Source organism: Lagopus leucura, unplaced genomic scaffold (assembly GCF_019238085.1).
Source record: "Lagopus leucura isolate 7727_CA_CO unplaced genomic scaffold, USGS_WTPT01 Super-Scaffold_100028, whole genome shotgun sequence".
Taxonomy (NCBI): Eukaryota; Metazoa; Chordata; class Aves; order Galliformes; family Phasianidae; genus Lagopus; species Lagopus leucura.
This window is the reverse complement of record NW_024962279.1, coordinates 7,634,699-7,703,797: the sequence shown is the minus strand read 5'-3', so window position 1 is coordinate 7,703,797 and position 69,099 is coordinate 7,634,699. Positions and strand designations below refer to the sequence as shown.

Genomic DNA, 69,099 nt, shown 5'->3' with positions numbered 1-69,099 from the left:
GTGTGTGTGTGTGCAGTGGCTGCGGCCTCTGGTCTTTGTGTTAGGAGCAGAGGTACCTGGGCCCTGCTCCTGCTGCAGGCTGCCCATCCTTCTGGCTCTGCAGTGTTTGCCACCTGTCCGTGCAGGGGGGCCTCTTTCTTTCACTCTCCTGAATGTGTTTGCTGCTGACAGACATGGCCCTGCATGCGGCCTCTCCTATCAGTCCCGTGCTGAGGGTCCTTGCTTTCCCTTCTGCTGCTCTGCGTTTCACTTCACTGTCAGGCAGACTGGCCCTGCTCTGCCTGCAGGTGCTTGGTGGCGGTACCAGAAAGGAGACATGGAGGGTACTTCTTAGGAGGCAGCTTTCCTTATTTGCCTGCCTTAAATGTACAGACAGGAAAGGCTGCATTAAAAATAAATGCTAATAAAGGTATGAGTGCGTATTTACAGCTGCCACATTAAAGCTGCTTGCAGAATGCAGAATACGGTGGATCCTTAGATACAGCATTTCATACGTGCAGTTTTAGTTGGTCTGTCTGGCCAGAATGATAAACAAACATGTTTTCTTCCTCATTACTCTTGAATGCATGATTTGTTGCTTTAAATGCAGCAAAACGAACCAGTTTTAATAATGTAGACAGAACTGTCTATAGTACAGTGTAGTAAATCTTGCAGAAAATAGGGCGTGCTGATGATTGGCTATTAAATTTCATATTGCTTCCTGAAGCTTTTTTTAATCCCCGGAAAATTCAGGTCATTGTATGATCTGCGTGGTGATTGTTGGCAGGAAGGCTGCTGTGAGCCGATAGCATCTCGTTCTGTCAGATGCTGGCAGGTGAGCAGCATCCCTGGTGATCCTCAAGGCGATAGCCTTCAAACGGCACAGCTGGATGCGGAGTGTGCGGAGATGAGTTCTTACACATTAAGGACTCTTAGTTGCTGTGTGAGCTGGGAATAGAACAGGTTTTGATTGATTTAGCATACAGAAATATTAAGAAGGCTTACAGACCTGTGGCCAAAGAGAACCAAAGTGTTTTTCCCATTTTCACAGGAGAACCGCAGCTTAGGTTAATTTATAATTGCTTGTTAGCTTCACTGTATTTTTGCTATTGTGGCAGCTGCATCCTTTCATGTCTGTTCCCATTTTCCCACACAATGGTCTCTTTCCACTTTGCTTAGAAAATTTTGGGAAAACTTCCACCCTGGATTGTTCTGGGCTCGCTGCTCGCTCAAGTAGGAAGCTCAGTTACCACTGGGGAGGCATCCAGGCTTGGAACCCAGCAGCCCAGGTAATGCAGTGGTTCTATGCCAGAGGGCAAAGGGCCGCCCTTGGGCGGATTGCAGGTGGCTGCTGAGCATTCGTGGAGCTGTCTGCAGCAGGAGGTTTCTAATGAAACCGATCTTGTTTCTACTGTTAGACTTCAGAACCAGCACTCGCTTGCTCCTTGTTCGCCGACTCCCATACACGCTTGTCGTCTGTCTTTTCCCTCGCTGGGTCTGATGGCGTTGTCCTGGCAGGTGGGCTGTGTGTGGGGCTTCCCAGCCGTGGCAGAGCAGAGGAAAATGTGGGTGCAATTCATAATGGAGATGAACTGGAAGTCTCTAATGGAAACAGATTGGATCTACCGGATGTTTTCTGCTGTGCTTCAGGGTGCTTCAGCAGAGGCACGGCGTGGTTCTGTCTGGCAGCCAGGTGTGTGCATAGGGCAGAGGCTGGGCTCCTCCTCGTCGTGCTGTGCCCAGGGCAGCTGGAGCAGTGGGCAGCAGCGGGGCGGTGTGTCCTGCCCTGCTGTGGGGCAGGCATGGTGTGCAGCAGCAGGGCTGTGGGGCCTTGGGGTTCTTATGGAAGCTGCTCTGCGAAACAGAAACATGAGGCCTGGCCTGTGCCATCGGGCTGAGGGCCTCCTGGCCTGCACAGCTCGGGCAGCTCCTGCTCGTCTCCTTCCTTTTGGTGAAAGAAATCTCCTGTGTAGATATGGGTTCTCCTGTCCTTCGGGCCTTAGTGCAGGTGAGCAGATGTGGAGCTACCGGTGCTGCCAGCGGAACTCCTGAAGGTTGGTTTCATTTCAAACTTTGCCACTGTGACTTTCGTCCAATGCATTGAGAAATCAGTATTCAGCTGTGCTTGGCAGCAGAGACCTCCGTTGACCCTTGCTCTGCTTTGGAGGCCTGCTGCGTGTCCTGCAGCTCCTGCCTCCGGCCTGGGGCCTCGAGTGGAGCCAGGAGACAGCATGTGGACCTGTGGCGTGTCGGCCCTGAGCTGTGCATCCCTCCAGCTGGGCCCGGGGCCACCACAGCCCCCCGAGGGCCTGGAGCTGCTGCTCTGGCTGTATCTCTGAACCTGATGGTTTCCTTTTCACTAGCTGACAGATAGTTGGATGTGGTTGGGCTACTGATCAACCTGTCCTTCTCCCGATGATGGCGAGAACCTCCCGCAGCCCATACTTGTGGCCCCAGGTGAGGATTTTTAAGGGTTGTGGCAGTGCAGCAGCAGGCAGACCTCAGGTAGTTAATGGTGTTCGTACGCCTTCGCAAGGTGCAGCGTTCACAGTTCTGTGTGTGCCGTTTCAGCACCTGTCGGGAGCAGGATTTACTCTTCTGTTCTGCTGGCCCCTTTGGGTGGGGGAAAAAACGTCCCTTTGAGCTCTTAAATTTTTCGTTGCCTGGATTTGGGTTTGTTTCCATAGCTGTTTTTCAGTCTACCACCCACAGCAGTGACATCAATCACCTTCTGAAATGCATTTACTGCCTTCAGAGGCATCTGTAGTCCTGCCATGTGCGCAGTGGCTGCGCGGGTCAGGCGAGCACTGCGTGCCGGCTGCTGCGGGGCTGGGAGCAGAGCAGTGCTGTGGGCATTGCTGGCTGCTGCCACGCCATGGCACGAAGTGAGCGGCCCTTTCTGCAAGCTGGGTGGTGATTTGAGCCCGGGAGGCTTTTGCTGCGCGGCCAGCAAAACAGCCTGTTCAAAAAGGATGAATATTTCTTACTAATAGCTATTGTGCTGTGTTTGCCCCACCTCTGTATGTGTTATTGGTATGTATCATAGCAGCAAGGGAGGACACAGAAATGAGTAAACAGTGTTAGCCCACGCAGTGACGATGGTAATAATAGTTGATACCTATCATTGGTGACCTCCTTAGGGTTTCCAGTCTTCTCCAATGCTCCTGCTTTGTGCCTGCAGTTGTTGGATGCGCTTTAAGCTTTTGACACCTCCAAGAGCCTGATCTGTGAGCTGTACGCTGGAAAACGGGCCCAAGATGACTTATGCTGTGTCCCTTTTCTCACCTCTGGAAGGCAGCCGCAGTGTGTTGGGAGAGGCAGCTCCAGACAATGTATTGCAACATAAGGCATTAGGAGAGGAAGTAGTGTATCAACATGAAATTGCTGGGGGGGGTTCTTGGCTGTGATGTTATTTCCCAGGCTGGGGTTGGGTCAGCACAGTGGGACAGTGTGTGTTGGAGTGCCACAGCGCTGCGGGGTCGTTCTGGCGGAGGGCTGCCAGCAGCTTGCTCTTAGAGTGCCTGTGAAAAATGGCACCATCGGCAGCACGGCAGCCTCACGTGCCAGGCTGGGGAATATACGGCTGTATTATTTATCCCAGTGCTGTCATTACTCATCAGCGAGGAGGCAGCTGTTAGGTTCCTATCCGTGGCAGGGAGGGAAAAGTTCTAAATCACCCTCTTTGTTTTAAATCATACCCTTTGTGTTAAATCATCCTTTTTATTCTATATCTTACCCTTTGCTTTAAAAACAAGGATATGTAGAGATGTGTTCTTTGAGTTCCATGTGACAGCGGGTGCCTCTGTCCTCATACACTATTCAGAGGGAACCAGGAGCTGGAACTGGCAGAAGGGACTGGCTGGGAGGCTCTCTGACTCACACACGTTGTGCTATAGTGCTACTTTACAGTGTTCTGCCCCCCTACCTGATGGGTGCTAATGAGCAAACAGGTTGTTAACTTCTCCAGGGTCCTTTTCTGCCTGCTGAAGCCATGCTGACGCGCAGGGAGGTTCTCCATGAGGATGCCTGGTGCTGCAAGCTGTCGGTCTGGGTCTTGAAAGTTAAGGGAAAATTGCACTGCCTCTCTGCGTCTGGCAGCCTCAGAAAATAATTTGCATTAGCGTCCGTCACTCTCCTTTCCTCTGGAGTTAGAGAGCTGCTCTGAAGAGGGAGGGGTGGAAGAACATTTTACTTGTCTTTTTTGCCTAGACCTTTGGGAGGAACTGTCATGTACTTGGCAAGGGATTGCACTCGCTATCATGCATCTCACTGCTTAAAGCAGCTCTGTAAAGTATTGCTGTCTTGTCCAGAGAATTGAACTGCCTACATCCTAACAGAAAATTATTGAGCTTCCCTGCTGCACTTCCCATTGCTACACTTTCTTACTTGTGTCTGTGTTGGACGGCTGAGAGAAGAGAGGAGATTGCTCCTTAGGAGGATATCCTTGATTTTTAGGTCTGTCCCAGAGCCCCAGCCCCTATAGAACAAACAGCAGAGGGGGTGCAGCTCTCTGGGGCTGGGGTTTTGGCTGTGGGCTCTGGGCTTGGTCAGTGTGCAGGTAGTGAAGTTGCTGGGGAGATCGGGGGAGGCTCAGCACTGTTTTACTCTGTTGATTGCATGGTCAGGCTAAATGTTAAAAAGGAAAGCGGAATACAAAGCCATGTCAATACAATTGAGCCCCTTCTGCTTTTTTTCTTTCTGGGAAACCATTTGTATGTTGCTGCTCTGCGGGGTTAAACTGCCAGGTGTAGGCTGGGGTATTGCAATGCTGGTTTTGGTTTTGGTTTTGCAGCAGTGCCTCCAAGTGCTTCTGTCTGGAGGTGGGCATGTTTTCAGAAGGGCTGGGTACTTCTGCAGTCAATATTCTGCACAGTTGATCCTGCTGAAGTCAGCACAGTCAAGTGTTGCACTTCGGGGCTGAGTGCGATTGCTGGAGAGATCAGAAAACAGTTTCTGGAGCATTACACAATCGGCTGGATACGTTACAGCTTCACCCAAGCATCAGAGCTCTGCTCTGAGAGAGGCTGCAGGCAGGATGAGGTTGGCATGTCTGTGAGTAGCCGTGCAGCAGCACCACAGTGCTCGGTGCCATAGCGTGGAGCTGCAGGAGCAGCATCCTGCTTGGCCAGGTCTTCCTTTAGCTGCTATTTATCTCCCTTTCTGCCAAACACGGCCGGTGTCCTGTAGGGTATTTCGTATGGTCCGATTCTTTTTTTAGTACTAAAGTGAGCGGGACTTCTGCTGTTGTAATAAAGAAGCTCAGAATCAGGCTCTCCACTCAGTCTATGTTTGGGTAGTCAAGGAAAAACCTGAGGAGGCAAAAACAGAGTGAAAATAAAATAGCAGTGCTGAACCATTTGTAAGTGAAACGTATCAAATGAACTGGGAAAGTGCAGTCTCCCAGCAGGGTCTTACAAAGCGTTTGTCTCTCGTAACACTCATTGCATGATGTCGTTCTGAGAGATTTGTGTTCTAAAAGCATTTGTTTCCATGCAGCACTTCTCCGCTCTTGACCTACTCTTGCTAAAATCCCTGAGGATACAATAAGCAAACAGTGCGAGTGAAAATGTTGTGTTATAAACCCCTGAAAGTGGGACCATAACATCTTCTGTCATGATGGTGCCTGCGGGATGGCCTAGGAGATGCAGCACTGCGGAACAGTGACCTGTTCGATGCAGGAGGTCAGCTCAGAACCGGGGCTGAGCGAGGGGGGCCGAGCTCCCTGCAGTCCCGCGTGGTGCCGTTGGTGCTCCCTGCGGCGCCGCACAGAAGTGTCCTGCTGCTGCCCTGACACATGGGGAGGTGCCCCACTCCTCTGGGAGGTGGAGGGGCCGCAGCTGCCCCGCAGCACTGCTGGGCTTTCCAGGTCTCCAGGAGAGCGTTCTTGGGGCTGTGTCGTGAGGAAGCCGTCCCTGTTGGCAGCGGTTCTGCTCTCTGCTTTTGTCCTTCCTGCAAGTGCGCTCAGATTGCATGTTGTGGGAGCTCTGCGCTCTTTAATTGTTGTTTGTCATCGTGGGAATTGCTTGTTCTAAAACCAATTACAACCTGACAAATGGATCTGTCTTATTTACAAATACATCCATCTGGCTGTGGATGGCCTGCTGTCGCTGCCAGGATCATATCGGGCCTTCATTGCCATGCTGAGCTCTGAAGGGTTCCCATGTTGGCATCTCATTGCCCGTGGCCATGTGATGTTTGCTGTGTGTAAGCACACATGTCATTGGTGGTGTAGAGGGAAGTAATTTCTAAATTAATAATTTCCAAGTTGAATGAACAGAGAGAATCTGTCTGGGGTGCTTAGCATCCCCAGTGGTGCGGAGCTGTCAGCCCCTGTGGGGCTGTCCCTGGAGATCAGCTCTGGAAAGGCAGGAAAGCAGAGAGAAGTGGGTGACCGGCATCAGGGTGCTTGAACTGAAAACCCATCGCAGCGGGTAGCTCAGACTGTTTCAGACCGATTTAGTTTTTCCAGGAATGTTCAGTTACTGCTTCAAAAAGATGAGAGGCGTTGTGACTCAGCCCCGATGTCACCTGCGGGCAGCAGCTCACAGCTGAGTGGAGCAGAGCCTGGACCACTCAGCGGAGCATCCGTTCCTTCTCCTGGTGCCTCATCCACAGAGCGCAGAAAGCAGACGTGAGAAAGGGGGAAGAGGTGCCTCCTGCTTTAAGGCATTAAAGTTGGCATGATTGCTTCAAAATATAGCTGTAGGTGAGTTAGTCATTGTGAATAATGTACATATGACAAACTCAGGCCTGTTTTGGTTTGTGGTTTATCTGGGAAGTACTTTTACCTTTCATATTTATGGATTGGCTTTTGCTGGCCGGCTGAGTAGAAGTTCATAAGTCGGTGTGAATTGAAATAGAGGATACAGAAGTCTGCTTTCAAAAACCTGTGCTTATGTGGGCAGGGCTGCGCCTGGGTGGCTTTGCAGATGTCAGCCATAGCGCAGCTTCTGTTCCTCCCTGTTATGAGACCCACGCATGTGAGTGATGGGGAGCCCTTCCAGGTGGTGGTGAGTCCGCAGCTAACTGCGGTCCTGCGCGGCCGCACGTGGCAGCCTGGCACACGGCTGAGCTGTGACCCCGGCAGGCAGCCTAGCCCTGCGTGGTGTGGGGCAGGGTGCGGTGCACACACTGCATTGGGGATTAACTTTCGTTCCCGGTTTTAAATCTAAATATAAAACTGTTTTCTTAGGGTCTGGGCACAGGCTGCTGCTGGGCTGTCTGTACTTGGGCTGGCAGATACCCGGTGGTGGCTGCAGAGCACGTGGATGTTGTTGTTTCACGATGATGTCCGATGGGAACCTTCCACCTCGTAACTGGAGCAGCAGTACTTTTGTTCATGATTCACACTTAGAAGCATTTGGGTGGTACGAAGGTGCATTGGTCTGGTGATGGCTCTTCTGGAGGCAGGTAGGCTCCCAGCTGCATGGTGCCCGGTGCCCTGGTATCACCCGCTGCCATTGTCGCTCCTCCATGTCATTAATTAGTTCCCTAAAGGAACTAATCATGCGTTACTTTCTCCAAAAAGAGAATGAGCACAAGGCCGTCAAATAGATAAGGACCTCAAGACTGTTCTTGCAGTTGTTCCACATGAATGCAGGAATTAGCCTTGCTGGCCTGGGAGCCCTGCTGGCCTCTGTCCCCAGTGGCATGCAGCTCCCATCAATGCATGGTTGGCATCACGCTGCGCCGTGAGCTGCTGCCTTTGTATGGAGAACTGACTCCTTTCACAAGGAGGCTTTGTGGGCTGTGTGCTGGCCGTCCCCGTGTCCCTCAGTCTGTCCGTCCCCACCTGTGTGGTCCAGGAGGACTCCTGCCCTCAATGCTGGCCTTGGGGTCCTTCAGCAGCCCCTGCCCACCAGGGCACTGAGTGTGGCTCTTTGCATTTCCCTGTGGCTGTGGGATCTGCTGCCCAGTGCTGTCCCTGGGGGCAGCAGATCTCAGTGAGCACAGCTCGCTTCTGTGGTCAGGTGGAGCATGGGATGGAGCAGGCATCCCTCAGAGAAACTGAGGGGTTACATGGCTTAAGGTGTTGTTGCTCTGATTAGCAAAGAAGGGTGGTATAAATCTCTCTCTGCCTGTCACTCTTCTGTGACTGAGAGGGGGAAGTTGTATTGTTTTGCTGGACCTGGTGAGCAGGTTTGGGTGTGATTGATGGTGGGCTCTGCTTCCACAGCTCATCAGTCACCAAGGTGCACAAATGGAAAATGGGGAATGCCTCGGTTCATCTGCACACGCATTGTGTTTGAAGCAGCAGCACCAGCTGCATTGGCTGTTGTGCTCCGTGTGCTGTGGTGACTTGGTAATAAGTGAGATGTGGCCTAGCCTCGGTGGCTGGAAACTCCACGATAATGAAAAAGAGCAGCTGTCAGAGCAAGCCTGAACTGAAAGAAAAGGAGCAGCCCAGGGAAGCACTGAGCACAAGGAGAGAACTGCTTCAGAGAAACCGTGTAACTGCCTTTAGAGGCCTGCAATGTCCTAAGGGAAGCAACTGAGCGGTTGTGGTTGCCTGCCTGAAATACCTGATGGACAGCATGAAGTGTGCTGCTCAGATCCAGGCTGTAGTTCACACCTTTGCAACTCTGCAGGTGAGGATGAGTCTTCAGGAGCTGACTTTGAAATGGGAGGCTCACTGGTGAGTGGACATTCCAGGCAGCTTCCGAGACCTCGGGTGTAGCGAGGCGGGCAACGGGGGCACAGTGACAGCAGGGAGCCTCAGCGTGATTCAGCCTCTGGTGCTCAAAGTGTTGTCTGATGAGAATTCATGGACAGACTTGAGGCTTTTTCTGTCTTGCTTCTTGCAAAGTCAATTCACTGCACTGTATTTGTAATCCTCAGCAAGGAGATATGCAAGGGCAATGCAAATATGAAGGTTGTGTGGCTTTATTTTTCTTTGTTTTGTTTTTTTCTTCCAAAAGATGAGGGGAACAATCCTTACATATACTTCAGTATACCTTCAATATACTCTTATATGTCAAACTCCTTAACAAGCACACCAGTGAAATAATGATGGGCTGGATTCCAGCTGGATTTATGGTAGTTCATATAATTTGTGAATGTTTTTCCTATCACGATGCCAGAACACGTGTTGTAATTTTGAGGGGGTAGCAAGTGCAGTTTGGAGAAAGCTTGAAGCTGCTGTGTGTTTTAAGTGAGATCCCCAGACCTGTGGGCCTCGTGGGCCTGGGCTGCTTGCTGTGTTTGCTGTGAGAGTTGTTCATGTGTGCGGTGAGGGCACAGCTGTGCTCTGTGCTTCTTGCTCCGTGGTCAGTAGATGTTCTTTTAGCACAGAGGATGTCATGAACTGTTAGTGATAGTAAAACTTAGTGTTTTGTCCTATTTTGCATTTACTAGCATACGCTAATTATTCGTAGAGATAATTACCCTCTACCAGTTCACATTAATTTAGATTGCTTTTGAAAAGCGACCAGGAGGAGCAGGGAATGATTGTACATCAAAGTGACTAAGGATATGGCCCAGAAGATGTACGGTGCGCTTCTGCGCACGAGGCTTCAACTCACTGCTGGCCTTCTTCAGACTGCTTGTTTGGACTCAGTTTGATGGTTGGTGCTACAGGCCGCTGCTTAGATACATTGCCCGTCTCAAAAGTACCTTTATGCTCTTCATCTGTCTTGTGTATCTCTTCAGTGAGGAAAAATATTATCTTACGGCACATGAGAAAAGCCAAAAACCATCGTTCTACCATGTAAGTTGCTTGCCTGTCACCGAGGAAATAGGCTTAAATTCTCCATTGTTTTTGTTATCAAGGAGTGTCTGAAGCTTGGGGCTTCAACAAGTTCTTGCCTTCCTTGGGCCTCAGGGATGGTCCCTGAAGTCTCCTCTTTGTTGCCATGGTCAATGTGCGTTGTGTAAGGGCGCCAACAGCGTGAGGGGTTTGACGGAGCATGGAGGGCCTGGCACGTGACGCCCTGTCTCTGCTGTGCTGTTGAAGGGTGCCGTCTTTAGATCTCTTTTGGGCTTTCCTGGCTTTTTTGTAGAACATATTTAATTTAGGCCACATCTTTTTGCTCTGCTTTGAGTTACAGTGGACAGATGCAGTTCTGGCTAGTTCATCAGATCACATCTAGCTCCAAGGCAAAGAGTGCTTTGGAAGGACAAGAGCTGGAAGAGTAAATGCTAGAGAAGGGCAAGGAATGTCAGGGTTACACTAGGCCAGAGAGCAGGTGAGCGATGGATGCAGGCTGCCAGGTGAGCGCGTCCCAGCAGTGTGTTGGCTTCATCCTTGTGCTGCCAGGCTGAGAGTGGTGCCAGGGGTGCCAGGAATGGCCGTGTGCCGGGGTGTCACGGATGGTTCCAGCACAGCCTGCCATTGTGATCCTGCAATTACTGTGATTTGTGTTCAGTCTTCTGTTTGTTCCAAGCCCTGATGGTAGGATGTAATCAGAAGACTAGGGATTGGTGTGAGGAACACTTGGAGCATATTTTCATCTAGGTGCAACTTTTCACATCAAAAAACCCCAAAAATCTGCATAGAACATAGGTGAATGAGAAAAGTACAGTTTTCTAGCAGAAATCTGACAGGTTTAAATTTGATCTGTAAATGAATTGGCAAGCGTTTGTGTGCAGATGCAAAGAAACAAGCAGATTCTGAGCACCTCTCTTCAGCTTGGGGTCCAAGTCCGCATGTCCTTCCAGTGCCTTGGGTGGTTTGGAATAGAGGTTTTCTCACTGGTACCTGCTGTGCTCTCCCCTGAACACACACATGGCAGTGCCCAGTGCTGCACTGCTCCCCAGCGAGGCAGCTGTCCTGGGGACCAGGACCAGCCATAACAGATCACACATCGCCGTGTGGGCTCAGGGAATTGTGTTTAGAATGGCTGCGCTTCAGGCTGCTTGGAACAAAGCAAACTACCTGTCTTCAATTGTTGTCTTGCTAAGCATGACTTGCTGTAGTTACGGTCACTTTGCTGGGTATTCGGATAACCACTTGGGTAAGGTATTGTGTAACAGCTTTGCACTTCAATTTCTTTTTTAACTCGAAAATAAAAGCATTTTGCCAGATTGCCACCAACGGGGATCTCATCCATACAGCAACCGTGAACAGACTCTTTCCAAATTCGTTACACATCTCATTGCTCTGAGTCTGGACGATCTGGAGAAGCAGCAGCGTTTTCCTGTGTTGTGGGTCAGCTGGAGAAAGGATCATTTCCCTCCCAGCACTGGTCAGAGGAAGGCCTGCCGTCTGCGTGTGTTAGAAGGGCCTCCTTTCTATTTCCAGCACTGTGGAGGGAGAGTTCACAGTGGTAAATATATCCTCAGTTTAACTGAGCTTTAAATCAGACAGTCTTCACTAGCTGGCTGTGTGGGCTGTGTTTGGGACATGCAGGATGCAGTCAGCAGCTCGCAGGCTGAGCAGACGGCCGACAGCAAGGAGCAGGGTGGCAGGGATGCCGACAGGACTGTTTCCTTCTGCAAGTCTGATCTGAATAAATAAAATGGAATTTGGTGTCTTTTATTTCTGACAAATAGGTGAGGTAAGTGGGACAGATGTCAGAATCCTGCACTGAATTCCAGGGAATGTTGTATGCTCAGCATGACCCAAGTGCCAGGCCAGCAGGTGCTTGCAGCAGGAGAGCTGGGTGACAGGGAATCGGGGAGAGCTCTGGAGGGGAGCCAATGTGCCACAGGAGGGCTGCGGCCATCCGGCTGCTTGGCACACAGCAGGCAGGGCACAGGCGGCTCCGCTGCTGCTGGTCCCATGCTGCACTGCTCAGAGACCCTGGGACTGCCCTCCCTGATGAGACTGGGCCTCCTTGCTGCAGGGCTCCTGTGCAGCTGTGTCCCAGCGTGGCTGTGCTCCCCAGAACGCCGCCTGCAGGGTGCCGGGGCAGCAGGGACAGGAAGTGGATGTGTGGAAGGTGAGCAGAAGCCTTAGAAAATAGGGCAGAGGACTTGGGAGATCCTTGAAAGTGATCTTCTAAACAAAGCACAGGGCAAAATAAGGAAGGATTGTGAACATCAGATAAATGGAATATTTTGACTAATCCTCAAGGCTTGAAGTTTGTGTCCACACCAAGAGGAGCAGAGGAGAAGGAAGGAGAGCAGTCAGCAGGCACTCAGCACAATGCTGCTGTGCTGCATTCTGCAGCTGCTGGGCTTCAGGCTGTGCAGGGGCAGCTCAGGATTCCTGCTGCATGGGCTGGGAGGTGTCTGCACGCCAGCACTGTGCTTGGTTGGGAAAGCTTTGCCTGGTCCTAAAAAGAGTAATAGTGTGCAGGGTCCTAATGGCTTCAGACTTGTTTGTGCTTGCCAGAATTGCAGCAGTGGTGGTTTTAATGTTAATTGTTCTTTCTGGGAGAGCTGTGCTGGGGAGGGCACTGGTACAAGAGCCCATGTGTGCCAGACAGCACGCTTCTCCTGGTGTGATGGATCTTTGAGTCTCTAAGAACTTGTCTGGAGGAGACGCTTGCTTTTTGTTCCCATTGCTTCGTTGTAAGGCTTTTCTTTGTGGTGAAAGCATCTGCTTCCTTTTATGCTGTGCTTTCACTGTCCCACAGGGGAGCTGGAAGCAGCACTGTGGTGCTGGGAGGCACTGCCCTGCCCTGTGCCCGTGGTGGCTTTGGTGCGAGTGGGGCCGGCGCTGCTCACCCCACGGGATGGGTGCGTGTGTGCCCACGTGCACTCATGCCCTGTGTTTGCTGTGCAGGAAGGTGCTGAGCTGTGGCTGGCACAGTTAGTCGCTCGAGCTGAAGGTGTGTAGCTGTGACTGTGCGTGCTGTTTGTGTGGGGCAGATAACGTGAACATAAAGGGCTTGCAGGCTTCATGTGTGTTTCCTGACCTTGCTGTGGTAGCAGATCTCTGCTCCATAAGAGCGTCTCGGGGTTTAAGGAGTGAAGAACATTGTGGTTGTAATGCAGGAGGTAAATGGGGTCTGTATTCTTGTGTGTGAAAGCGGGGCTGTTGGGCAGGGCTCTGGGGGCGTCGTGCCTTGGTGCTCAGTGATGGATGTGCATTAGAGTTGTCCTGGTCCCAGCTGACAGTTCAGGAAGATGGAGGGAAAGCAGTGTTTTGATGTGCTTTTGTTATTGAAGACAATCTGGTGGTAATGCCCTAGGATGTGCTGTATGCAGTGTTTGCTTGTGGGTTTGTGCACACAATCACTGCTCTGCTCCTCGCCACGGACAGCTGCAGTGAGAGAATGAATGGCAGAGGCTGGAGGTTGCTGGGCGCTGTGCTGCACGCTGCAGGGCTGTGCCACCGTCCCACTTCCCCATGCTTTCCGCAGCCTGCTTCCAGCATGCAGTGACGTGGGTTCTGGCACATCCTCCCAGCCTTCATTTTCGGTGCTGCTTGCCCTAGATAAAGCCTGTGGCCTCGCAGAGCTGGTGTGTCGTGGGGGGCAGGCGCTGGTGGGCCAGGGGCCTCCCGCATGTGGCCAGAGCTCAGGCTCCAGGTGGGCAGTGGCTCATTAGTCCTTTGGGAGCAGCTATGCAGATTGCAGCCTGAGCTTATTTTAGAAGAGCAGAAATGAGGAGCAATTAGCAATCTGGTTCAGGAGGAATTTATAAAAAGCAGCCGCAGCGATGCCGCATGCAGGGGGCTGGGCTTCATGTGAGCTGCTGTCAGTGCGCGCCGTGCAGCCTATGGGTGTGAGCCAAGGGCAGCGCAGCATTTCTGTGCGTGCATTGTTGCCGGCCAGCAATAAATATATAATATTTATATAATATATATAGTATATAATAAATAAAGCTGGGGCAAATAACTAGTATGGGAGCTCCCAGACTTGTGGCGTAAGGAAATAATGTAGTACAGAAGAAACATTGTGATGATGAGAGGAGAATGTAATGTGCACCTGAACCACCTCACTGCTGGGACTGGAACAGCTGTGTGCCCAGCACAGCCCCGTGAGCTGGCGGGCTGAGCCCAGCGCCGGTGTTGGCACGTGGCAGGATGTGGCCAGCACCATCCTGCCCTGCTGCTCGTCTGTCCTCTGCTGGTCCCCCCTCCTCAGCGCCCGAGGGTCTGAGAGGAGGAAGAGCCCTTGTACTGCGACAGGATGTGTGTGTTTTCCTTTGTATTGTTTGTCTATCACCATCTGGTCCTGTGCCCACTAATACATAAAGCCTGGGGTGCTGGCGAAGAGTGTGAGGAGACAATATGCCTGGCTGATCTTCCTTGGAGGAGGAAGTACTGTGATCACTTCATAGCAGAGGCCGTGATGACTCATGCAAAAATGAAGCAGTGAGGGTGATTATCACCCTGCCTTGTGGGTGGCAGCTGCGCAATCCAATGATCCCAATAAGCTGCATATTATTAGCCTCCACTTGGGCTGTCTGCAGCCTGCAACCTGCTCAAGGTCTGTAGTTGGTGATGAATTCATCATGGAATTGTGAAGCGTTTGGTTGGGGCCCTGCCAGGGAGTCCTTCAGAGACCACTTCTCTGCACCTGCTGGCTTCTCCATTGTGTGCTTTGCCTTCCCGCACCCACACCGTCCTCCTGCAGCATAGCTATGCCCAATATCACAGGGCTTTTTTAACCTAAATCTGAGTTCAGTGAAAACTAGACCAACATATAGGATGGGCACCCAACTTGTGAGCAAAACTTCCTCCTAGTTCATTAAACTGCTACGGAGTGCAGTGCTGCTGTCTGTGTTGACCACTTGCTCCAAAAGGGGATCTTTTCCTTTATTCAAAAGTTCTGCTGGCTTGAATCAAGACTGATGGTTTTTCATTTTTAACTGCACCTGTAGTGGAGAAGCTAAGTCATGGTGTGGAACAGTGGTGGAGCACCTGGTGGAAGGCAGGGCCAGCCTAAGGAGCTCAGGTGCATGCACTGTACCGAGTGACTGGAGGGATGGAGCCAGGATCCACCCCTTCCCAGACCTCATTTAAGGGCTGGTGGCGGAGGCAAAGGTATTTTGCTGTATGCTTCCTTCCTGCAGTTTCCAAGCTGGCTGGGTATGAGGGCGATGTTCTTTTATTGGTTATAGTGTAGTTTTGTTTTACTATTCCCATGCTGTGTTTTTCCTGGAAAAGAGGAGTGAGGTGCCTGCCTCGGGCTGACACTGCTGACACTCGGCAGGAAGGGCTGCTGGCAGCAGAGGGCTGTGCTTGGCTGTGTGCTGTGGGAGGGCTGGGGGCAGCTGCTGAGCTGGGCAGCAGGCAGAGCATGCTGAGGTGGGCCTGGCTGCCGGGGTGGGGTGGGGATAACAAGGAGGGGTGGGAAAGAGGAGCGTTGCTAGGTGGTTAGGGCGTGCTTTGAGCATTGGCACGGGCTGCCCAGGGAGAGGTGGGTCACCATCCCTGGAGGTGTTCCGAGCTGCGGAGATGTGGCTCTGTGGGATGTGGCAGCGGGCATGGTGGGGTAGCTGGGGCTGGGCATGGGGATTCTGGAGGTCTTTTCCAACCTTAATGGTTCTGTGCTTCAAACGAAGCTCGGGCAGTGCTCGGGATGCTGTGGTTTGAGGGCATAGCTTCCCTCAAGAGGCCACCCTGTGCTGCCTCTGGCTTCTCTTCCGCATGTGTCTGTTCTCAGCAGTGACACTTCCAGGGGTTTGGTTTGGCCTTTTCCTGGGACACACGCCATGTCTTGAGTTTCAAAGCTGCTGAGCCAGCGTTTCAAGCCTGTTGAGTCAGCATTTCCCAGGGCTGTACCTGGAGCGTGGCCTTGTGCGGTGCAGGCGTGGTGCTTCGGTTGTACTGCTGTGCTCTGTAGGTTGCTGTGAGATGCTGGATGAGAATTTCCGAGGCATGATTGTACACTGTTCATGTATGAACAAAGAGGCTCAGTGGCCTTGAAGAAACCTATGCTGTGCCTGCAGGTGCCCAGCAGCTGCTGCTGACCTGAGCTGCTGGTGCTCTGCTCTCGTGGTTATCCTGTCCCAGCTGGGGGCTGCCAGGCTCTTCCCTGTGGAGTTTCCCTGTCTGGGTTAAGGAACGTGAGGTGCTGGAATGAACTGTTTAATGATCTGCTCCTTTATTCCATTTCAATGTCTTGGGGTGCGATTCGCGCTCTTGCACAGCTCCCTTTCTTTCTCAAAGTGTAAGTATCTTCTCTTTTGCATTTTAATAGCCCCAAGACACAGAGTTCTCAGTGACATCATCTGGGACATTCAGCATGTGCCGGGGCTCCATCTGATCCTGGCAGGGACTGTGCCCGGGACTGGCTGTGCTGTGCAGCCTGGCGGAAGCTGTGGCAGCGCCCAGTGCTGTGCAGCCCCATGGTGTGAGTGTGGGATGGGCACAGCGTCTGCTCGGTGAGCAGCGTTGGTCCTTGTCACATCCTGAGTAACCCAGCACCCGCTCTGCGTGGTTCTTTCTTCTTAATGCTTTAACCAGTTTCTGTGGATTTCTTACTTCTTCCTTGCACTGTTAACCAGAGCGCAGGCGGCATGAAGTGGAGCAGCTGGCAGCCTGCCTCCAGCCCTCCGCTCCTGCCTCTGCAGCCCTGGCCTTCTTCTGCCCAGCGAGCTGAGTGACTCCTGCCCTCAGGAAGCTGAAGTCTCTGATGGTTATCTTTTTTCCTCTTCACAGTGCATCAGACTGGCATAGGAGCTGTGGCTGGAAGCGTCTCTCCAGCACAGAGATTGGGGATGGTTCTTTCAGTGTGGCTCTCCATCTCTGCAGCCAGCCTGCTTCTCTGTCCATCTGCACTGCTGGTTCTGCTGAGGTGGTCAGGGAAATGTTTTCCTAAACCAGCTCTGTGTCTTCTTCTGGCTCTGCTTACTAAACGGTTGGCCTAACCTAGTCTGGAAAATATTTTCCTCATCTTCTTTTTTTGTGTTTATTTCATTTTGTTCATACAGATTTGTGTTCTGCATTGTGATATTGCTTTTGCTACATTGACACACTTAAAGACTTTGGAACTTTTTTTTTTCCTGGAAGGTTTGGCTGGAGCTAGAGTAAAACCTGCTTGGGAAGCAGGCAAGGCTGACTTGTTTGAATGGGATTTCTTGCTGTGCTGTGTTGGGTGTTGATGTAGGCAGGGACATACAGGCAGGGTATCCAGACGTGCCTGTAAGCGACTGCCTCCCCAGGGCTGGCATCATTGGCTGCTTGGGGTTTGTCTGCAAACAAACAGAAAAAGAAACTGTGCAATGGTAAGTGTTTCTTTGGTCTGCCTGTCTTCAGTCCTATAAAATGTAGCTCCCAGAATATTGTTGTAATCAGTGCAGGGCAGTGTAGCCTTGACAACAAAGCGTACCTGGGTGTAATTGAGATTTACATCCTCTGTGCTGCTGGAGGCCAGACAGAATGGTGCTGCCAGTCCAGACTGGGGGATTCACAGGCATTCAGGTGGTGCTTGGGCTGTCGGTGTGCAGATATGTGCTGTGCAGCTGCGGTTTGTTGTGCAGAGAATACTGGTTGTTAACACAGAACAATTCCTTTCCCTGTGTGTGTGCTGCTGTTTCCTAGGAAGGAGAAGGACTGAAGAAAGAATGGTGAAATTGAGTGGCTGTAGAGGTCACTTAAATAAAGAGAAGATGTATGAAATTCAAACAGGGATGTTGACTGGGTGCAATTGGAATATCTCACTGATGGCCTTGTCGTTGCCAGCAGTCAGGAGTTGCTTACTGCTCTGGAATGCTCAAGATGTGACGGTTTCTCATGGTGGGCCGTGTTCTGGAGTCAGTTGGACTGAATTTCTCCTGTCATGGTCACACATCACCTCGTGCCCTGCTGGGTCTGTGGGACTGCTCACATCGTGGCGGTGCTCTCAGACCATGTTCACAGCCCCCTCTCCTGCTTGCTGCACTGCAGTCTGGTTTGGAGATGGACTTTCTGTGCTAGAATTTTCTTGCAAAATCCCAAATCGTTTCTGGCCAATGTGGTAATTAATGCAAAGAAAGAAGGAAAGTTGTTCTCCGGGGCGAATTGCTGACCATACAAGGAGGAAGGTATCACACGGTTGGCTTTTCTGGACTGCCCACAGTTTTGGCCAAGGTGTGGTAGAGACCGAAATGGAGGACGGGGACTTTGTGGCAGAGGTGAGCTCACGTTGCTGTGCGGGCTGCAGTGCTGAGCAGTGTTCTGGGGAGCAGCTGCTCCTCACAGCCAGCCCTCCTGTCCATCCTCCCATTGATGGAAACGTCTCCAGTGATCTCAATGGAGCGAGGATACTTCTTCAGTTATTGGGAGAAGGGGTGGGTATGAAATGACTGAATTCTGCTTTTCCTTCTCTCTTCTCTAATAATGCTGAACTTCTTGCCAAGTCCTTTAGAAAACAGTGTGTGGAACTCATTGGGGGCTGCCACTCAAATCCACTTTAGGAGGGCTGCTGATGGAAAAATGTGCAGTCCATTCATTTGAGGACCAGTTCTGCTTTTGGGTTTGTCTGTTCCTTCCCCCTTGCTAATGCTTGAATTTGTTTTTCATACTTAGAGAAGTGCATTTTGACTCTGGAGTCCAGCTTTTAAAATTGTATTTGTTGAAATAACTTCCCTTTGCTGATTTTCAGTCAACATGCAGTGTGTGAAAAATGCTGGTTTTGGCTGTGATAGAAGCATAGTGAGCGTTCTTGGTATTGCAGAGCAGCCTGGAGTGCTTTGGGTGCTCTTGGTCTGGGCTGCTCCTCTGCAGCTTCTGCTTCCCATCTGGTTTGCTCAGGGTCTGAAATTCTGTTCTTAAATTCAATGTAATTGCAACACAGCATTACATTTATTGTCAGACAGTGTTTATCCATGGGAAGTTTTGGTTTTGAGGCTCGGCTGGAGTTGATAATAAGCCCTGTTTACCCCCAGTGCTGTGCAAGGAAAGCAAGCCCTCCCAGCAGGGCAGGGATAACTAGCCCTGCTCTCCTCTTCTCTGCACATGGTGCTGTGGTGTGGGTGGGTGCTCTCTTTTGAGCCAGCTTGCCATCTGATATTTGCAGTAAACTATTGAGGCTAATCACTGTTGTGAGGAAAACAATGGCTTTTCTTGCCAGGCTTGCTTTCCCACTCAGTTGCAGCTCAGTGGGGTGAAGCGTTTGCCCAGGAACCACTGCAGGGCTGCTCCTTCAGGGTCAGTGCAGCGTTGTTCTCCTGGGCAGGAAATGCAGCCTCTTCCCAAGTGCTGAGTTTGCTTCACCTTTGTTCACGTTCGTTACCCAGGGCAGTGAGTATTGCAGCTCTTGAAGAGCCTCGCCTTGCAGATACCTACAGTGCTGACCATTTTTAGGTATTTCTTGGCTTATTTGAGACGCTGGTTGTCTCCTGGTTGTGTAAGGCAATGGAGAAGATGTGGCAGAGCTGCAGAGCTTCCCGCTGCCTTGGAGCAGAGAGCTCTGCTGGCCACGTTGTTCCCTGTCCTGGACTCTGCAGCAGCAATATCCCTTGTTCTGCCCTTTGCCAGTGCTGCAGGCCTCGGATTGCTCTCTTCTGTCATGTTTCCTCACCTCCAAAAGGGACCGTAGCTCCTAGAGCAGCAGTGACCAGTGCTGTACTTCTTACAGGATCGTAGAGTCGTTTAGGTTGGAGAAGTCCTGTAAGGTCATCGGGGCCAACCAGCCCTGCTGTGCTGTGTGTCCTGCCAGGAGCCCAGCCTTTGTTGCTTTGAGGTAGGGGGCACTGGAGCCAGGGGTTACTGGGAGAGGGACAGGCCTGTGTAAGTGCCTCTGGAGAGCGCTGCCGTGTTGCTGTGCGCTGCTGAGGGATGGAGTTTGCTGTGCGGAGCTCAGTGGGAGCTTTGCCACTGTCTCAGCTGGGGCTGGGATTTCAATGTGACGTCTGTGAATGTCTGAAACTCGGAGTTTCTTGTGCCCAGGAGAATATTTCAACTACATAAGGACACAAACAATAAGGAGCTCATAAGAACAGATACCTCTGGTAAAGGCTGTGCTGTACTGGTGGCAATCATCTAAGGTTAGATTTTAGAGAGATGAAACCATATGGAAAATAAACCTCGGCGAAGTGTGGGTGGAGCTGGTTGAGCAGCAACACGTTAATGCTGAGCTGGAACCGAGCGTGCCGGGTTCATCCTGACCTCTCCACACAAGCATGTTGCTGGTGAAACGAGGGCTCAAATTGGCCACAGTTAGTCCCAAAGAGTTTTGTTCTTTGTGAAGTACTGCATCATCCGTGCAGTCAGAGGTTTGCTATTTGAAGGCATGTAGTCGTGCTCTGGCTGTGTGTCCTGCCAGTATTGTCCTCGCTGGGGAAGGGGTGAGACGAGCAATCCAAGATAGGAAAAAATGAGGTTCACCCTGATCTGCTGGCCAACGTGTCTGCATCAGCCACCACTGCTCTGGAGCCTGGAGAAAGGCAGAGGAGCGCCTTGCTGCACCCTTTGGTGGCACGCCGGTGGGTCTCTGCCTGCAGCCCCACTGTACGCAGGGCTGGCTGTGCTCTGGGATCTGGAGGCCCACAGCCAGCGCTCTGAGCACCACCTGTGCAGTGCCTGCTGCCCCGAGGGCAGGGGAGCGGTCCCCAAACCACTGGGTGCAGCTGCTCTGTGTCTCAGCAGGGTCCTGCCGTTCATCCCGTGTGCTGCTGCAGGGCCTTTGTTTGCCAAGGAATTTTGTTTTCTCCAATATCCCTGCTGCTGCATTTCAGCAGAGCCGAGGAAATAATTTTCTGCCTCTCATCCTGCATTGTAAATAGCAGGAGTGCTCCTACTGGAAACTACTTTCATATAAAAAGGACCAAACAAAACTGGAAAGAAAAGCAGCAAATGGCGAAAGCTGATTGCCCAGCAGAGTTTGAGGGAACTTGAGGAACTGTGTTGCGCACTGGTTGCAGAACAGCTCATCTGGGGGTTAATTGGCGCTGTGTTTTTGTGTATTTTGAGTCAGACCAGCTCGTGTGGAAATGGGACCAGCCGTACGAGTTTCTGGCATGCTTTGCTTTCTCCTGCATTAATTCCAGCCCAACCCTTAATTTTGTTTTTTGCTGTGAACCTTTCACATGTAGAATGCAGCAACACCCCTGCAGGCCGGTGTCCTGCTGGGCTCCGTGTGGTGGCTGCAGGTGGCTGCCCTGTGCCATGTGCTTGGCGGTGCTCCGTCAGTGCCTGTGCTGTGCTGGAGCTGTGGGCAGGTGTCGGTGTCAGGACTAACGGCGGAATGGGCCGCAGAGCTCAGACCGGGGGAAAAGTAGCAAGAGAGGGAATGGAAGAGATTGGAGAAGCTTTGTTGGTATTCTTCGTATCTCTGCGCGTTGCCATATCTGTTAAGAGCTGTTCAAGAAAGCACCTCAGGCTGTAATTCTCTATGAAGTGAGCTAGGGATCAGAATTGTGTTTAAAAAAAAAAGAAGAAAAACAACACAAAAACAAACCTCTACCAAATGGGCTCAGCAGAGCAGAGAGCTGCGAAGCAAGTCCCGCATTGGCAGCAGTGGGAGTGGGAGTGTGAAATCCATGCGGGATGTAATGGAACTTCCACTGACCTTGTGTGGGAACGAAGCTCTCATCAACACGGAGTGTGAAAGCTTTAACAGCGGTTTGTTAGGAACTGGTACTGCGTCCTGTGGGAACATACTGGGGGTTTTTAGGAGGCTTAATTCAAGGCAGCTGCTCCTTGCCCAGCAGTGCTGGTGGGTGGCAGCAGCAGCGCCTGGTGGATCCTGGAGCAGCGCTGCACACCAGCCGGCGTTGCCCCGTGTGCTGTCCTGCCCCACCTGCTGGCGCTGTGTGGCTGTCCCTGGGGTCCCCCAGCGCCAGCTCCTGAGGGAGCAGAGCTGCCCTGCCCACCTGCGTGGCCTCTGCAGAGCCTTGTCAGCACACTCGCTGTTTCCAAGGTGCTTCGTATTTTTAGGTGACCTTCGTGCAGCCTCTGGTCCTGTTAGTGCTGCTGTCCAGTTAAGCAGTGATGAGGTTGATGCAGGTGTCCTTGTTCACACCTCAAAGCTCACCTGGCAGGCTCTGACAGGCCCTGTGTTTCCTATCAGGAGGAGATGCTGATAAACAACAGTGCCTACAGTGGCAGCTGGAATCTCCTCTGTGTGGGATCCTTGCTCAGTGAAGGAGCTCAGAACTGTCTGTGACTCATCTCTGATTTCCGTTGGTGCCTTGTGTGGTTACTGATCAAGAAATTATCAGTTCAGTGTTCAGTGTGGAGTAAGGGTTGGGCAGGACGGCGCAGTGCCGTGGCCATGGGGCTCTGAGCCCTGCAGGCTGCTGCTGCACTGGGGCCACTCATGAGCAAAGTGTTCCACAGGCAGGCGTGGATAAAATGAGAGCATCACTGACCTTCAGAGCGGCAACCAGACAGCTCTGCAGGTCAGGTTCGGTGTGCTTACGTAGATGATTATTTTGACAAAAAAAGTTTTTGATGTGAGACTGGTGAATGCGATTTTCCGGTTCTTGTTCTGTTTGCTTTGTTGCACTTTGAATTGAGGGGGACTTGCTCCAGGCACTCGGATGGCCCTCTGCGTGTAGCTGTAACTTACCCTGTTTTTTCTCCCTTGTGCGTCCCCAGAGATCCGCACACAGCTGGTGGAGCAGTTCAAATGCCTGGAGCAGCAGTCGGAGTCGCGCCTGCAGCTGCTGCAGGACCTGCAGGAGTTCTTCCGCAGGAAGGCCGAGATCGAGCTGGAGTACTCCCGCAGCCTGGAGAAGCTGGCCGAGCGCTTCTCCTCCAAGATCCGCGGCTCCCGTGAGCACCAGTTCAAGTAAGTGGGCATCACAGGGTGGAGGGGAGCTGAGCACTGGGCTTGAGCGGGTTTCTGTAGTTGCAGAGTCCGAAAGTGCATTAAACTGAGTAGCGTTGGCCCTTGTCCGTGTCACCACGGTGTGGAGTTCACAAAGAGCCAGCAGCATCACACACCTTTCCTGCTGGGATGGGATTTGCTGCGCGCTGCTTTGAGCGGTAGAACAAAAGCTGAGGTCTGGCTGAGGAGCTGTGCAGCCCTGGCGTTGTTCTGTGGGAGGCCCAGGTCCATCTGTGGGTTTGGTGGTGCGCACAGCGCCGGCCCTTTTGGTCTGTCGGTGTCAGAATGCACCACGCTGTGATAGAGCTGCTTTCTGGCTTGGGAGCAGCTTGTGGAAATGTAATTTATTATGCTCCTTAAAAATGAAATATGTATGTTTTCTGTGTAAATATTTTAAAACAAAGTTTTGCAATAGGAAGTACAAACTGAATCTGGAATAGTGTGAAACTCAAACTCATGGTGAAAACTGAAGGATCCTTGAATGTGTGAATATGTGCAAGTTTCCAACAGCAGCCTCTCTTGAGAATAAGCATACTCTCAAATATGGATGGAACAAGATAAATTAAAAAACAAAACAAGCAAAAAAAGAACTTGAGGAGGGGACGTTCTGTGTGCCTACAGGGGATGGAGCTGGGGGTCCTGGGAGCAGTGCTGCTGTGCAGTGGCCCTGTGTGCTGGCACCACACAGCCATCCCTGCACCGAGCTGACGTTCCTCGCCTTGGTCTCCCAGAGCACTCATCTCTGATGGCTGTGTCCCTGAATTCAGTGGGGAGCTCGTGCCTTTTGCTGAAGATGAACCAGGTGTCATTCAATCCATAGGCCAGTGAACGTGGCCATTTTCCTAGGAAGTGGAGGTTTTGCCTGTTAGGTGCACTTAGCCTCACTAATCCCCGACTCTTCTCGCTCTATAACCTCCTGTGATTATTTTTTCCCGTTTCAACTGCAAGAACAGCAATTTCTGCTGTTACATTACTAAATCCTATTTATTCCATATTAGTAAATCCCATTTAATCTGTTTACTCGGTCTCTCTGGTGAGCAGGGGTTTGTAGTTGACTCGCACAGAACTCTGCTCACAGGGAGTTGCTGTTTTATGCTGCCTCTCAGCCGTGCGATGCGGGGTGGGCAGCTGGGCAGGGCCAGGATGGGAGGCAGCAGGCTGTGCAGGGTGCCTGTGCCTTGGTGCTGCCAAGGGTGCTGGGGCACGGCTCCGTTACGTGTAGGACAGGTGCTCGTGCTGTGAGGTGCCGGCAGGTGACAGTAGTTTCTGCTGCTTTGCAGTGCTCAGGCACTGGCAGGGTCAGCTCTGCAGTGTGTGCTGCTGTGCTGCTCTGCAGGAACGCTGTCACTGGGGAGGCAGTGCAGGCGGAGGGCTGGCACTGTTAGGGCTGGCTGTGTTAGCTCCTTGTCTGGAGGCTCTCCGTGCATCGCAGTTGGGCAGTGGAAATGCTCTGTTTCAGATGTGTCGTTTTGAAAACTTCACTTCACTTTATTTGCCATTTATACTAAGTATAATACATGGGAAAGGGAAAGGGAAGAGACAAGAAGACAAGCATGTCCCCACAGTCTGGGGACAAACAGTGGGTATTAATGAAAACTGGGAGACTGTTGTCACAGACCGCCTTGCCCTCCCAATACCATGAGTACTGAGCAGTGGGTGCAGGCGTGCAGAATGTCAGCACTGAAGGCTGTGCTCCGGACCATGCCAAATTCCAGCTGGTGTGTGCTGTGCAAGAAGGTGCTGTTAAAGGGCTGACAGCATTCACTGGAAAACTGCGTGCCTTCCTGACTTGTCCCATTCACCCTTCTGCTTTTTTTTTTTATTCCCCTAGGAAGGATCAGCACCTCCTCTCCCCAGTGAACTGCTGGTACCTGGTGCTGACGCAGACCCGTCGGGAGAGCAGGGATCACGCCACCCTGAACGACATCTTCACAAACAATGTCATCGTGCGGCTGTCGCAGATCAGCGAGGATGTCATCAGGCTCTTCAAGAAGGTAACGCTGCTGTGCGGGGAGCTCTGTGCTGTGGGGATCTGTCCTTAGGTTTTAATTTGGAAATATATGTATGCATTGTGGACTTCTACACAAACGGGAGGCTTTTTTGAGGATGGAGGATGAATCTACTTATTGGGCATTTGATTTTTTGAGACTGTGCTTAGCCATGTTTCTGGCTTAGCACTACAGAACCCCGTGTAAAGTCCTAGTGTAAAGGCAAGCTTGAGACCAGTTGGAGAACACCATGGGTTTGTCATCCTGGACCAGCACAGCAGCAGGCTTTAGCAGGCAGAGAAGCAAAGTTGCGCCCAGAGCTACAGCAGCAGTGTTGGTGTCCGGGTACAGGCTGTTATCTCTGCCCCGTGGTTCTTTGGGTAGGTGTAGGAAAGCACTGGTAAAAGCTAGAGGAAGCAGTGAGACTTTAAATATGTGTCTCAACTCAGTGAGAAAACCGGAGAGGAGCTGGAACTCTTGAACATCAAAATGTAACACCAGAGTAAGGCAGCCAAATAAAATTCTGAGGCAGTTTGCTAAAGACATAAAGCTATTAAAAACTTCTCTAAAATCAGAAGAAAGAAAAGGGACACAGGATGTGAAGGAGAATAGATGTTTGAAGTACAAAAAGAGCAGGAGGTAACAGCCAAAGGCTGCCTGGCTTCGTCTGGGTGCCTGGAATGGAAATGTGTGGAGATCTGCTTGGGGGCAGGGAAGCAGCACCAGCTGCAGGAACCTCTCCCAGCCGAACCTCCAGTGGATGTTTTAGAGCAAACCGACACAAGGGCCTGTTGCTTAGAATTCTTTCCAGATACTCTTTGTTCAAGAGTTTTAAAGAAATGAGATATAAAGCTCTGAAGTGACAAGCAGTGACGTGTGACCTAATGCTGAAACTGGCGTCAGTGCTGGAGAAACGAAGGGTGGAAAATGTGATGACTTCTTTTTTTGTTTAAAGACTCCTGGAGGGCTTCAGAGAGCAGAATAGCAATCTGACTTTAAAAACAGACTGGTTGGTTGAAACTTCAGTAAAGAGCAGGATTACAGATGTACAGCCAAGTACAACCAGGGGGAGCGAGTGTGGCTTTCTGAAGAGGAAAGTCATGCCTTGGAAGCCCGGTGGAAGTGTTTTTGGGAGCCAGTGATCACGAGAGCAGGTTGGCATGGTACCTTCAGTGTCTTACAGCCTTTAGAAAAGGCTCTTGCTGAAGTTCTTGAAGAAAAGTTGTTGAGGAATAAGGAAAGAGCGTTTGTGTTGTGCATGAGTGGCTGATTGAAGACAGAACCAGAGAAAGAGGAATGTTAGTGGAGTTTGTAATCATTTGGAAAAAGGACAAGCAGCAGGCTGACAAAGTCTGCTGAAAGGAGAAGGTGACAAGGAAAGACTTTTTATGTTGTTATTACTACGTGTATTTTATGACATTTGCGCTATTCTGGGTGATATTACTTTTGGAAGCTGTGTGGGTAACCTGAGCCCTCAGGCGGTCAGAAGGGCTTGTGAAGGAGTTGTCTCCATCACTGCTGCTGGCAGTGGGGCACGGCCTGGGCTCTGGGCTCGTGGCCTGCAGCTCCTGGGGCTCCCGCGCTGCCCGGCCCTGCGCTGGGCCGTCGCTCCGACACTCTTGATGCTGCAACTTGTTTTCAGTGGGTGGGTGGAGAATTGCAGCTCAAGGAGCAGGGCAGGGGCTGTGGGATGACTCCAACAGGAGCAGCATTCTGAAGTCTGGTTATCTTGGAATTTTAGCCCAGCTGGAGAGTAAATGAAACGCGATGCTTTTATGACTAGTTTCCTCCTCCTTATGGATCTGACCTAGGAATTAGGCCGCAAGGGCAGGTTTGGAGTCGTTCTGATGAGAGATGTCATCCCTTTTCCAGTCCTGGTTAATTCTAAGCTGTCACAACCTCCCTCCCATTTTCATGTTACCCTGAACTCGGTTTTGAGCCATGCGGAGTCTATCCGGCCTTCACTAGGCTGCGGTGGTGTGCATCACTGCAAACCACAGGACAAGTCCAGCCGCCACTCACGTGAGGGTACAGATGTTGGAAGCATTTTTCTTGTAGTAATTCAGTCTTCAGCCAGGTGAAGATGAAGTATTTCATCCTTTTGGTGGAATTATTTCTTAGTGTTTGTTTTTCCTCCATCTCCTTACACTGTATGGAAATTCTTGCTCCTTACTTTTTCCTCCCCCGTCTTTTGCTCAGAGAGGTGAAGTAGCAGCAGCTCTGTCTGCAGCCTGCCAAAGCCAGTGCCTGCTTTTAATCAGAGGGAAGCTTTGCAATTGAGTCCCGGGGATCTGTGATTTCACTTGCATTTGTCCCTGGAGGCTTAAATTGTAGCAGGACTCGCATGTCCTTGGGAGTAGTGATCAGCTCAATCACCAAAAGGGTGTTTGATGTCATCGTTTGTCCTTAATGGGGTTAGGGAGGTTGACTTTTTGGGGTATCATACAATGGCTTAGGTAGGAAAGGACCTTAAAGATCATCTCATTCCAACCCCCCTGCAAGGTTGCTTTCTTAACCTATTACATACTGTGCTCGAAGTGGAATATGGGGCTGCGCTCTGTAGCAGTGCTTGGTGGAGAAGCACGTCTGTGGGAGTAAGAGCATCCTGATAAAAGGCTTATTAGACATCAGGTCCAGCCTTGCAGCTGGTGCTAGATTGCTCAGAGTAGGTGTCCTTCAGTATTTCATCTGATCTGGTTTTGAATATGAGTAAAGATCATGGGACACTGCTGGTGACACTGCCATGTGGGTGCAGAACGAGCAAGCCAGCTCCAAAGGGTTAAAGGCAGCCACAGATGTGGTTCAGCTGCTTGGTTTTGCTGCAGATTGCTCTTTGATGGTAAATTAAGGTAACATTATTTTCCAGAGATGTCACTTTTAATTCCTCCCATCTAGAATTTATTAATGGATTGTGACATGCTGCGGTTACACGGAGGAACTGGAAGGTTTTGTTTTGTGCTTTCATTATGTAAATGTAAACAATTGCTGCGAAGCAGCAGCTACATAATATCTGGGGTATGAGGATGTGCATAATCGAGAAGCAATTGATCACTGCCATGCTAACTTGCCAATGGAGGTGCTGAGTGCTGAGCTGATCTGCCCAGACTGCTCTGTGCCTCGCTCAGCTCCACTCTCCCACGCTGTACCCCGGGTGCCCCGCAGCCCTTCCAGCAGCTGCCGGGGCTGCTGTGTCCCTTCCATGTTTTCCACAGCTGGATTGCTTCCTCTTGGCTTTGTAAGTGATGACTTCTTTACTTTGAAAGTAAGGAGGAAGCCTTGCAGGGAAAAATGCAACCCCTCCTCTCATTGTCCGCTGCTTTTTAATATCGCAGAGCGCTGTGAAGTAGGGGAAGAGCCTGCAGCCCTGGGGGAGCTGGAACTTGGTGAGGGCTGGCTTTCAGGACAATGCTGGTGGCATTCAGGGTTTTGATGAGGTTTGGTGGGATGGAACATGAGGCATGTTGTGCAGCTGGTTTTTGAAACTCCTCCTCCCGGAGAACCTTCGTAGAGCTGCAGCATGTATAAAGGCATTGCTGGAAACAGAGCAGAGAACATTGATGCAGGGACACAACGCTGAGGCAGCACTGCTGGTCTGAGCTGTGCTGCAGTGCTCCCAGGCTGCTGTTATGCACTGTGGCAGTGTGCTCGTGTCCCACAGGGTCCAGCTGGAGGTGTAATGAAGCGGTGTCTGTCTGGAAGGAAGCTCCGTTCTGTTTCTTGAAACAAGAGCTCTTTGTTGCTGGCATTGTGTTGCTTCTTCCTGCTACTTTGTCTTCAGCACAGGAACTTGGACAAACCTGCAGAGCCAAAGTTACTGCTGTTCCATTGAGAACTCCTTTGGTTGAAGTGAGTGGCATAAAGCAGCAGCTAAATTGGGGAATGGTGCCTGACAGTTCAGCCACTGCGTGGCATTTTGGCTTTGTTTGCAATACATAAACACCAGTTTTCTATTACAGAAAGGGCAGACAGCAGGACTGGGACAGGTGAGGTGAATCTGTCAGCTCTCACCTGCCCATGTCCAGGAGAGGCTCTGATGCTATTGAGCCAAGTGCTGCTCACCCTGGTCCCCATCAGTTGGCTGCAGGGCTCTTGGGTACTGTCTGCACAGAAGTAGGTCTGTAAACACAGTGCACACCTGTGGTCCCTCCACGGCAATGAGACTCATGTGAACAGGAACCGAGCCATTTCTTTGTGCTCTATTTAAATGTCTAAAATTAGCTTTGAAAATGATGGCTTTGTGGGCTCCCCCTGGGCTGCACAAGAAAGCAAGGACAGTGGCTACAGCTGGGCCATTGGTTGTGGGAAGAGCTCGCTTTGGGACCCGAGCTCTAGTTCCTGCAGAGGAGGGGCAGCTGGAAGTGCTGGGTGCCCCTGCCCTCATCTTCTGCACGCTTGGGACTTGGGGTCCAACAGGCCCCCGTGCAGATCCCTGCTGAAGCAGCTCACGTCCTGGATGCTCCCTGTGATGTGGTGGTGCCTGCTGCTGCTGGCTCTGGTGCTTGCTCCGAATGAGAGTCCCAAGACCAGGCAGTTGAAGGTGGGGGCAGAGGGGCTGGGGCTTCTCAGCAGCTGTCCAGGCACTCAGCACCTCCTGCTAACTGCCCTCTGCTTGGTGCTGCAGTTTGAGCAGGAGCTGCGTGTCAGAGCTGGCTGTGGAGGGCCTGAATTCCAGTACTGTGGTGCTGGTTCCCAGATAGCTGCAGTGAGCTGTGACACTGTGCGCCCTTATCCTGTACTTTTCTTGCTTCACTCTTTGCATTAAATTCTAATTATTGATAATCTGACGTTAAACTTGTGATATATATAGGTTTCCTAGTTGGCTTTCATGAGAATTCTGTGTCTTCACTCAGCCAGTAAGCCAATGGGACGGTTTTGCCTTATATGCAAGATGCATGGAATTATTTGAGGAATCTGAAATAAACTGGGTTTTTTTTCTTAACTTGCCATCTTTGTTTTGTGTTTTGAAGGGGAATCTGCGCTTAGTTTAAACATATCTTCAAGTTATAATTAATGTTTCCTAGCCAAGAAGATTCCACCAAGAGATTTGTGGTATAATTACAGGGGAGGCAGAGAGCAGCAGCCGTGCAGCTGCACAGCACCCACTGCTGGGTTTGGGTGCAGCCCCCCGGTGCTGCTCTGCTCTGTGCTGGGGGAGCACAGCACCGCAGGAGTAGATGGGCTCAGTGGAAGGGGGTGGAGAGAAAGAGGCCGTGGGCTTCAAAGCTCACAGTGCGCTTTATCCTGAGCTTGCTGAACTTTGACTGTTGTGGTTGTGAAATTGGAAACTTCATTATGTAACTGTGGTGCAGTCATTTCACAATGCTGTGGCCGGCTCAGGTCAGAGCAGTGACAGTGAGCGCTGAGGGCAGAGCAGGGATGGTGGCTTATGGCTGCTGTGACAGCAAAACGTGAAGTGTTTGGGCTGAGAGTCCTGATAATTCTTATTCTGAAGCGCAGAGTTGGCCATCTGGCAGCGGGTGTCTGTAATAAACCTGTCAAATCAAAACAGAGTGGCAGGTGATGCTGCAGCTGAGGAGTGCATACAGAGGCAGTTAGGGTACCCACAGGTGTTTGCTTTTGTTATACAGGGCAGTCAGTGTGGTGCTGACGTGGCTGTGGGAGGAGTGCAGCACTCAACCACATTCAGTTATGGGGTTTTGTCGAAAAGTAGGCAGTCGAGCTGTGATGCGCTGCTCTGGCTGTGAGGCAGCCCTGCTTCCCTGCTGGCTGCAGCCTGTGTGTGGAGCAGGGCACGTGGTGTTCCCAGTGGGCTGCTGGAATTCCAGCTCCATCCTGGGCTACTGCACGATGATAATGGAATGGTGTGTGCTGATCTGCATTATTGTCTTGGAAGCTGGGGTTGGGTGATGCATGCACCAGCACAGACCTCAAATAAAAGTGCAGCAGTTCCCAAACAGCATGAGGATTTGCTGTACTGTGTGTGTTCGTGTTTATACGTTCTGTTTTGTTAAGGATTTGTAGCAAATTAAAGCAGCATTTTGATTTCCCTTATTTCTAAATGTCGCTGTCATGGGCAGACTGGAAGAGGAGGCCATCTGTATTTTGGTTTTAATGTTTAGAGATGGAAAAAATGGAGCCCAGCTGTGGGCTGGCAGCCCCATTGATGCTGCCTTTGCAGCTTCTGGAGCAGGAAGGACATTAGACAGGGTTTGTGCAGTGTTGTAAATAAGGCCCCTGAGGCATTTCTCATGCTGTGAAGCCATTTCATTTTTAAAAATAATATCTGTACTTAAAATGTGCCGTTGTTTTTTAACTCTGCTGCAGAGCAAAGAGTGGAAAAGCCTTGTGACAGGCAGAGGAGTGGTGCGGGCAGATCTCTGGGGGCACAAGGCATGAAGAAAGGCATTTCCAAACCCAGCTGTGCTGCTAAGGTCCACCCACTGCACTGAGAAATGAAAGAAGGAAAGGAAAACCCTGCAGGCATGATAGCAATGTGAAAAATGCAGCTAGCTATCAGCGGCCTAAATACGTTGCTATGTTTTGTTCTCTGTGGAATGGGTGTGAACGCATTTCCAGGAGATGAGCAGGACTCTCTTGGACACGGGAGCTGGGAGGCCTGGGACAGATGCTTCGTGCCTCACTGCACTTGGGTTCGCCACGCAGTTTACAAAGGCAGAGGAAAACAATTCCTGCTTCCTGGCCAGCTTCCCTGTTTGTGGGCTGTGTACTTCTAGGCAGTGCTCCTCCATTGCTCCTTACTGCTTAAGTTTGCTACTATGAGGATGGTGAGGTGCTGGAACGGCTGCCCAGAGAGGCTGTGGATGCCCCGTCCATCCCTGGAGGTGTTCAAGCCAGACTGCATGGGGCCCTGGGCAGCCTGGGCCGGTGTTAAATGTGGAGGTTGGTGGCCCTGCATGCAGCAGGGGGTTGGAGATTCATGATCCTTGAGTTTCCTTCCAACCCAAGGCATTCTATGATTGCTTCAGGCCACTGTGTGCCTCGGCTTGATGAGTCGGGGAAGGCCGTCAGCTCAGCTCACCTCCCTGGGGCTGGGCACTCCTGTGGGCCCCGTTTTCTCACTCTGTCTCGTGACACCATTGGGTACCAAGGCCCCAGATCCCACCACGCACACACTGGTGGCTCGCTGCTGCCAGCCCTGCTGACTGCTGGCCCTGCAGGGCTCTGGTGCCGTGGTGGTGGGCCTGGGAAATGTGCTGGCAGGAGAGGATTGAAAGAGGTGTGTGTGGAATATTTGAAAGTCCTGTGATTTTACTCTCCCTCAAAAATGTATTTTGCTTTCAGAAATGCACATTGTGAGCATGACAGTGTCAATTCTTATTCTTTTTGTCTTCCAGAGTAAGGAAATTGGCTTACAGATGCATGAAGAACTCCTGAAAGTCACCAATGAGCTGTACACGGTAAGCGTGCACTCCTGGCTCTCACGCTGTGTGCAGTGCAGGAGCACAGCAGTGTGACTGTCAGAGCAAACTGTCTGTCAGGCTCTGCAGGCACCTCGGGGGGCTCTCGCCCTGTGCCTTGCTGCACTCCAGCCTTGTGTTCTGTTCATTAGGAATGTTTCACCCGTTGCTTCGATGAAGTGGAGGGGAATTTCCATTTGTCAGGTGGTGAAGAGCTTCTGTGTCTTCATCAGGCAGTGGATGGCGCCGTCCACATGTTTGTAGATGAGATGTTCTGGGTGTGTTGCAGTGTGGCTCTGGTGCCTGCGAGGCCCTTGCCTGCTGTGCCCTGTGCACAGTGCTGCCTCCGGACCTTTCTTGACATTCTGTGGGCTGGTGCTTTTGGCCAGACACTGATGGCTCCCAGGCTGCGCTCGGAGCTGGCAGAGCTGATCTGTGGCTGGAACTTGACCTGCTGATGTTGTGCTGGCTGGAGGGTTCTGGCTGAGCACACCTTCACAGGGCGCTGGTCTGGGTGTGCTCTGCTCCACCTCCCGGCTCAGAGGTGCACTTTGGTTCCACTGCCCTGGCTGAAGTCAGTGCTGTTATTCTGGGCAAGTGGGTTGCCATAGTAAAAGTCTTTGTGCTGCTTCTGGCTCTTGCCCCACAGACTTTTGTTCTAATTTTGCATTTTGGGATCAGTGATGAAGTGTAATGTTTTCTCCTGGAAGAAAGAGATGATGTATTTGCTTTCTTCCTGTCTGTATGCTTCTGTTACACAAATGACACAGCAGAAGGTTTATACCTAAACTACCATTTTATTCCACTTTTTTGAAAAATAGACCTAAGCTACAGAGTGTGAGTGATACCACTTGGAATTTCTGGCACAGAACTTCTCTTTGCAGGTTTGTTTCTGCATTGGTTGTTGAAGGACAGCTTTTGTGAGACCTGCAGCGTGGGTGGGCAGCCAGGTTGGATAAAAAGCCTGCAAGAGATCTGGGATTGCATTGTCGATTGTTGAATGTCACAAGCTGCATTAATGACAGTGACTAGTTAAGATTAATTACAGCGGCAGGAAGGCAGATGCATAGCAAGCAGAAAACTAAAAGGGCTGGATTGGCCTTGATGCCTGTGGAGCAGCGCACTCAGAGCACAGCCCTGGGACAGCAGCATCACCTGAGGGACACCACTGCGTCTGTGAGCATCGGAAGCATTCTGGGGGCTGAACTGCAGGGAAAGGAACTGCAAGGAAAACAGCGTAATTTTGGTCCTCTTGGAGTCTGTGGCAAAACTTGTTTCCACGAGAACAGAGAGAGCACTGTGTTTACTGCTTTGCTCCCACCTGCAGAGCAGAGGTGTCTGAATGGTCAGACAGACTGGAATGGCTGGAGGAGCTCTGCAGTTCCTTTGAGCTGACGTTGCTACTAAGATGGCAGACCAGTTACATCATCCTGCTGGGGGAGAGTGGGGAGAGGCATGCTTATCTCAGAAGTTACAGTGAAACATGAGTGAAAAGTTGGGCCTTATCAGACAAACAGGACTGCCTTAAGTCCCTCGGTACTGACCAGCTCACCTGCAGTCCCTAATCTCCTGTCCTTGCGGTTTCAGGTAGAAGAGGCCTGGTTGCATGCCTGGCTACAGGGTGATCCTGTGTGCTTGTGTTGTTGTGGGACATCTCAGGGCTGAGCTGTTGTGTTCATGGCAGCAGGCCGTGCGCCCAGGAGCTGCACCCTCGTAACCCTGGCTGCCGACAGAACCAGGTGCAGAACAAGGACCTCTGCCTCAATGGGCACAGCTTGTTCTTGTGAGATGTCATCCATGGGCAGGCAGCACAAGGAAAGCGTTTGTTCTACCTGTGGCCAAGCCTTGTATGTAGGACACGTGTGCTGGGTTGGGCTGCTTTGTAAGGCCTTGAGAGGGTAATTCTGGTCAGTGTGCAGAAACTGTGTAGTTTTTTTACAGGTTTCTGCAGTTTGCTGTCTCCAGCTTATGCCAAAGTGACTAAATACATTTCAGCCTAGTCTGTTCAGTGTGCATGCTATGGTGCTCACTGCAGAAACTGCAGTTTGGAATATGTGGCTCAAACATGCAGAATTTTGAAGCAGGCCATCTCAGAAAAGGGCAGGAGCCTTTGCTTGCTGTTCCTTGCAGCTGCCTAAAATAAATCCCAGGGATTCGTAAAGGCTTCCTTGCAGCAGCTGGAGGGCAATGGGCTCAGTGTTCATCTACCTGCTACCTGGAGCTGTGCTTAACCTCAGCCGTTTCAGGGGAATTCTGTTGCAGCTCTGCCTGGGCTGTCCTGTCCTGCGAGTGCCTGAGTGTTCTGCCAGAGCTCTGATCTTCAGTGAGAAGCCAGCCCTCTGCCTTGTCAGGGCAATGTGAACTGAGACATCCAGATCCCGAGGGGAAATGATAAAAGGGGACAGTGTGACTAAAGACATAAAGAGAGAAGAGCAGATGTGTTCCCCTTGCCAGTTCTATTAAAATGATCACGACTGTGCCCTTTGGGCTTCTGTATCCAAAACAAAATGCTGCAGTGGAGGCTGTGAGTTTTCCTGCAGCAGATCGGTGCTGTGTGTCCAGTCCCTGGTGGTGATGTTGGGTTTACAGTAAGAGATGTTGCTGTACTCTACCTGTCACTGACTGTGCTTATGGCAGCAGTGAGATGGGAATTCCGGGGTGATGGGAGAAAAACTCCATTTCTGCTTGAACTTGCAGCTCCTCCACCTTCAAGCTGAAATCTGTGGTTGGGATGGCAGAGCAGGGATGTGCACTGTCACACTGTTGGTTTAGCAAGTTCAGTTGCAGGAAGAGAGGGATTGGGTCCAAAGTGGTGTCAGGCTGATCATGTCCTCCTCGCAGTCTCTTGTTGTGGACGCCCCAATCCCATCTGCCAAGCACTGGAGGACATTTCTCATCTCCCTGTAGGAAGATGAGCCATTAATGCAGTATGTGCTGGAGGCATGGCCGTCTGCTCTTGCTGCAGTGGGGAAGCAGTGCATGGTGGTTGTAATGCCAGCACTGTGCTGTTTCAAAACAGGACTTGTTCTGGGGCTTTTTGCTCCCTTTTTGTTTCTTAATGCCATAGTAGCCTCAGACAGCCTTGGCACAGTGGGGACTGAGCTTCCCACTGCCACAGCTGTTGTTCTACCCTCGCATGTTGGTGCCTCCTGGCTGTGGAGCAGCTGTCTCACTCAGTCTTGTTCCCTCAGGTGATGAAGACCTACCACATGTATCATGCAGAAAGCATCAGTGCTGAGAGCAAGCTGAAGGAGGCAGAGAAGCAGGAGGAAAAGCAGTTCAACAAGTCAGGGGATGTCAGCGTGAACCTTCTGCGGCACGAGGAGAGGCCACAGCGGCGGAGCTCCGTCAAGAAGATTGAGAAGATGAAGGAGAAGGTGAGCGTGGGGTGAGGAGCCAGGCTGGAGCCCAGGGCTGTCTGGGGCTGCCTGTGCAGTGGGAGCTTAGCTCTGATCCATTTCACTTCTGTGCAGCTGCTCCTGTCTCCCTGGAGGACATTAGGAAGTGTAGCTGTACCTGCACTCGGGTGTTTTGCTGTTGACAGTGACCTATAGCTGTCTCAGGGTACCTTGAGACAGAATAAAAATGTCTTGGATATATAAGTGCTTTTCATGTATAGGCTGCCTGGGATTTAAGGTGCAGCCCTTGGATGGTTTGCTAGTCAAAATGTGTGACACCACTCTAGCTTCAGCTTCTCCCTGGGTGTTGGGATCTTTAAAACTGATTAATTCTTCTGTTAATTTCTGAGAATAGCAATAGCTTCTTAAGCGTGTGTGTCGGCCCAGCACTGGGGCGCTGTCATGCAGCAGACCTCTGGGAAGGGTTGATCTTCTGTGCTAAACCTTCAGGCTAGTGATCTTCCTGAGCAAATGCCCCAAATCCAAGCACATCTGCTATTGCAGTTTAGAATTCTGGGTACTGTTCTTAATTTTGGAGTTTGGGCCTCTGGGACAGATTCCACTTTGATACAGCTGCTTAAACCTGGAGTAAATCCAGATGCATGTCAGCATATCTGGGAGGAAAATTTGGCCCCCCAGTTGTGATTGTTGCCAAAGCTTCCATGAATGCACAGATAAAGGAAGAACAGCTGTGCTTGGGATGCTGTAGATACGTCTGAGCAGAATGCGCCTGTTGTGCATTGGTTGATTGTACCAGGGATGTCCAGATGTGATCCCTCCAGCCTGGCAAAGATGCCTGTTTTCATACCTGATACCAAACTTCATTAATTCATGTGTCACACCTTGGCTCTGGGGCGCTGTGGGGCCCTGCAGGCAAGAGGGACTGTGACAGGAACATCCTGTATAGGCTCTAATGCTCCGTTTTGCTTTTTCAGAGACAAGCCAAATACTCTGAAAACAAGCTGAAGTGTACTAAAGCCAGGAATGACTACCTGCTGAACCTGGCAGCCACCAACGCAGCTGTCAGTAAATACTATATCCACGATGTCTCTGACCTCATTGATGTAAGTGCTTCCTCTGCATGCATCCTGCCTGCTTGGCACTGATGAGCGCACAGCTCAATCTTAGACGTGGTTTGGTTCCTAAATGCACTTGTGACCACGTGACAGCAATGAAGGAGAATTTGTTTGGACTTTAAAATGTGCTCACTTAGGCCTGATAATGTGCTGTAAGCTTGGATTTTTCCCCATTTTTTTTTCCCCTTGCAGTTGCATGCATGCATGTGACTTCCTTCTCAGCTGAGGTAGGTGTGTATGAACAGCACTGGAGCTGTCACTGTATGGTACTCAGCCTGCTGAATTTTATGGTGGTTGCATGACCACACAACAAAGTAATCAATTTATATTTATGCTATATTGAAGCTTCTGTTATTGTTGTCTGGAAAAAAGAAACAGTTTTGGTTTTAACTGCATGGTATGAGCCAACATGCATAGCAGTGCTTTCAGGAGTGCACAGGCAGTGGAGCCCAGACTTGGAGCCAGCTCCGTGTATCTTCTGTGTGGCATCACAAGCAGGCTGTGGTCTGGGTGTCACTGTATGTTGGTTTTGGCTTAGGAATCGTGCAGAAATGGTGCTTCCTTCAATATTAAATGGCAGCCTCATTCTCTGTGGCTCTCGCACGTAGTGTTTCCTGCAGCTGGAGCTTTTTGAAGTCCAGAGCTCGTGCTCTGTAGAATTTGTAGAATTGAGTAGAATTTGCCTTGGGGCAAACCAGGTGGTCCTCAGGTTTCCTCCTGGCCCAGCCATTGGTCTGCATTTGAAATAGATAATCTCTCGTAAAAATTACATGCATCCTCGTTTTTGTTGTTGAAAACAGAAACCTGTTCTTTGTGCCATGTGCATCTGCAGATTCTATCAGTTTGGGTAGGTGCTGAGCACTCCTGAGCGCTGGTGGCAGTAAAGCAGATGGAAGTGCTTCCCTTTCTAGGAAAGGCTCCTGCTGAGTTATATCCAAAACATTCCTTGTAGAAAATTGCCTCAGGGCAGCAACTCCCAGGAGCAGCTTTTGTGGAACTGACAGGAATTGAAAACGTGTGTGTATCAGGGACTCCTATGAGCTGCTTTTAAATGATTCAGGAAGAGAGTTTTCCATCTCTTCCTTTAGTAGGAGTCCTCACAGTGGTACAGATTGCACTGCGCAGCTCCTTCCTGCTAAGGCAGCTCAGTGAGCAGATCACTGCCCCACCTGTGAGCACCAGGTTGGCCTTCTGGCCTGCTAATCACTGAATGCATAATTAAAAAATGTGTCGAAGAGTTTATCTCCTTCTAACCAACTGATGTGTATGTGTTCTTCCAAGCATTAATTAAAATAAGTCTGATGCAAAACCCACTGAGGATGTCAAGATTTTAAGGTATGGTGAAATATATTCTTAGTATGTCCTTATTCTCTTTATTACTGCAGATGAGTTTAGCCTGGTTAGAAAGAATACTCAGTAACTCAAACATGAAAACGGTCAAGCAATGAGGTGTGATAACTCCTTCATTTACCCAAGGCATTTTCTTCCTGTGGTCCATTCTCTCTCCTCACACACACGCTTCTCTCCCTCATTGTGTTTTTTTTGTTCTTTAAGAAAGAACACCTTATTTTTGTGGAGTTTCTGAGCCTTTGATTTCCTGGAGAGGCGATGAGTTCCAGTTCAGTTCTGGCTGCTTATATTGTTCCTTCCAACTTTATTTCCTTGTGCTGACCCTTCCACTACAGTCAGCAGATGGCTTTTCTTCCACACTCCAGGAAATCCCTTGAGGGGACTTCAACTAAAACATTTTTGACGCTGTGCAACTAAATTCCCCTAATGACACATCCTGGTCACCAATGGAAACAAAATATTGGATGCGTGTGCTGTACGTGGGTGCTAATTTTAAATCCCCAAAGGGAGAGCAGTTCATCTGAACAGACTTCTGTACAAATGTTTGCAAGAGCATGGCACAGAAGGTTTCAGAAAGTTCCAGAGGAAAGGGATCCCATGTAATGCTTTCCATTGGTGCCCCTGCAGGCAGCGACGTTGTGCTTTCTGTCCGTATGTAATCTCTGTGAAGGAAAATGAAGAAAACAAGTGTTTTAGCTGTGATTTTAAAGTTAGCATTTCAATCTTAATAACTTAATGAGATGGTGCAATAGTGCCTTTCACTCAAGTGCTCGTGCTGCTTGCAGACACCAGGTTGGTGCAGTCAGCTGCTGTCTGGTGCCGTCCTGGTCCTTCATGGGGTGCAGCAGAGGCTGTGAGCGGAGGACGTGAGTTTTGCCCTCATGCCCAGTGCAGCTGCTGTGCTGTGCAGGGCCGCGTGGTATGGAGCTCCTGCACAGCATTCACACTGAGCAGAGCTGCCGCATGCAGTTTCTATCTGTACGTAAATCTGAACAGTCAGAGCTCTGGAGCAGCTGATCCAGCGGCGTTTCCCCAAATCCCAGAGGGCTCTGTGCTATTAGGCACAGCCTTGATGTTTCTTATGCCCTCGGCGGCACTGCAAAATGAGGCTGCTAGAACAAAGCCTCTGCTGATCTCCCACTCCGGTGAGAGATGAGGCCCCAGCTGTTCTGTGAGGGCGAGCTGTGCTCCCAGGGCCCGGCTGTGATGGCAGATGAAACACTTGGAGGGGCTGAGCCCTGCTGTGTCCAATGGCCTCGTTGGTCCTTCTGTAGGAAGGAGAAAAATAGGGAGGCGTATCAGGTTAGATTTGGGCTTAAAGTGCATCATTTGCCTCTTCCCTCAAAAGAATTGTGTTGCTATTAAGGCACCTGTGTTCTTGTTTCTGTCGGTAAGTGTGTGACCAAATTAATCTCTGTGGCCTTGAATGTGGAATGGAGATAAAGCTGTTTCCACTGCATGGAGCTCTCTGTTCAGTAGCTGTGTGCTATTTGAAGGCTCACACAGAGGATGTCACCAGGTCAGGGTGCGGTGTGGCAGTCAGTCAGCTCCCCCACATCGCCCTGAACCGCCACTGTGTCTGCGTGCATGGAGCTTTTGCTGCATTGGGACAAACAAACAGGTAAAGGAAGGGAACTCGTAGGGATGTTAAATTACTGTCGAAAGGTTTGGTCACTAGAAAATGCTGATAACATTGTTATTTTTAATAAGGTCAAGTGATGCTCGGGAAGCAGTTTGGGAAAGCCACTGGTAGCTGTAGCAGCAGAGCCAGGCAGCCGCCCTGCTGTGGGACTGGAGGGAATAGAAATGTGCTTTAGGGACAGCTTTCACTGGGCAGAGAACTGAGGCCTGAGGAGGCACTGGTGCTGCTCAGCAGTGCTTTGCTGTGCCCCAGGCGGCTGCAGCTGCTGGTGGTGATGCAGTGAGGAGCAGGATGTGCTGGGGCCAGAGCTAAGAGCAGAATTCTGCTCTGCAGTGACCTGTGGGCAGCCTGTGTGGCACGGCAGGCTGGCCCTGTGGAGGTGGCAATGGCAGCAGATGAGAATCCGGACGGACCTGCTGTGTTCTGAGCCTCATGCAGAGTGAGGGAATGAATGGGAGAAAAAGAATTGGCTTTGTGTGATCTTTTTCAAAGCAGGGCTGATGTGGCTGTAGGGGAGGGGAGAGCTGCACTGGCTCCATTTTCTTGCAGGAGTTGGACACCTTTTGTTCTCACACCAGTGCCCTGCTTTAGTAAATTCACGTTCTGTTTCTATTTGCAGGTGGTTAATAAAAAAGCTGCCATACTCCCTGCTTGTCAGCACGCCTTAAATTGTGATAATCCAATAGTAGTGCTTTTTTCTAAGCTGTTCTTAGCGTGCTCTGTTAAACTACGGAACCCGGCCAGCACTCATCTCTTTAACTTTGCCTGTCTTGGCTATAATAATACAGCAAAACTATGTGTTTTTTTTCCCCAAAGTTTGCGCCTAGTGAACGATTCTTTCCTCATGCAGACACCACAGACACTGAAATTGTCTCGCTAGGTTAATGAAGCCCACTTGCAGATTGTTTTATGGCTTGGAGTATCGTGCAGTCTATAAATTCTGCTGCTTGAGGGCTGTGAGCAGCCTTTGTCTGATGAACCTTGTTAGTGTGGCACAAAAAGGCAACAGGATGTTCCCTGGGAGAGAAGAATTCCTTCTCGACACTTTCTGTGCTTTTCCCAGTAGCGTGAACGAATAGCCTCAAGGTCCCAATGTCCTTTAGGAGATTAATTTACCAATGAGTTCATCTTGGAAAAAACCCAAACCAACACACATGCACAAAGGGCCTAAGAAGGTGTACATGGGAGAGGAGTGCAATAGGGAGATTAAGGGCCAGAGTGAAATGTGGGTCAGAAATCCTTTGGAAAGAAACCCCTTCTGGGTCTGCAGAGGTAATTACCATAGCGGGGTTTGGAAGGGGCCGCGTGGAGCTGCGCTCTGCAGTGCTGCAAGAAGGAGCATTGCTTGGAGGTGATCCAGCCTCGTGCTTCAGAGTTGGTTATGGAAGTCAGAGGGCCCCGTTCTTCCCCTGCTCCATCCCTGTGCGCTCACAGCTCCGTGTTTGGCTGAGAATGAATTGGGTTTTGGGGGCTCTGCAGTGCTCCCTCAGGTACCGAACCCGATGGCCACAGCCCTGCTCCTTTGGGAGAGGTGGTGTTGGAGCTGCAGGGCCGTGTGGGCACAGGGGCACACAGCCTCGTCCTGCAGGGAGCACGGCCGTGGGTTGGCTGCAGGGGGCAGGTGTGCAGCTGGCTCTGCCCCCAGACCTGCTGTCCTCATGTTGTTATGGAGCGGCTGTGCAGGGGTCGGTGGCAGCTCTGGGCTGTGGCTGCAGCTGTGCCCCCACCCTCAGCAGCCCTGTGCTGCTGGCCTTGTGCAGGGGCTGCGGGGCTGCAGGCACAGCTTTGTGCTGTGCAGCCTCTGGTGTGTCCCAGTGCGCTGGGCCAGGCATTCCCGTACCTGTGCTGGGGTGCTGTTGTGGCCAGGCTTGTTTCCGTGCTGATGGCTCTGAGGGACGTGTGGTGGCTGTAGGGCTGCTGCTGTTCTGTTCTCCGTGGCCACGAACTGAGCACTGTGTTTTCTTGGACCACTTCTCTGAAGACCTGAAGGTAGGTCCAGGTGCGAGGTAGGTGCTGGCACCCAGCATTGGCATGGCCAAGCACAGTATTACCTTAGTAAAGCATTACTTCATGCTTTAAAATGAGTTAAATATCTTCTGTGTAAACAGTGAGATGAATCAGTGCTTCAGAAGGCACTTCATTTTCTGTGAGGTCTGGCACCGCTGTAGCCTTGCTGTTCGAGAACTTTGTGTTCCTGCAGAGCTGCCGTACCAGAGTTCTGGGGGGAGCAGGCAGGGAGGGACCCTCAACTCACCCCGAGCTGCTGCTCTGCACCCCCGGCCTGGCAGCTGTGCTGGGCGCAGGGCAGGATACGTGCGGCTGCCTCTGCGCTCTGAGCAGAGCTGTGTGACCTCCCGGGTCTCACTGTTTCTCTGGGTAGCACTGCAGTACTTCCAGCCCTTGTAGAGAATTAATGAATTAACGTATGAAGAGCTTTGAGCTCTTCAGATGAAAGGTGCTGCAGAAGTATTAAGGGTTGTTATTTGTGCTTCTAAATTATTTTCCATCGAAGGGGGATGAGAAGAGTAAGAAAATGCCATTTGTTCTGGAGCTGGGAGCTGAAATCCTTTTTCTTTTCTTTTTTTTCCCTTCATGCTTGGTGTGTTTCTCAGGGAGCAGTGTGACTGCTGATGCTCCTTTCCCTTCCAGGCAGCAGTGCATGCAGTGCTAGCGCAGTGCAGAGCCTCAGCACCAGGACACATAGCGAGGTGCTGCCTGGTTGTCAGTGTTGGACACTGCTGGCTACAGCACGAGCTCTGTTTGCAGGGAGGATCTCAGTAGCATTTCTTTCCACACGTGTCATGCATTACCTCCTCAGAGACTCACGGTGCTGTGTCCAGTTTGCACTCTACTTCCCCCACTTTGATTCCCCAGAGAACCATTTTTTGAGTGTTGTTTGCAGAAGGCAGAGCTGCACCAGTTCCTAACTGTCCCTATTTTAAACTAATAAATGTAGAAGATAAATAGCAGTAGGATAAATAATGGATTAAAACCACTTAATCAGTCCTACCCCTGCCGGGGGCAAGCAGAGCACACCGTAGATCTGCAAACAGGAGCAGTCCTGTAGTGCTGTCACTGCTCATTCCAGCACAGACCAGTGAGCACAGCTCTGTGTGACATGATGTGAGCTGAGGGTTGTCCTTTCACATGGCAGGAGGAGCGAGGTGACTTCTCTGGCTGGAGCAGCTCGTGGCACCAGCTGAGTCTTCACTTTTCACTTTGAGTTTGTCAGTGCTGATGTTCTGATGCAGAGGCACTTTCTGTGCCTTTGGTTAGAAGTGATTCCTTTGGGCACTGCAGAGTTGGAGGAATGGCATCTGCCCCGTGAAGATGGCTTTGTGCTGCCAGAAGCAGAGGGGAACCTGGTGGGTAAACTGGGATTCTGTGCGGTTTGGTTACAGCTCAGACAATGAGGACTTTCTACTCATTCTTTGTGTGACAACAGAGCTTCTTAATTGTAATGTATGTGGCTGGCAGGTGCCAGCTCAGTTCTGCTTGCTGCAGCAGCGCTCACAGTGCCCACCAGCACGTTCTCCCTCAGTGCCTCCACTGGACATTGCTCTGTGCTGCAGCCCTGCAGGGCGTTGCACTCATCTGCAGGTATGTGCCATCTTCAGACCGTGTGTGTGACTGCTGCTCACAGGCTGCGCTGGTGACAGCGTGTGTCACTGTGCCTCGGCTGTGCCAGGAGTCAGGGCGTCCAGGGGGCATGTTTTTATGGAACTCCTAACAGTGGGTGAAGCTGTGGTTATCTAGCTTTACATCCTCTGTCAGGAACTTCAGCCCTCTTATGTCTAGGAATAGATGTGCCTCAGTTTTGGGTTGCAGCCTCCTTGCAGCCCTGCTAGCATGGCTCAGTCTGATGTGCTGCTCTTCAGCTCCCAGCTGTGCCTCGCTGTGCCCCTCCTTTCCCTGCAGAGCCACTGCTCGTATCCCTGTGCTGGGTGCCTGCAGCAGGGCCGTGCCTGATGCCGTGCTGCTGTCCTTTTTAGTCTGGGAGGAGACCTGTTGGGATGGAGCTGCTGCTTGCTCAGCCGTGATTCGGTGTTCAGAGCAGCAAATCCCTGAGCTGTTGCTATACTTAATGTGCTAAATTCAATTGTATAAAAAAGAGAGTTTAAAAACAGGGTTTTGCTGCCCAAATACTGTGCACTAGGCAGTTAGCTCAGTTTTATCATGTTCTCCAAGATGAGGATGATCAGCTGTGCATGAGGAATGGCCTTGTGAGCTTCTTGGTGAGGGTGGAGGGGCCTTGCATGCACTGCAGAGTCCTTTGGTACCACTGTGCTCAAGCACCTGTCAGTATGGGGTTACTCAGGGAATGGTTTCTTTGTGCAGAAGGCACTGGCAGGATTGCTGGAACTGAAGAGAGTTCAGAGCTCCTGCAGGGCAGGAGTTCTGCCATCAGTGCAGCCCTGCCCTGGTGCTGAGCAGCCAGAGGAACCATGCCTTTGTGTGATTTTTAGCTCTCTGCTGTCTGAGAGCCAGTTGTGTCTTTTCCCAGCAAAGCTAGGGGCATTAAATTCTTGTGCTGTGCCCAGACACCAGTGCAGGGTAGTGCACGGCCCAGCTGTTGGTGCACCCTGAAATGCGGTGTTGCTGTGCACTGATGGCACAGTGATGGTAGTGCTGGTGGTACCTGTTCCTAACTCAGCCCTGCCTTGCTGTGCCACAGTGCTGTGACCTGGGGTTCCATGCCAGCCTTGCACGGACCTTCCGGACGTACCTGTCTGCTGAATACAACCTGGAGACCTCCCGCCACGAGGGCCTGGACATCATTGAGAATGCAGTGGACAACCTGGATGCGCGGAGCGACAAGCACACCATCATGGACATGTGCAATCAGGTCTTCTGCCCTCCACTGAAGTTCGAGTTCCAGCCCCACATGGGGGATGAGGTACGGCGCTCGGTGCTGGGGAGCTGCCTCGCAGCCTGGTCTAGGCCTGGTACCTCTTAGCCATCAGCCTTACGTCGTTTCTTCCCCTTTGCTCTGTCTTCACCTGCTGCTGTTCGTGTTTCCTTTTTCAGTCAGGCACTTAGCTCATTAGCAGCACTTCTCCTTTCAATCTGCTCTTTGTCCTCTCCCAATTACAAATCCTGTGTTCTCATCCTCAGCTAAACTGTCCAAGAGATTTGATGCTGGGACTTTGATTTACCTGCTGCAATCCGGAGTCTTTGGAGTGCAGCTTTAAAAAGCTGAGTGGAAATGCTCTGTGCTAGGTCCACAGCACTGCTGCTCAGAAACCGGACCACACTGCCTGAGAGGGCTGCAAGGAACTTGTGGGTGCTGAGAAAATCTTTCTGGTGTTAAAGCGTGTATCTGGTCTGTGTGCAACTCACTGAACCCCTCTCCTGCCTCTGCCTTGCTCCTACCCAGGTGTGCCAAGTCAGTGCCCAGCAGCCTGTGCAGACTGAGCTGCTGATGCGGTACCACCAGCTGCAGTCCCGCCTGGCCACTCTTAAGATAGAGAATGAAGAGGTAAGAGCTCATCCTCCACCCCCCTTCTTGTGCTCGGGTGTGGGAGTGTGCAGTGCTGAGATCTCCCTTTGCAGCTGATGCTGGGGCAAGCCCAGTACTTATGAGCTGCTTGTGGGCCTGTTGTTTTGGCTCCAGATGTCATTTTTTCCCTGTTTGCTTCAAAAACGTGCTGTCTTTTATGCCTGATAGGTACGAAAAACTCTGGATGCCACAATGCAGACTTTGCAGGACATGCTGACAGTGGAAGATTTTGATGTTTCAGATGCCTTCCAGCACAGTCGCTCCACTGAGTCGGTCAAATCAGCTGCTTCAGAGACCTACATGAGCAAAATAAACATCGCCAAGAGGAGAGCCAACCAACAGGAGACTGAGATGTTCTATTTTACAGTGAGTCTCATATCACGTGGTGCAGGACACAGGGCATTAATTGCGAGGACTGAGTTGCATTTTAAGTGCTCATTAGTGAAGAGCAAGAACCAATTCAGTCTTTCCCTGTTCGCCTTCTGTATAGTTTGGGATTGGAATGTACTTCACAGCAGCATGGAAATACATGGAGAATGACAATTTAGTGTCTGTCTTGCTCTCATTTTTAATGGAACAACTGCAGCAAGCAGTTTTGATTCAAAGTTTACAGAAGTCAGCAGGAGTGGCACAGCACTGGGCAGCAGGCTCCAGTTAGGCCCAGCTGATGGATCCTTTGGAGGCCTTTCCAGTTTTGAACCCTCAGCTGAGCCTTTTCTGGTCTGCACAGCTAAAATCTGTACTGGGCCTAGGGTTGAAATAAGCTGCCTTTAGCATCTTGCACAGGCACTGCAGGAAGCTGTGCTGACTGGGGTTCTCTGCTGTGTGCATGCTGGGCAGCAGCACCTTTGGTCAGGTACTGTGCACCTGTACTGCTCTTAGGGTTCTCTGTTATCACTCGTGAAGCAGTGAGACATTAGCTTGGCAGAAGTGCCCCTCATTTAAATGTGGTTAATAGGCTCAGTTGATGTATGTAAATATCTTGTGAAGTATACATGAGTATGATTTCTCATGTGGTATTATTATTTCTGGGTGGGCAGGGAGGGTGGAAATCAGCATGTTAGTTTGTCTTGAGTTGTGCTTGTTTCTTTAATTTTGCAAAGACTTGTGATTTTTTTTTTCCTTTTTTTTGTCTTTTGTTTTCCATGCGTGTCTCCCTTACTCCTCCTCTATAACATCACTTGCTCTGGAGCACTGCTGGGTGCACAGCACTGCAGTGCAGTGAGTCGTGCTGCATGGTTTTCATTGCCCAACACTGTGTGTCCACTGCCTGGGCTGCTCTGCTGCATCACTTGTGTGTATGGGGCCAAAGCACCGCCAGGGGAGGGAAAACCTCTTTGATTTTCCAGGCTTTTCTCAGAAGCCTGACAAAAGAAAGTTTGCTTTGAACTTTTTTCTTTGGAGCAACTTGCATTCCCAGGCAGGGGGTGCAGCACCAAGGAGACCAGGCTAATAATAAGATCTTCAGGACTGTAGCTGGGGCAGTGGGAAGTGATTATTAGACCTGCTCCATCCTGCAGTGCTTCCGCCGCCTCGTTTGTTGGAGCCTGACAGCCTCTGTGTCCCCTCAGTAGCCCCCCAGGCAAAAGTGTACTTCAATTTCAGGTGATTATTGCCAAGAGTCTTAACCTACCTCGCTTGTTCTGTTCTTAATTCCAGAAATTTAAAGAGTATTTGAATGGCAGTAACCTTATCACAAAGCTCCAGGCTAAGCACGACTTGCTGAAGCAGACTCTTGGGGAAGGTGAGTCGTGGGGTTAGGCGCAGGGAGGGAACAAGTGCTGCCAGCATTACTCTGGCATCTGGCTCTGAGCTCTGGCTTCGGCGGGGTGGGGACAGAGCAGGCAGCTTGCAGAAACGGGCCTGTCTGAGCTCTTCCCAGAGATCCGATCCCAGATGTTAGCACCACACTCAGGCCTGCTTGGTGGCTGCGGGGCTGCGGCTCCTGGGGGTCGGTGCAGGAAGCGATTAATCTCTTGGTAATGATTTGATGACTGCCCTGCTCTCACACACAAGCACTGTTGTGGCTGTACTTGGGAGGAGGAGTGTGGTGTCAGTCGTTGCAGTTCTCTGAGAGTTGTGCAAAAGCAGCTGTGGAACATTTTCACATGGAAACTGAATTTCTTCCAGGTCATGGGATTGTGCTGCTATGTAGACGTTTGGCAAATATTTGGCCCAGAGATGCAGAATGCTGTGTTTCAGCATGAGTGATTCTCTTTAGGAAGAAGTCTGGGTTTGCAGAACACTTGTGTGGAATTCTTTGCTTTTTCAGTGAGGAATTGGCTGCAGGCTTGCTTTCTGCAGGTGCCAAGGGAGAGCAGGAAGGAGGCACGTGTAGCCAAATGCTTCCTTTTATGTGCCTTAGAAAAAAGGAAGGCTAAATTGGCTTCCTTTGGAGAAAAGCACAAACAGCATGTGAAATGGTTGTATTTTTTTCAGTGGATTGACAAGCACTTCAAAAAATGAGCAGATCTTATCACTGGTAATATACTGCTGTTTATGTGAAATCCAAGCGCTAAAAATACACGAAGGGAATGAGAATATTGACAGCCAGAATAGTCTGCTTGATGATGATTAGGTGGGCTGTTATCTCATAGGAAGAGCCAGGGAGCAGAATTACACCACTGTATTTAGATGCTATTAGTGGTCCTCCATGAGGCAGTTGGATAATCTCAGCAGCCTCCCCAGGGGCCTCAGCCCTTATCAGCCTCTCCTTTTCCTATTTGAATTTGGCCAATACCCAGCTAGTGTAAATGAGCACTTACTGCAGAGGACCTGCAGTGCATCTGGTTATTTTTTTCCAAGATGGACTTCGTATTGCAAATAAACCTTTAATGTCAGTGGGAACAGAAGATGGTTTCCCTCCCTTGTGGCTGAGCCCTGGACTTCTAATGCCTCATATGGAAAGGGTTTGCATAGCAATCAGCTTGACATCTTCTGCAGCCTGCAGGGCTTTCAGGCACAGTCAGCCTCTTTGCCACAAGCAATTAACTCGGGACTTACTGAGCCAGAATGGGGGCATGAGTGCTTGTGCAGCTGTGTTTTAGGTCAATTTTCTAGTGATATGAAGAGTTGATGGGAACTTATTTTCCTTCGTAGGTGAAAGAGCTGAATGTGGAACAACCAGGTGAGAAGTTTCTTTTATTTCATCTGTATTTGGGAATAACCTTTGGCTTGTACTGGCCATGGTGAGGGTGGCTTTCTTTGCTGCTGATGCAGCTTGGTGGGGCTGGAGGGCAGGCAGACCCTGCTCTCCACTTTGCTGACATGCTTCCCCACTGCACTGCCTCCAGTGGAGTAGTTGGGCTCAGAACAAGCAGGGCCTTGGCGTTGCTGCAGTGTAATTTCTAGCTGACTGCCTGGAAGTGCCATGTCAGCACAGTGCATTGCAGTGCCTGATAGGCACAGCTTGGCTTGTGTTCAGGCAGCGCAACGTGAACGTGTCCACCTGCTGCTTACCATCCCTGTTTGTTTAAAGGCTTTGCATCCTCTGAAAGCCTCTCCTGCCTCTTGCTCCTAGGCGAAGTAACACAGAGAGTGTCTTCCAATGCTTTCATCCAGCTACGGCAGGAGATAGTGCTAGGGGTGAATGTAAAGGAAGAAGTCTTTGATCTGTATCCAGTCAGTAAAGCATTTCTACAGAGCTCTGGTGACTTGCTCTGAGTGTGCTGCTTTCACAACAGTAAGACATGGGCCAGCAAAGCCTGCTGATGGCTCCCCAGAATGTGAAGTACCTCTCTGTGCATCATCTTTTTATGATCCCATTTCGATGTTTAATTCAATTTGCAGTACCAGCAAAAAAGCTGCATGCATTCCATGTTTGAAATGCTGAAGCAGATGGTAATGGCAGGGCTGCCCAGGCAGGCAGGAAGGTTTCCTGACAGAGAGCGGGGTGAGCAGGGTGCCTTGGTCTGCTGCCTGCTGGCGGAGATGGGCTGCAGTGCAGTGCTGTGCCAGGCCAAGAAGGATCAGTGCTGGACTTCCAGTACAAGGTGCCATCAAGACAAAGAAGAAACTTTTGAGCCTGGAGTGGGGAAGAGAGCAGGGACGCAGGCTAAGAAATCCAGACATCGTCAGGTATCACTGCAGCCTTTTGTTCCTGGAGCTGCCCTTGGCCCTTCAGCCCACTGCAGTGCTGGGTGCCCTAGGGCAGTTGGCTTATGGAGGGTCCCTGCAGAGCAGTGGATACCAAGCTGCTGCTCCTCTGTCACTGCCTTTCCCAGCAGAGCTGCCCTGCAGGGCTCTCATCTCAAGTCCCTGGCATTGGCTTACACGCTCCTGTGAGCTGAGCTGTAGTCCTTTGGGAGCCCCAGGCTGGGCTTTCTCCTGAACTGGCTGATGAAACCAGGCCAAACCTGAAATAGTTTGCTCTCAATTACTTTGTTTCTCAGGAGTGGGTGCCTGGTGATGATGGAGGCCAAAACAATCAAAGGAGTAAATAGCAGAATGGTGGCACAACTCCCTGCTGCTTCTGTTTGCTTTTGTTTCAGCCTTTGCTTTTACTACGCAAAGGAAAACAAACAAGAGACAATCTCCTTCTTGTGAGTTCAGGCAGAGCAACCTTCCTGCAGACACAGCTGGAGGAGGAGGACTGCCCACTGCAAGAGGAGATGGCACCTCAGCAAGCAGCCCTGGGCTGTCAGCTGAGGGTCAGGGGCACTCCGCTCTGCAGTGATCATTTCTGCTCCAGTGGTCACTGTAGGCTGGGCAGGAGGGTGGATCCAAGAATCACTTAGAGAATTTATGCTGTTTTTCTCTCTCCTATATGTGGGTGCTTGTGTCTTAATGTCCTTCGTTATCAGAAAGAGAAATCAGAATGCAAACACCATTAACAGAAGCAGATCCCTGATCACAACGCTAAAATAAGTCATGTGTTTTCCATGGCTGTGTTCCAAGAGTAACGTGTGTCTGTAACCCTTGCCGAAGTCAGTGGAGTCCTCAGGATCTGTTTGCCAGGCTGGTGAGGCCCACTCGTCCCTGGGTGACACAGGCTAGGTCATAGTGCTTCATGGTGCAGTGCCACGCTGTGTTGTTCGGTGGTGCTGAGGGTGGCTTTGCTCAGTGCTGTGTTTTGACAGGGCTCGCTTGTTTCTTTGGATCTTGAGTTCCTGGCAACTTCTTCCTGCCAGAAAGACTGATGACCATCCACATCCCTGTGAGCCTTTCCCAGAGAGAAAGTAGCTGCGGAGGGAGGTTCCCACTGTCCTCTTAGGCAGAACGTGAGCAGAACAGAGTGCATTTCTCAGTAACGGGATTGCTTTGGTGTTCTCCAAAGGCTAGCTGCCGTGTGTTTGGGGTGTACCGAGGGATTGGTTGAATACTTCAGCAGCTCTTGGTGCTTTTTCATGCTGGCAGAGTGCTGAAGCGGTAGAAGTAGGAGGCTGGTATTAAAATCCTTCATTTTACATCAAAATGTTATCCTTGGTAGCAGAGCAAACACTGGGCAGCGGTTGCACTTGCTGACACCTCAGAGAGGGAGAAATGTCTGCAGGTTGTGCGTAAAGGCAGCTGTGCTGAGCTGTGCTCAGCAGCTTTGTTGTTTTCTTGATTGAATGAAGGAAATCCTGCGTGAAGGAAATTGCTGCCATCATCCGTTCGGGTTGTGGTTGCCGGTGTCTGTACTGCTTTGCCGCTGTCTGGGGACGATTTGTTCTTTGAGGTATCAACCAGGACTCTTTGAGACACCCATCAGAACCGCCGGTTAGCACAGCCGCTGCACGGCTGGTCGGTGTGCGCAGTGCTCGGCCCATGTGTCAGCTCTCGCCGTGGGGTTTCTGTTGGGTTGAGCTGCTGTTCTCAGTCATAACCTTTGAGATCTCACCCATTCGTTGCATTTATGTTGGTGTTTTGTTGATTTCTTTTGTTCCGTTTTCTCCCAGGCCCCCATGTCTTCCCCCTAAGCCACAGAAAATGAGGAGACCTAGGCCTCTCTCAGTCTATAATCATAAACTCTTTAACGGCAATATGGAAACGTTCATTAAGGTACTCGCTGGCTGTCAGTAAGAGCTGATGAACGCTGTGAATGTAATGGCGGCTTTCCTGTCCTATCTGCCCACTGCTTTCCTGCCCTGCACTCAGCCGAGCGGCCGGCAGCCCATCGGTGCGGCTCCATCCGCAGCCCAGCTCATCACGGCCGCCCCACATGCAGCACAGGAGGCCGTGCAGCGCTGTGCCACAGCACCGTGCTGAGCTCCTGCCTCCAGCCGTGGCTCCCTGCTGTGGAGCGAGGAGGGCAGGGCAGCAGCACCGCCTGGCTCTGCTGGGCCCCGTGGAGCACGGCGGGGTTAGGGGTTTTTTTCTTCATACGACATAATAGATTTGAGGTGGGGAAACTGCCGAGGAGTATGCACGATTTTCAAGGTGGATTTCGCTGGAATGTGCTGATTAGAAGCCTTAATGACGTACTCCCTTATTTTCTCCATTTTCCTCCGTATTTGGTGTTCTTGCCTTAGGGCAGAAGCAGCAAACAGACTTACAAGCTCCCATGTGTCTCCCAGTTGTGGGGACCACAACCTTAAGATGAAATACCTTGCACTGGGGGGGTAGATATGCCACTGTGACCCTTTAGGAAAAGAAAAACGCTGAGCGGCTCGATCGGTGCATCTCAGTATGACTGCTGGCAGCCAAGAGAGCAGCAGTGTTGGTTTGGGCAAAGGCTGGCCTTGGCCCACAGCACACATCCTGCTGTCCAGCTGTCTGGGGTTTTGTATTTAGGCTGATTTTTAAAAAAGGTGCTGTCAGAGCCATTCCTGCTGAGCACCACGGCAGTGCTGGCTGCAGCAGGGTGCTGCCTGTGGGTGCTGCTGGGGCTGCTCCGGCCGCCAGGCTCAGTGCTGGCACAGGCTGGGGAGGGCGGGCGGGTGCCACAGGGCTGGGCTCGGACCTTGCTAAGCTGCCATTGCATTTGAGCGTTCATGGCCTCCAAAAGAGATGCTTACCTCTAACTGAACTCATCTTTGCTTAATCTCTTCTTTTTTTCCTGCTCTGCTGCTTTTTTGTGTTCTCAGAGGAAGGAGGAATGCGCGAACAAGAAATCAGGTATTTACTGCAGGCCCGTCTGTGAGACGGAGTAAATTGACCAGAGAGATGCAACTGTACTGGGATAAAAAGAGCCAGACAAAGCCCTGAGGAACATGAGCTCCCCTTGTGACAGCAGGCACTGCTCATGTTCCTCTGAGCTCCTGCCCCAAGGGGCGGCTGTGAAGGAAAAGTCAGAACCCGCCATAGGCTCAGACGCAGGCAGTATTTCACGGACAGTAATGGGGTTTTTTTCTTTTTCTTTCTTTTTTTTCTTTAGCATCTGCTGATAATGGCTCTTTCTTTAGGTGGAAATATTGTTGTAAGCTCTGTTACTGGAAGCTTATTTCATCAGTCAGGTACAGCACAAGATTTATTTTGGTTCAGCATTACACCTGTGAAATGGAGTAACTGTGATCCAGTTGCATCGGCCCGCTATCTCAACCAGATAGTGAGCAAGTCTTTGTCACACACTTCAGTGAAAGCTTTTTGTGAGTAATCGAGTGCACACAGTGTATTCAGCACTGCTAGATGGCTTGATGTGTGTAACACCTCCTTTTCTTGCCTGTCCTCTTACTAAACTCAATGGCACTGTTTTTCAAATCTGTTTTTGCAGCCTTTAGTGCATTTTTCCCAAGCTTTATTATCAGTCAGCCAGTAAATTTTTGCCTTTTTTTTTTTTCTTTCTTTCATGAAGGATTCTGGACAGGCCATTCCACTTGTAGTAGAAAGCTGCATTCGTTACATCAATTTGTATGGTAAGTTAATTCAGCAATACTGACGGTGAAACTTTCTGCAGAGGTAATGAGTTATTTGCAGCTAGCAGAGAAATGCAGCAGAGATGCCCTCAGCCCTTGCTGTATTGCCTCAGGTTATAATTACAGTGGCATCGACTGTGATGTAATGTTGGATGACTGACAAATATTTAGGTCTTGTTAGCACTCATCCATGTTAAATTGCTTGCTCAGGCCCTGGGCCAGGAGCAGCTCTTCCAGCACTTTAATCTGGGGGCTGTGCTGGAGAGTAGGAGCAGGGCTGGCTCATGCTAGGCTGTCTGCTGCTCGCTCTCTGAGCCTTTCTCTGTGGGTGCATTGACTGCTGGTTTCTGCTCTTCTTCACCAGAAAGTATTGGACAACAGTTATGCAAATCTTTTCAAAAAAAATTGTTCTTTTCCAGGCCTTCAGCAGCAGGGCATTTTTCGAGTTCCTGGCTCACAGGTAGAAGTCAACGACATCAAGAATTCCTTTGAACGAGGTGTGTTGGCAAAGCATGTGGTCGGCCGGGCTCCTCCTGCCTGCGCTCCTGGGACAGTTGGGGCACCAGGCCTTATGTAAATAAAAGCCTCCCTGTGAGAGATGCTAGGAGGCTCTCTCCTTCTGGCTGTCCTAGTTTTGTATCTCTGCAGTGGCAGTCACCCAGGGGGAGAATAGCTGCGGTGGGGAGAGCTGCAGAGATCCTCTCCACACCATTTGCTGCTGAAGCCATAAAATGATTTGTTGAGAATCCATTTTCATGGAGCTTTGGTCAGTTTCCAGGACAATATGGGAGTGACAGCACTATCCAGAGCAGTTTGGTCTGTTCCAGTGGTCTAACTGCATACTGCACGCAAGCCTGTCTTCTCATGCCATCACCTACTATAGCTCAGATCTGCTCAGCTCTCCAAGCTGTTGCCTTAAATGCAGAAAATGCAGTGGACTGAAAATGATGCAGTACAATCAGTTAATAACATCCTCCTCTTCAGGAGAGTTTTGAGATATCAACAGCAAACTACATACGGTGGCCTTTTGTAGGTAAGGCTGCAGCAGGCCTGAGTGTGACGCAGTGTTACGGAGCGCCTCGTTCAGCTCTTCTTTTGCTGAGAAAACACACGATTGCCATTCCACACGTGAGGGTTTTCTGAACTGTGGGAAGGTTTTTACCAAGTGAGGGGAAAAAAGCTTGTGGTGTTGGTCCAATCTGACTGTAATGCTACAAGTAGAAACTCTTCCCTGGGCAGGTGAAGATCCCCTTGCTGATGATCAGAATGAACGTGACATCAACTCAGTGGCTGGAGTCTTGAAGCTGTATTTTCGAGGACTGGAAAACCCCCTCTTTCCTAAGGAAAGGTTTCAAGATTTGGTATCTACTATAAGTAAGTATATATGACGTCTTCTTGGAGAACAGGGTGGGACAAGTAAAGCAATAAACAGGGCATATACACCTGTGCTTTGCAGCATATGCTGTCAGAAGGGCTGTAGGTCTGCAATGGAACTTGTGAGGAAAAGACATTGAGGATGCGCGCTGTCAGTGCTGGAGGTAAGGCAGAGGTGTAACATCTTGCTGTGGTTCTTCTAAAATCCAAAGAATCAACTTCAGGCTTAGGCTAGTGGGCTGTATACACGTTGCTTGTTGCATGAGATCTCTTTGGTCACTTGAACACAGCAGGCAATGTCTTCCTGCACACTCTGTCTACACAGATCATAGCTGTTCTTGAGCTGTTGCATGCCGTGCAGCTAGGACTGAGAGTTTGCAGCATTGTGTGCTAAGCAAAGCAGAGGTCAGTACTTCATAGCTATTCAGGAGACTTCTCTGATCCATGAAGTCAGCAAAGTGGTTGCAACCTCACAGAGTCAGGGGTTCTCAAAGTATTTGCTGCTTGTTTGTATGCCCCAAAGAAAAACAGGCTTCACTGGGATGTGAGCAGAGGTGGAAGCTGAGCTTCGTTATGAAATGATATGAACCAACTGTTGGGGTTGGTTTCAGGGGAGAAGCCTGGTCACCCCTATGTTCTGTCCTGACTTCTCTCAACCCAACTTGTTCCTGTGCAACTGAAGAAACGGATCTCCCAGCTGAGCCTTATTTCTCACAGTACCTTGTAGTGATTTTGTTTAGCATTTGTTTATTGGCAAGTCATGGAAATCGCTCCCGTTGGGGAAAAGAAGGCAGAATAAATTCAGTGCCTTGGAGACAGTAGAAGAATGTTGTGCACTGTGGCTACAGGACAGCGTTGTTTGATGGGAGCAGTGTTGGGCTGTATGGTTTGCCTGTTGGCCTGCAGGTGCTCTGGGGCTGATGAGTGAAGGGCTGAAGGGCTGTGCCCTTGCTCAGCTGTCACTGCTCAGGGCTCCTTCCTGCCTGGCAGTGTAGATGTGCATAGCTGCTGGAGATGTAGCAATGTCAAGACAGACAGATGATACCTGGAGGGGAAGGGCTCAGGGATGGGTTTGTTCCAGAAGAGGAATGTATTCTTATTTCTCAGGAGCAGTTGTTTTGTAGAGTAGCTGTTTGAAATTTGCTGTTGCCTTTCCCTTTTGATGTGTAAAACAGTGCAACACACCTGTAACTCTGCAAGCAAAGGAAGCTATTTCTGCCCCAGGCAGGGAGCTCGTCTGGCCATGAGCAGATGCAGCCACCCCTGGGCTCTGCAGCAGCAGAGCTGTGGGAAGTGTGCCTGGTGCTGTGCAGCCAACCCTAGTTAATGCTGGTTTGCACCATTTGGTAAGCTTTTGGGAGCTTCTTGTTGCAAACAGAATGGGTTAACTTCCTGGGTTCTGCCCCTGGGAGCTGCGTGGTTCCCTGCCGGCGCGATGGGGTGATGATAAAGGAAGGGCTGCTTTCTCCTTTTGCTTTGTGGGGAACTAAGAGTTTATGTGGAGACGTCCCTTAAACATGCGTGGGAAGCAGACGGGTAGGAAAGGCTCTTTGCTAGCAGAGGTTCATTCTGGGGTATGCGTGTGTTAGAGAGCGATTGGTTACTCCATTAATCCTCTGAATTGCAGCCAGTTTGAAACGTTTTGGTACGTAGAAAGGCAGGAACTTCAAGGCAGCTTGTTCCTCTGGGTTTCAGAACAGATGCCTGTTGTTGTATTGCTTTATCCCGTGTTTGTTTGATGTTTTTATTTTTAATGTATTCTTAAATAAACACAAAGGGAAGAAATGAAGAACCGGTAAGCTGTAGTGTGATGAATTCATTCCTCAGAAGGAAAAAAGTTCTGAAACAAAATATTATAAAGATTTCTGGTTTGGGATTGAAGCCAAAATTGGTTCTGAATTTTTGAACGAATGGCAGCCTGGCAGTGGGCCAGGGAAGTTCATTGTGATTAGCAAATGTCAGAGTTTGAGCCGGCACGGGGAAGGAGCCCTCCACTGATGTGGTTTGTTCCATGCCTCGAGGGCTGCCTGACCCCAGGCTTTGGTGCTCTTTGCCAAAGGGCAGAAGCGAATCTTCAAGTGCCAACTCAGATTAAATTCTCTTTAAAACCAGTGGGAAACTTAAGCAGAAGGGCTGAGGAAGACCTGATATTTATACCCATGAAAGAGCAAAGCTAATAAAAGCCTTATCTTAAAATCTGCGCTAGAACGCCAAACGGTGTGCTGCTTTCCAGTGCCAGATTGGCTGAAGCTTTTGAGAAACAGAGGAACTGCTGAATAAGTAACTAAATAATGCATTAACAGGCATTTTAAAAATGGAACCATGGAAATGCCTTTGTTTGCTTTTACACTAAATCTTGGCTGTACGTAGGAATTGACCTGTGCAAGAGCACTGTGCTGATTCTGTGCCGACTCCATAGTGTAAACCAGTGGATTGAATCAGGATTTGTGCTGTTGTTTTCCTTGTGTAGTTGGCTACTAAATCTGGAGCAAGTCCCTTTAGTGCCATGCACTCTAGTCCTGAGGAGTTTTAAAGATGTACTTCTTATTCCATGTGTTCCAGAAACTGAGAATCCCACCGAGAGGGTGCACCAGATCCAGCAAATCATCGTCACTCTGCCCCGGGCTGTCATTGTTGTCATGAGATATCTATTTGCTTTCCTCAATCAGTGAGTCTTTCTTTCTTTCCTAAATTGCTCATTATCTGCCTTTATTTCAGTGCCTCTCTGTCTTCTTTTCTGTGAATTACATTGGTATTGCCACAGAGCTGTATTTTGCCTCTTCCTTGGCGAGGCCTGGCCGTGTGTTTGGGGAAGATGGCTTTGGGTGCTGGGGGGGCTTTGGTGGGACATCTTTCTGAGCTAACAGGGACAGAGGATGCCACACCTCCTAATGCGTGTGTTTGCAGCTTGTCACAGTACAGCGATGAGAACATGATGGATCCCTACAACCTGGCCATCTGCTTTGGGCCCACTCTGATGCACATTCCAGACGGGCAGGATCCGGTGTCCTGTCAAGCCCATGTCAATGAGGTCATCAAAACCATCATCGTCAACCACGAGGGCATCTTCCCCAGCCACAGAGAGCTGGAAGGACCTGTCTATGAGAAGTGCATGACTGGAGGGGAGGAATACTGGTAAGGAGCAGGGGCAGAACTTCATTGCATTCAAAACCCAGCAAAACCGGATCCCCTCATTGGGTTTATCTTCTTGTGCTGCAAATTAGGAGTGAATCTGTGACAAAAGGGAGGCCTTTGCAGGATTCATGATAAGCAGAACTGACTCCAGCTGCCTGAGTGTTAAGGGCTGTGGGGATCAGACTCCTGAGAGGATGAGTTGTGAAGAAATCTTTGACCAAGTTCAGATGTAGTATCCAGGGCAGCTGAGTACAGTGCTGGGATGGCTTTGACTCTCTGCAGATGCAGCGTGCCCTTTTACCTTTATTTTTGGCAGATGTTACAAATAAGGTATGCAAGAGCTGGGGATAAAAGATCACTGTGAATGAATAGGAAATTTTACTTGCTATTGCTTGTTTTTATTTTGCCAAATATGAGTGGCATTCATGAGCAATGGGACATGAAGTTCTGGGCTTGAACTTTGTGGTGGTGCACGTGTCTGCCGTACTCAGAGCAGTTCAAAGGTTTGCTGTGGTTTTGTAGGACTGAGATATTTATTTTAAAATGAAAACCAGAACGCCTTTGAGTATCACTGGGGCTCCTCAACTTATTTTTGCCTTGGGAACAGAATCTTGCTCTCTCTTTTAAAGCACCATGTGTTTATTTCAGCGACAGCCCTCACAGTGAGCCAGGCACCATTGATGAAGTTGACCACGACAATGGCACGGAGCCACACACCAGTGATGATGGTGAGCACACACATGAGCTACAGGAACTTGGATCTGTGTTAGGAGGACTGTGTGTATAGGAAAGCACTGTGCACTTTGCCCCTCATCGCATCAGGCTGGGCTGTTGTCTGGCATGCAGATGTTTCTGTGTGTTTGGCAGTGTATGTGCATGTTAGTTAATGTTGCTTATAGGTTTTCCTCGTAGGATGTGCAAGGACTGCAGTCTGACTCCAGGGAAGAGTACAGGAGTTGTCTTTGTGGACTTCATATCGATCACAAAGGCGAGTGCAAGACCAGGGTGCAGGCAGAACTGGGCATGAGGTGTGCTCAGTACAAGCTGTGGTGCCCAGAGCCAGAGAAGGCAATGGCCTTTCCCTGCCCATGAGTCACCTGCGACTTCACTGCAGGCTGGGAATCGAGCTGGTGCTGCTGAGAAACATCAAATGTCATCGCACGGCAGCAGTGCCACTGCAGGACGGTGCTGCACGGCAGGTGCTGCGTAGCTGGGTGCTGGTGCCTTGCCCCTATGCCTCCCGTTCTGCCAAATGCTGGTGCTCCCTGGCTGGCCAGCTGCAGTGGGGTCTGCCTGCAGGGGGGAGCAGGCAGCTGGGTTGGGCAGAGTGCAGCCTGAGGTGTGCCTGCACAAAGTACCTCTGCGGTTGCCATGTGATGAACAGCCAGGAGCAGGGTGAGAAGATGAAGGAGAGCAAGCTGCCTTTCAGCCAATTTTTTGCCCGGGTGGCCACATTAATAATAGCTGTGATTGGAGTTTCTGGGTGATTAACTGTAGTGCAAGCGTAGAGAAGAGCATCTTCATTTTGTGAATGTACGTGTTCCTTCTTCCCCTCACCGTATGCACCCCTCCTGCTGGGAAACTCACTATTGTATCTGGTTTGGAAAGCCCTTCTGATAGCCTCCTCCCTATGTGTCCTCCAGAGAGCATTCTGCATCGATCCCATGGTGGCAGACCCAGACACTGCCGTGCTCACATTGGTGCAGCCATATTTTCAGCTAGGGACAGTCTGTCCATGGAAATGACTGGTCTGCCATCGTGTCGAAAGGGGATGCAGTTCATGTTCAGCACCTCCCACGTCCTTCAGTGGGTCCTGCTCTGAGCAGAGCAGCAGGGCGCACCTCAGTGCAGAGCCCATGGTTAGTGGCAGCACGCACGGAACAGGGAAAGTTTCCATGTCCTCATGAGAACGTGGCAGATCTGAAGGAGCTGGGCTGATCTGCCTTGTCCAGCTTTGCTCTTGTTCCAACGCTGTTGGTCCTCATGGGGTTTGAAACGTTTGATATCCCTGCAGGGTTATGTTAGCTGTTTGTTGTGGCTCCAATAGCAGTCAGAGCTGGCCGAGTGGTGGCTGCTGATCTTGCACCTCCTTCTGGGCAGAGAGAGGAGTTCAGAGCTGAAACTGTCATTTCTGTAGGGATCCCCCCAAGGGACGTTTGTTATTCACCAGTAATTCAGGCCAAGCTGTCTCCAGGGTGAGGGAAGGAATTGAAGAGAATGTAATGGAGGGGGAGGGGCTTTGGGTGTTGTATCTGATACAGCTTGGTGAGATCCCAGTCTGGAAGATAATGGTGTTCTGTAACCAAAGAAGTCACTTTATTGGAAGAAAATATGAGTGTAGACAAAGATGCCATATGTACACAGGGAAATTTCAGCTGCTCCCCATCTGGTTTGCAGCTTTTTGTAGTTTGTGAGCCTCTGAGAAACTCTAGGATGGCTGAAAGGACAAAAAGAATCAGTTGCTCTGAAAATAAGATGGTCTGTGCTCAGCGTAAGATGCTCTTGGGAAGCTTGGGCAGCAGGATGAGAAGCTGCTCAGGTGAGGTTTCCTCATTCTGGGGCTTATTTCACTCTCATGGTTGTCATACTGAGCTTCTCTGTCTGTGTTTCTCTTCCTTTGCAGAAGTGGAGCAGATTGAAGCCATAGCAAAGTTTGACTATGTTGGACGGTCTCCACGAGAGCTGTCCTTTAAGAAAGGGGCGTCGCTCCTCCTGTACCATCGGGCATCAGAAGATTGGTGGGAAGGGAGACACAACGGTGTGGATGGCCTCATACCCCACCAATACATTGTGGTGCAAGACATGTGAGTAAAGGCACTGTGCGCTGACCCGGGATGTCAGAATCGCCCACCTACATGAGGTCCATCTTTAGCTGCTTAAATAGGTCTGGTTTTCCCAGATTTTTAATGACTTGAGAAATCTGGATCTGTTCTGGTATGCCTCTCCATGTGTTGGCTTAGATTGTCTCTTGTTCAAGCTGACATAGCCAGGCACTAAATACTGTCCTTGGTGTGCCTACACCATGTGTGTCCCTGGCTACTCGGAGGCAGGATGCAGATGCAGCACTGGTCTCTGTCTGTGTGTGCAGCTGCTGTTGCACGCTGCTCGCTCTGCCTGTCCTTTGTAGATGCCACTCCTGTTATAAGTACCACACCATTCATTACAGTGGCAGCCTGAATGGGGTCTCGTTTCCACAGGGACGATGCTTTCTCTGACAGCCTGAGCCAGAAGGCGGACAGTGAGGCAAGCAGCGGCCCGCTGCTGGATGACAAGGCCTCCTCCAAGAACGACATCCAGTCCCCGACGGATCACCTTGTGGACTACGGCTTTGGCGGGGTCATGGGCCGGTAGGGAGCTCTCCTTTTCTGCAGGCACAGAGGTGGTCACTGTCACGTGCAGGGAGAGTCGGTGTGCAGGGCAGGGCAGAGGGGAACGTTCTGTTCCCGTGGATTGCCAATGTCGATCTTAACAACTAAAATGGTAATGCTGTCCCTTTCTCAGCGCTGGCTAAAACGTCTGTCTGTCCTCTTGCTTTAGTCTTCTGGAGCTGAAGGGGTTGATTCTGATTTGGTCTGGCTTCCAGAGCTGAGATTGCCTTGCAGCATGCGAGCGGACGCCTGTATCTGACGCGCAGTGACCCGCTCTTGTGATGAATTCTTTGCAGAGTGAGATTGAGGTCTGACGGTGCAGCTATCCCTCGCCGTCGAAGCGGGGGGGACACCCACAGCCCACCCCGGGGGCTGGGTCCTGGCATAGACACTCCTCCTCGAGCGGCCGCCTGCCCTAGCAGCCCCCACAAAATTCCTCTAAGCAGAGGCAGGATTGAGAGCCCTGAAAAGCGCAGGATGGCGACATTCGGCAGTGCAGGGAGCATCAATTTCCCAGACAGGAAGGCCTTGTCTGACGGCCACCCGCTGCGATCGACCTGTGGATCCACCAGGCACAGTAGTCTTGGAGATCAGAAATCTCTAGAAGCAGAAGCACTTGCCGAGGTAAGAGGGTGGTGAGTGGCTCCTGGTGCCCACGGATCAAGAGGTAAAATTCAGGGCTGAGCACTGCAGAGCCCCTTTCATCTCACAGCGCTTCAGGGTGGTGGAGCTGTTGCAGCTGCAGTGGTTTAGAGATGGAAGCCAGCAGCGTGCTGTCTGCTCCTCCAGCCCTGTGGCTGGTCTAACAGGAGGTACAGCTGCTCCACATACCTTGCTTCTGTGCTACAGCAGGCAGAGGTGTTCAGTGTACCACTGAAATGTGCTGCCGTCCGCTCGCAGGGCAGGACGTGCATGACCTGCATTGGGCACTCCATAGAAAGCATCTGTAAGTCAGCATTCAGTTGGTGCTTAGTGCATTTCAGGTTTTTTTGGCTATGTGTAGGACCTCAGAACCTTAGTCTAAGCGCAGTGGGATGTCCCCAGCCACACACGTGGTCCACAGCATCGCCGCAGTTTCATGCTGCTTGTTCAGTGCACTCTGCTGTCAGCACAGCCTGTGGTCTGCTCTCCTTGCTGCTAGCTGGGGGCTGTCAGCCAGGTGCCACTAACCCATTAACAACTGGAGTGTGGTACTTCCATGGAGCAAGCTGCAGCATTCCTGTGCCTCTGTGTGGCCGGGGCCATGCAGAAGAGTCCCATGTGCCAGCACTTCCAGGCCACGTGCTGTGTGCCACTCCTGGCCAGGCACGATGGAGGTGGGAGAAGAATGGCTGCTGGAGACGCTGCTGCCTGTCACATGGAAGGATCTTCTGTGGGGCTTGGCAGGTTATTGCGTAGAACCACCTGCTTTCAGTGGGATAAGTAACAATAATGGCAGAAAGGAGGAACTCTTGCTGTCCTGTCTGCTTTTCCACCAATCACGCTCCTTGTGCGCTTGCTCTGCAGCACTCTGCCCGCTTCTCTGTTCATCAGGAGCTTATGTGTGAACCAGTGTCAGTGCAGGAGGTGCCTCCAGAGGAGCAGGAAGTGCTGGGGGTGGAGACGATCTGCCCCCTTTCCTTCACTTTTTTTATTAAACTCTGGAAAGGATTCTTGCTCAAGTGATTAAAATAAGCATTTACGTGAAGTTGGACTGAAATTGGTAGTCCTAAGGCTGAGCTGTGGGAGAATCATTTCCACTCATTTTCTGCACAGTTTAATAAAATTAATTGGAGCTAACTTGATAATTAATTCCCTTCAGCTGAACGTGATCTAAGGCTTACTAAGTATTTTGTATACATGAGAAGACATAAGGACTTGTCTACACAAGGGTAGCGAGGAGAGTTAAGCGGAGTTACTTCTGAAATGGTGGATTCGATTGCTGTGAATCGCTTTTCAGATGGCCTCTGAGTTAAAGTGGCCTTAATTCATTTAAGGCTGACTGAAATGAAGCCAAATTAGGGCCTCTTCATCTCTGAGCATGAAGATCAGCAGCCAGTTGTAGGCAATTGACCAAATTTGCTTTAAGTTTACATTTTCCATTGGCTTGGGCTCCCTGTCTGACAGATCTCTTGGGCAGCCCCAGGGGTGCCGTGAGCCAGGTAGCTGGGAAGTGCTGGCTGTGGGGGGCCCTGGTTCTGGCAGGTGGGAGATGGGGACCTGCTGCCCCTGTGCCGTGGGGGGTGCCTGGGGCTGCCTCCCCCAGCCCTGAGCCCCTCGTGCCACTCATCCCCGCACATCACTGCCTTTCTGCCGCATCCTGTGTGGCACATGGGGAGCGGAGGTCCTGTGCGCCTGTTGGACGGTGCAGGGCTGTGGTTTGGGAGCAGGGGTATCTGTCTCAGGGGGGCAGGGTGCAGGTACCGGGGTTGGTGTCACAGTGTCACGTGGGATTTATTGCTTTTAGAGTCGTGACCAAACCCCCACTGACATCCGAGCCAGCGGGCACCTCTGTGCTGCCAGAGCGTGGCTTCATCTTCTCCCTAAGCTCCCGCTTTGCACTGAGGGACTCCAGGGCCGGAGCTCCCCTGCAGCACACAGGGCAGGGCACCCGGGGCCAGGTGTGGTGCCGCGGCTCTGACCTCCTTGTGCCGGTGCGGTTGGCAGGACATCGAGAAGACCATGAGCACGGCCCTGAACGAGCTGCGGGAGCTGGAGCGGCAGAACACGGCCAAGCAGGCTCCCGACGTGGTGCTGGACACGCTGGAGCTCCTCAAGAACCCCCCGCTGGGCGCCGCCAACTCAGAGCCCGCCAGTCCCCTGCACACCATCCTCATCCGGGACCCCGACGCCGCCATGCGGCGCAGCAGCAGCTCCACCGCAGAGATGATGACCACCTTCAAACCGGCGCTATCGGCCCGGCTGGCCGGGGCGCAGCTGCGGCCCCCCCCCCATGCGCCCGGCGCGCCCTGCGGTGCAGCACCGCTCCAGCAGCAGCAGCAGCTCGGGGGTGGGCAGCCCCGCCATCACCCCCACCGAGAAGCTGTTCCCCAGCGGCACTGCAGACAAGTCGGGCACCATGTAGCCGCGGTGCCGCGCTCGGGAGAAGCCTGCAGGCAGCGCCGCCAGAATGACGCAGCTGTGGGTGTGCAGCGTGGGCCCCGAACCGCTGGGACGCTGCCTGGGCTCACGGCCGTGTGGCAGAGGGGATGGCAGATCTGCGTGTCATCACTGGAGAATGCGCGTTACACATAGAAGTATATATTAAGAAGTGTACAGAATTTGGTGACTTTTTTAAAAAGTAGATTTACCTCAGAAACTGGCTCTGAAATGTCCTCGCTAGAGACGCTGCGTTGGTTCTGTCATTTCTTCCAGGCTCTGTGTGTGTGCGTGGCCCTGCATAGCAGCTGTGTGCCCAGCGGTGCCGGGCTGCTCCTGGGAGCTGGGCTGCACCCTGCACGGCTGGGGAAGCAGAAGGGGCTCGGCAGGCCCTGCTGGCGCAGCCAGGTACAGCGCAGGCCCTGGGCTGGGGCTTCAGCATCAGCAGCGGATAAGAACTGGCACCAAACCTGTGGTAAAGCATAAATAGAGAACTTACGCAGCCTGAGATGATTCTTCTTTCCCTTTCCCCGTAACACTTTTTTTTAGTTTTACCTGTCAGTATCTCAACAAATGGGGCCGAAGGTGAGGGGGCTCCGGGGCAGCGACTCCTGGGCGGTTGCACAGCAGTACGTGAGGGTCTCGATTCAGATTGCGTCTTGCATGCAAAGCATGAGCCATATTTGACCATATCAGACGTGTAGCCGATCTGATGGGGCGACATTTTGCACTTTCTGTACTGTACTGTATAATGCAGCGGTTTGAGTTCATGCAAAGAAATTGACAGTTTGTTTTTCCTCGGAACGTTTAACCCAGAGAAAAAAGATATGCAGAAAGAGCTGGGGATTGCATGGGGTTTGTCCGATAGCCACATCTGTGTAGCGCTGAATCCAAGACGCTCTGTGCTTCTCCTGCAGTCTCCCTCCGTGCGCAGCTTTCTGCGCTGTGACCCGCGCTGTAACGCAGCCCCATCCCCACTATCGCTCCCCGAGCAGCGCCTGACTGCCGGCCCGCAGCCCCCGCCCCCCCCCCGGCCCCCAGGCAGGGCGGCGGGGCAGCGGCGCGGCGGCTCCGGGTGCCGCTGCTGTGCGGGGCTGCGCGCCCGCTCTGCTCTTCGTCGCTGTATTTGCTTCGGTGCTGGGAAGTAACTGTTGAAGTGTAAGCTGTACAAAAATAGGGTAAGATTAGATGAAAGCCAATGCCGCTCACCGGATCTTTGCACTTAGTAGGTAGCTCAATGTACAAATAAAAAGTAACGTTAAAAAAAGAAATAAAAGCAGCAACCTGACCTTTCGGTGTACATAGTGGGGGAAAGTACTGTACGTAGTGGTCCTGTCGTTGTTCCTCGGTATAACGCTGTAAGGGGAAATGGTGTTGACGTGCTTGTCGATTCCCATCGGTGACATTTGTAACTCCCGCCGTCAGTTCCTATGGGTGTTTGTTTCTCTCCTGGCTTCTCCCCTCCCACAGCGGGCTGAGCCGCGGCTCTGCGGCATCCCGGCACCGCGCTGATCCGCAGCCGAGGGGGAGCAGAGCCGCTGTGCGCAGAGCTGTGCAGCCGCTGCCGGCCGCGTTTTCCATCGGATTCCTGGAGAACGTTCACTTGGCTCTTCTGTTTATTTCCTTTATTTTTTAATATACTTTCAGAGATGACTTGGGAGCAAACTGTGTTTGTTGGGTTTGGTTTTTTTCCTACCTTCTTTTGAAGATGCGGTACAAATGCCAGTGTTTTTCTATTAAATTATTGCCTTTTGTTTTCTTTTGTTTTATTGTGGGTTTTAATACAGTTATTTTCTTAACGTTAAGTGCCTTTTTGAGCACCAGAACAAAGGCCTGGAATCGATGTCCTTGGAGCTGCGTCCCGATTTCCTTTGTACAGTTACGTTGTGCTGTGGCTGGTTGCTTTTGAAGTACTGCTAATTATCATTTTTGTTTTTTAACGAAAGGAAGCCGAGACGTTTTGTGGAAGAGTAAGCAACCCCTTTTTAATACGGTATTCCAATTGTAGTTTTAACTGCTGTAAATTTAGGGGGGGCGGGGGGAAATGTATTTTTCTGTAACTCGGCACAAAATGTAACCACACGGTAGGAGTATCATAACTGGAACCCGCTCACGTTCTGTGAGTGACTTTATCCTGCTCCTCGATATCTCTTCCAAGGCTCAAAGACTGGAGGCTCACCGAGTCCCGGGGCGGTTGGCTGCAGCCTGCAGGCGCCTGGGGCCCCGGGGCCGTTCCTGCTGAGCCCCGGGCCCGCGGGAGGTGGGGCCGCCCCGGGGGGCTTCTCTGCCATGCAGAGCCGGTGCCGCCCCGGCGCCTGCGGCCCCCAGCCCTGAGCCCGTCCCGGGACTGCGGCCGAGTGAGCGTTGCTACGGGAGGCCCTCGTGCCCGGCCCTGGCGCTGCGATCTCTCGTCCTTCGGCTGCGGTGCCCGGTGCCCTTCCTGCGGCGCTGAGCCGTGCGCCTAACGAGCGGCGCTGTGTTTTCACAGTGTGGCACGGGATGTCCCGAGGCTCCTGGTGCTGGGCTGCGTGCTCTGCTGGGCTTTGGTTCTGTCAGGAAACCTCAGGAACTGCTGTGGGCTGCCCCTCGTCGCGGTCGTCGTCCTCCCCGTGGGTGTTGTCTCTGTAACGTGTGGTGCGATGCCGTCAGCTAGAGCGGTTGGGTCCTCTGTCCTGTGCGCTGATGATGCCGTGTAGATGGAGCCACTGCTTGGAGGTGGACTCGTCCTGTTGAATAAAACTGCTTAACTTTTCTCAAAATCACCCGTTGTGGTTTCAGTGTTTGCCTCCCTGCTGCTGCCTGGGGAGCTGCGGGGCTCTGTCCTGCATCCCATCCCTCACCCCCTGTGGTTCTGTGCCCCTCTCCCGGCCCTGGCAGTGCCTTGCAGCCAGCACTGAGCGCCTGCACTGCTGGCACTGCCTGCTGTGCCCTGTGGTGTGTGGAGCCCAGCTGCTGAGAGTGCAGATGGATGCTTTGCTTTCAGCCGTGGACAAGTGGCAGGGAAAGGAGATGTAGGCCAATAAAAACCTAAAGCTTCCAGCAGATGTAAATTCATAAATTTCTATGGATGTAGGAGGACTTGCATGGATCTACACCAGCCAGGGATGTACCCTGTATTCCAGAGCTGCTTGTTTTTCATTTAAAATGCATTTCTGCAAACCCAGTGGGAATGTTCCCCAAAGTGTGAAGTCTTTGCCCAGAGGGTCCCCGCACCAAAGCTCTGGAGTGCAGGTGAGGAGGTGGGTGCTGCTGGGATGGACAGGGATGCTGGTACTCATGCTGGGCTGGTGCTGTTCTGCTCTGAGCTTCAGCTCAGTAAGGCCTGCTGTCCTGCCAATGCAAACACTACAGTTGTCTGAACAAGATAGTAAGTCCATAAACAAGGGGAGGCAGGGGATGTTTAGGTGGGATGCAGATGCAAATGTTTAAAAGTGGCACACAGGGTGTAGGGGATGTCCTTATGGGTGGCCACATGGGCAGGGTGTTCTGGGATGAGCAGCATCCCTTCCTGGGTGAGGAGAAGCCCTGTGCCTGCCCAATAGCCATGGCTTGGTCCGTGTCCCCGGCACGACGGTGATGGGGCTGCACTGCATGGGCCTGGAGCTGCACAGGGGCGGTGCTGGGCCCCACTGTGCAAGCAGGGCTCGTGCATGGACGGCTCACCAGGTCCGTGCTGGGAGCGTTTGGGGCGATCACGACAACAACTATTGCTGCTACAGCGCTTTCCCCAGCACTGAACTCTGAGCCACTCTAAGCAGTTCAGCTCGTTAATGTTCGTGAATCAGTATCTTGAAATGGAGAGCCGCTTTGGTGGGGAAGCACAGAGACAGGCCGGCTCCTGCCTGAGAGCCGACTGCGCGTACAGCAGGCAGCCCTGAAGGGGGGGCTGCATGGGCTCGAGGCGTTGGGCGGACAGCCACGGCTCTGCCAACGGGTACCTGGAGTGCAGAGCGGGCTGAGGGCTGGTGCGGGACCGGAGCGGAGCTTCTGCGCTGCGTCCCGTGCTCGCCCCGCAGTTCTGTCCCGGGTGGGGGCTGTGCAGCTGCGCGGGGCTTTGAGCGCAACTTCAGCTGCGAATTTCCGCGCCGAGCAAAACTCCGCCAGCCATCCGTGCGCAGCCGGACCTGCGCGCAGCCCCGCGGCCGCCAGAGGGCGCCGCCCGCCGCCACCGCGGAGCTCGGAGCGGCGCGTCGGGAGGGGCGGGCGGGGGTCGCGTCCGTCATCTGCGGGGCTCTGATGGAGGCGGTGATCGTCCCGAGTGCGCGCTGTCCGTCAGCAGCCTGTCCGTATGGTGCTCATGGTACGGGATGAAGAGAACGCAGGAGCGAAATAGGAAAGAAACGGTGGCAGAACGTGGAGTGGTTAATGCTCTGAGCTTCGGCACAGAGCACAGTGAGTGCTTTCGGTCCTGCTGGCTGGATTAAATGAGACAAATAAGTGAAATGTTTAATTCTCCCCACCCCACATTTAAAATCAGTGAAGTGCCTTTAGCAAATGAGGGAAAGATTTTCCATCTCTCTCTGGAGCAGGAGCGAAGGGCATGGGGCAGTGAGCGCACAGCACGGCGCTGTGCCCACCGGGACCGATCCCAGCCCTGCCCTCAGCTCCACTGCAGGAGCTCTGCACCTGTGCTGTGAAAATCAGCTCCCCCCACCTTTGTTAGAATGAGAAATTAAAAAAGATGACTGCTGCAGCCCTGCAGGCCGCTCTCCATAGAGACACTGCAGACGGCCTTCAGCAGGCGCTGGGGATCGTGGTGTTACCCATCTCCTGAAGTACCGCAGCACGGGGGGTTGGAGTGTTTGCCACGTTTTCCCAAGGGAAAGGAGCCAAGCAGGCAGTGCGTGAAGTGAACGTGGCAATGTCTGGCTGAGCCAAACCAGCCCTTTCTGAAAACTCTCCCATTTGTAGATTCTTCCCCCCTGGTGCCCCATAGCATTTACCTCTGCCCTCAGTTAGCCCCGACCCATCAGCATCGCTGCGTTATCAGATGCTCAGATTGGCTGTGCTCACTGCGCCCATCTCATGACAGTTCAAGAGAAAGTTAAATATTATTTCTGGCTGCTCCAGATGCTCATTCTGACAGCTCTGTGATGGAAGTTTCCAGACTGCTCTTCTGAGCTGTGACATTTTTTCCATTGATTTACACTGGCCTGAAACCACCAAAGAAGGCAAACAAACCCGTAAAGGAAGAGAGTTTTCGCTGCACTTTCGAGTTACTTTTGCATGAGAAGAGCAGGTGCCCACAGAGCTGTGGTGTGGGCAGAGGTGGCACTGGGAGCAGCAGCCAGCATCATCCTTGCTGCGGGGCAAACCTCGGCACAAGCACCACGCAGTGCAGGATCCCCACACAGCCCCCCCATCCCAGTGTGCCCACCGATCACATCCCGCAGTGCCGCGTCACCATGACTGTGGGACCCCTCCATTTCAGGAGCTGTTTGTGTTGTGCTCATTCAGCTGAGGCTCCT

At 51.3% G+C, this 69,099-nt stretch overlaps 1 protein-coding gene across 3 annotated transcripts; it reads left to right on the top strand.

The window, feature by feature from the left end:
- Positions 1–24,483: 24,483 nt before the first annotated feature.
- On the top strand, positions 24,484–63,317 carry SRGAP3 (SLIT-ROBO Rho GTPase activating protein 3). Of its 3 annotated transcripts, none has more exons than XM_042880845.1 (19): positions 24,484–24,562; positions 31,873–31,935; positions 35,127–35,312; positions 36,269–36,397; positions 44,077–44,298; positions 44,779–44,880; positions 45,070–45,267; positions 46,561–46,645; positions 48,001–48,028; positions 50,781–50,883; positions 52,616–52,676; positions 53,096–53,173; positions 53,916–54,050; positions 56,613–56,718; positions 56,958–57,185; positions 57,834–57,913; positions 59,809–59,989; positions 60,383–60,532; positions 63,200–63,317. In XM_042880845.1, the coding sequence occupies exons 2-19, from the start codon at positions 31,894–31,896 to the stop codon at positions 63,216–63,218; spliced, it is 2,133 nt and encodes a 710-aa protein (XP_042736779.1). In that variant the 5' UTR covers positions 24,484–24,562; positions 31,873–31,893; the 3' UTR covers positions 63,219–63,317. The 3 variants fall into 3 exon arrangements, with proteins under 3 accessions (XP_042736779.1, XP_042736778.1, XP_042736780.1); XM_042880844.1 differs by lacking the exon at positions 63,200–63,317 and adding an exon at positions 60,850–61,317; XM_042880846.1 differs by lacking the exons at positions 56,613–56,718; positions 56,958–57,185; positions 57,834–57,913; ... (1 more) ...; positions 60,383–60,532; positions 63,200–63,317 and adding an exon at positions 54,133–56,586.
- The last annotated feature ends 5,782 nt before the right edge of the window (positions 63,318–69,099 follow it).

Bases quoted from the DNA above. Each gene is read 5' to 3' on its own strand.
- SRGAP3 (XM_042880844.1), top strand. From the start codon at position 31,894: ATGCATGAAGAACTCCTGAAAGTCACCAATGAGCTGTACACG. The intron at 44,881-45,069 runs GTAAGAGCTCAT...TATGCCTGATAG, and splicing joins TTAAGATAGAGAATGAAGAG to GTACGAAAAACTCTGGATGC. The intron at 52,677-53,095 runs GTAAGTTAATTC...GTTCTTTTCCAG, and splicing joins TCGTTACATCAATTTGTATG to GCCTTCAGCAGCAGGGCATT.